Source organism: Vicia villosa, linkage group LG3, assembly GCF_029867415.1.
Source record: "Vicia villosa cultivar HV-30 ecotype Madison, WI linkage group LG3, Vvil1.0, whole genome shotgun sequence".
Taxonomy (NCBI): domain Eukaryota; kingdom Viridiplantae; phylum Streptophyta; class Magnoliopsida; order Fabales; family Fabaceae; genus Vicia; species Vicia villosa.
Genome location: NC_081182.1, coordinates 196,145,482 through 196,217,570, shown reverse-complemented (window position 1 = coordinate 196,217,570; position 72,089 = coordinate 196,145,482). Strand labels below are relative to the sequence as shown.

The following is a 72,089-nucleotide window of genomic DNA, read 5'->3' as shown; positions in this document are numbered from 1 at the left end:
CAGGATAACCACATTTGACCGCAACCAAATTTCAATGTTGTTTGTTGTTCTATGCATCAACATGCCTATATAAGCCCATTCATATAAACATACTTCAACCAACAGAGAACTAAATTAATTAATGGATCTCGACACCAGAAATAGAAACAGTAATCCATTGTTTGATTTTTTATGTAAAAATATCATTAGTTTGTAACAGCAAGCAAGGAGTATTGCTTCTTAAATTGTATATAATTCTGTAGTCATGTTAAAAGCACACTCACTGTAGTAATGGTTACATTCAATAATATAATTCATAAATGTCTTCACATGATTAAGACAGAAATAAAACATATAAACATTTATGTGGTACATTAAGATAAAACTGAGAGAAACACAATAGGTTGCACTGTTGGAGAAGAGAACGGGCGATAACCTTCTTAAGCAACCAAATTCAGCTCTCTATTTCATCTCAGTCTTCTAGCAATCTACGTCAGCCACAAGAACAAACACACCCAATTGAATTACCAAATTACCTGGACTCAGGAAATGGCAGACAAATCTAGTTAATAATTTGCCTTAACAATAATTTTATTTATGTTCACTATAATTTTAGTGGCCAGTAACATAAAACAAACAAAAAGTAACATTCATACCTGAAACAGAATTGAAATTCTTCATTCTCTTGGCTTCTCAATGGCCATGGCTCATATTGTGAGTTGGTCATTTATTTGTATGACTGGGATGTGAGCAATTTTGGACCAATGTTCCTTCCTTTTATACCTTTCTTCTAACAATGGGCAACCTCCAATGAACAGTTCTTCCAAAGAGGTAGGGAGACTGTCTTCTGGCAATGACTCTAGTCTTGGACAATCGCTGAACTCAAGTGTTTTCAGCGAGGAGGGAAAGGCTTTTTCTGGCAATGACTCTAGTCTTGGACAATTGCGTAAAGAAAGTGTTTTCAGCAAGGAGGGAAAGGCTTTTTCTGGCAATGACTTTAGTCTTGTACACTCATAAAAACTAAGTGTTTTCAGCGAAGAGGGAAAGGCTTTTTCTGTCAATGACACAAGCCCCGGACAACCATTAAAAGAAAGGGTTTCTAGAGAGGAGAGGTGGCGAAGTCCAATTCCTTCTGAGGATTTCATTTCAGAGAGACCGTTGATTTCTAGACACACAAGGGAAATGGGCAACAACGGCTCTTTGAGCAATATGTTCACTATATCATCACCTTCGATCTTCATTGATGACACGGAAGTAAGGCCTTGGAGACCCCACTCTGCTACTGGCTTTGTTACTCTCACAGATTTAACACCAATTGATTGTAAATTGGGAGGTAGGAAAGCTCCTTCACATAATGATAAATTCAGATTTGGAAGATTCGTTAGAGATAACGATTCAAGAGCGGTGAGGGTGTCCATCTGTTGAGGAAGTGATCTAAGTTCCTCGCAAGAATTGACATGAAAAGATTTGAGGGCTGACGAGCTACAAGGCAAAGTTTCTGAAATAAAAATAGATTCCAAACTGTTGCAATCATAGATGGAAAAATTTTGGAGCATAGGAAAACAATTCAATGGGACGGAGGTAATTGAATTGCAGTAGTCTAATCTAAGAGTCACAAGGGATGTGTAATTGCTCCACATTTCAGGAGGAAGGAATGTTAAGTTCTCACATTTTTGAATACGAAGTGATTGCAAAGAAGTGGGTAAACCATTTGTTGGAATCGTAGTGAGAGAACTAATATGATTGAGATCCAATTCTCGAAGACAAGTGCTGTTTAAAATCATTTTAGGTACAGATTTTAGCATATGACTGCTCCATATGTGTATTGTTTGCAGCAGACATGGAGAATCGCTCTCGAGCAATGAGTATTGGTTCCTTACAGTATTGCTTATTGAATCTGAATCTTTCACAATAAGAATCTTTTTTATTGAGGAGAGCCAATGTTGAGTAGGTGGTGTTGCCAAGAGATGATCACAATTATATATTTCAATCTCTTCTAAGGAAGGAAGATGACTAGGTAAATGTCCCTTCAATTTGGGACAGTTGTATAACTTCAGAGTTTTCAGACAAGGAAAAGGAAACATGTTGTCTGGAAAAGGACACCATTCCTTCCAATTTTCCATGAACAAAAACTCCAAATTCTCAAGGGCTTGAAATGGTTGGAACGAAGAACTGGAACCTCCTGCTGCCATGCCATAGAACTGCTGCCCAATTGTCTCCAAAATTGTCATTCTATTAATTTGCAAGTCCTTGAGAGAAGGTAGCTGCCCTAGTGATGGAAGTGTCGTGCAATTCTCACAATTACTAATGCTGAGGGACACCATGTTAGAAAAAGAAGGATCGCCAAACCAACTGGGAAAACTTGTCCCACCATATGATACAATGCTCAGTTTCTCTAGCTTTGTAGATGGTTCTAACATATCAAGCACATTTTTTTCATTAAGTGTGTCATCAGTTTCCTTGCCCCACTCTAGCGTCAATTCCTCAATATGTTCTTTGCTCTTCAAGTTGGTACCACTTACCTCCATGACATCATTGACATTTTGCAGGTTCTTGATGAGTAACTTTCCCCGTAGCTTAGGAAACTTCCCAAGCTCTCTAACACTTAAACCAATATGTTTCTTGCCTACTACAAAAAGAGTTAGAGTTTGAAGGTTTTCTAGTTCAGCAATTTGCTTCGGCATCTCTGATATGCTTGTCCTATCAATATAAAGATGACGCAAATTACTTAATTTTCCAACATGTTCAGGCAATTCTGTGAGTTTTGAGCAGCAAGATAAAATCAAGGTTTGCAAGTAATAGAGATTGCATATGGTGCCAGGCAAGCTTGCGATATTCGTGTAAGAGAGATCTAGATAGCGCAACTGCACTAAATTGCCAATTGTAATGGGTAGCATGGTGATGTTTCTATATTTTGATAACGATAACACACGCAACCTTCCAAATGTGGGTAGCAAATCTTCGACCACCTTTCTTGATAAATTATTTGATGCCCATCCAGGGTCAAAGCCAAGGAAGCTTCTCAAGCGTTTGAATTTGTCAAAAGTCTTAAACTTCTTGAAAATGTCATATCTTTTTTTAATATATGACAAGTGGCGAACAGTTTCAGAGCTCTTAGCACCAAATTCAAGTCTGTAACAACATTTTTCAGATACGACCGTAGCTAAATCATTAACAAGGTCATGCAGGACAAATTTCTGTCCACTAGAATCATTATGCAATTGTTGAATCAATGATCTGGATAACAATTCAGTAAAACATTCATCACCTACTTCTTCCATGGTTTTTTTGTCTTGAGAATGATCAAGGAAGCCTTCTGCCATCCACAACAAAACCAATTGCTTCCTATCAAGTGGATAGTCCTTTGGAAAAATAGAGCAATAGGAAAAACATCTTTTCAATTGAGAGGAAAGATATTGATAACTCAAGCGCAATGCAGGCAGAATATTATCATCCTTTAAGTTCCATATGTCGTTGTTCAGAACTTCAATCCACTCTTCAGGATCTACTTTCGAACGCAATAGTCCTCCAAGTGATTTCGCAGCAATTGGCAATCCACCACACTTTCTTGCAATCTTCCTTCCTATTGCTTCTACATTTCGCTTTTGAGTTTCAGAAAAGTCTCCACTTCCAAATGCACGTTTGGAGAGTAAAGACCAATTGTCTTCATCTGATAGAGGATCTAATTCAAAAATAGGAAATGTGCGTGCAGCATCTGCCACTTTTTTGTGGCGTGTGGTGATGATCACTCTGCTTCCATTTTTTCCATAAATCAACTGAGATACAAGATCTTCCCAATCAGAACAACTGTCATTCCATAAGTCATCCAACACAATGAAGAATCTTTTGTCCCTCAAATTTTTCTTTAACTCAAGTCGAAGTAAATCGAGATTAGTGGTTTCCCATGGTGATTTAGTGACAGATTCAAGGAGAGTTTTGGTTACTCTAAAAACATCAAAATCTTCTGATACACAAGCCCATGCTGTGAGATCAAAGTGCTTTTGAACATTTTCATCATTGCAAGCAAGTTGTGCAAGTGTTGTTTTTCCGACACCTCCCATGCCTAGAATTGCAACTACGCCTATATTAGTATTGCTTTCTGATAGCAACATGTTTGTTACTTTCTCTTGGCCATCTTTCCTACCAACCATGACAGATTCATCGAACATAGGACTGGAAGGTGTTCTATGAGAAACTCTGACACTTTTAGTTTGCAAGCTAATGATATCTTTATTTTCAGCAAAATGTTTCAAGTTTAAGCATATTATTTTCATTTGGGAATTGATCTCTTCATAGTTATTTGCAGGAGAAAAAAAGAAGTTCCAGACCTGTTTAGTTTTGCTTGCAGGTTGCGTGTTCTCCATCTTGCATCGAAGGGAATCATAGCTGATTTGGTTGAGCAGATCTTCAGCATCGTAGACAGCATCTTTCAAGCCGTCAAGCCAGTCTTTGACAGAAGGAGTGTTGATCTGCTTCTCCTCTGCAGCATCTAGCACAACATTAAGAGTGAGTAGTGGTGCTCTTAACTGTTCCAAGAGTGAGTCATCGAGCTTGGTGTTTTTGAAGTAATCAAGAAACTCTTTAGAAGCAAGTTTCTCAACTAAGGTTTGAACAGTTGCTGAGAGGAAAGCACTTCCAATCATAGTTGCAGCCATGTTGATTAACAAAAGTTTGAAGGAAATGAAGATCTATGTGAATGGATAGTAAAGACTGATGTGTGAATGGTTGGCAGTGGTAATAATAGTAAAGCAATGTATATATGGAATATTGATTCAATAATTGATATTAGTGCAATGTATGGTCCATATAACAATATGGTGGGACGTGATTGTGAAAAGTGAGCATGAAAGCAAAGACTACTACTAGCTGTAATGAAATAATTATGTTGTTTTAAATATTAGAATGCTTCTTTCTTAAGCATATGGTTCTACTTTAGTTTATATAATGAAAAAACGTGTAGGGACAGTGTAGAATGTACAAATTATATAGGTCCAATCATTTCTTTTTTGTAGTGTATAATAAAAGAAATGGAAAAGTTAATGTCTTAATTTATTTACTCATAAAATAATTATATATATGTGAAATATAAATAATTGATATTGATAAAAGATATATTTCATTTTTTTTTAAAAACCTATTTCCCCTCATGCCTTCAAGCATTGCACTTCGCCACGATCTTCATCAATTCATCATGTTTAATGGTTTTAAGGCCATACATCCAAAATCTCATGCCATGACTTCATGCACCATGTTTCAAAACCTGCCAACAAGGAAAATGCTCAGTCCAACATAATCCAGCCAGCACACTTCTTTCATTATGCTATGACCAAGAGAATGAACCATGTGCAAACCAAAAAAAGATGCAAACATCTACAACATGTTTAGGATAGTTTAGCATACACCTCTCAGTTATTCTAAACAAAACAAAATCAATGGAAGGCATTCAATACCAATCCATCAGTTTAGAAATATCCAGTCCATATGGCAAATCCATAATGACATACATGTTCAGTTGTGCATATCAGCTCATAAGCATGTTCAAGAACAAAACAATCAATGCATCCCAATATACACTTCATTCTCAGCATAGCAGGTTTAACAAGTATATTCAAAATGCCAACGCAAAGCACATCAAGACAGCTTGATCCACATCAGTATGCATGCAGTACACAAACCTACAAAGCAAATGAAACATGACGCAAGCTATGCATATGTATTCAGTCCCTCCGTGCATGCATCCATACTAATGCATCAAGGCAATGCATGATTTCTATCATACCACTTTCAGCTCAAGCAAAACAGCATGTTATGGTTCATACACATTCCGAAAAAATCTACATAACTCACTATGCATTCCATAACAGTGCAAGAAACAAGACCAAGCATTTCATCATGTAAGATCATTAAAAAACACACACATACTGATCCCATAATTCAATCACAATACATACATGTAAAAACAAATCTACATAAGCCAAGATATCATCAAGCCAATACACTTTCAACATCATAAGCCAATCATCCACATCATACACTTTCAACTACTAACTGTTTTTATTCACTTCTTACCTTCAATTCAATTAACCTAAGTACTAAACCATCCTAACACTATACTAACTTAACTCAACAGAACTTCCAACTTACATCTAACCTATACCTCAAGTTAGTAACTAACTTGTTCACCAAGCCTCTAAACCCATTCTAACCAATTAACACTCTAACTAACTTGTACTCTAAACCACCTATAACAAACTCTCTAACCATTGCTAACAAACTAACTAACCATTTAACCTACAACTGCCACGTGTCCTAGCTAAATACCTCAAATGCCCCTAATTAGTTTTTTCCCTCCCAAATCAAATTCAAACCCTATCTAACTCTTGAGACATAAACTAACACACCTACATTTCACTTTTTCCACTAAACTTAGCACAAAAGAAACACAAACAAACCACTTGAAATCTCATTCTAAACAAACACAATCCATAACTAATTCTTATCAACTACTCTCAACCATTGATTAAACCCTAGCCTCGGATCCTAGGGCCTCAAATCCATGATACTTAACAGAATTTCCCTCCCAAATTCTATAACCTACACCTATAAAAACCTTACATCTCTTCCTTCATCATGAGGCAATTTCACCCTAAAGAACCCCTGCCAAATTCAATTCCGAAACCCTCACGAAAATCACTCTAAAGCTCCATCACCAGCTTCTTCAGAGCTTATCATCAAAGCTCTGAAAGAAGTAGAGCTTAGCCTTAGGGTTTCATTGAAAAAAGCAAGATTAAGGTGGGTTTTTAAGCTTTATTGAAAAAATGAGCATGGGGTTTAGATAGAGGGAGAAGAGAGATTTGTATTCGTAGTCAAAATGTTGGATTTTGTAGTGTCCCGCCACCTCCGGCACGGCGGGACGATTTCCGGTGATGGTTAACATCGAAGAGAAAAGAGAGAGTGAGGTAAAAGGTTTCGCTTGGGCCTTGCCCACTCAGGCCCAGTATCTTTACTCACGCCACACCCCCCTTCTTTTGCTCTTTATCATTTTTTTTTTAATTTTCTGAATTTACAAACAAAAACCACTTAGCAAGAAATTAACTTGCCACCCCTTTTTTTATACCTATCATCCTTTAAGGGTGGAGTTTTTATCATATAATCCATGCAGAATACTGGATTTTTTGAAATTTTCGGTTCCGTATCGAAAATTTCGCAAATGTACCCGATATTTGGTAGGATTTACCAAATTACTGTGCATGATGATTCATACCGGAAATATAAAATTTCATGTATCGTATATTTAAAATATCCGGTACATATCACCAGATAATATTAATACCGGAAATTTCAAATATTCGGTACTGGAATTTTTACCGGATATTTCAAATTTCCGGTATGATTTCACTGTATAAAACTATCGGAAATTTTAAATTTCCGGTAAGAGAAAAAAAGCGGAAATTTCAACAACAGCAACACCATATGAGTTCTTCCAATAGCGGAAATTTCTATTTCTTTTGAGATTTTCTTTCCTTTTAACTTTGGTTTCTTTTAAGAAAATTTGGAAAATATATATTGATAACACTTCGGTTTTCCAAATCAAACTTAATTGAATGTAACGTGAATTCTTGATCTAATATCAATTAACTCTTTCATTTAATTCATACAAATATCATAATCAACTTCAAACACTTGAATTAACGTCAAGTCACTTTCAAAAACATTTTCATAATAAACTGGATTAAAAAGGATGTTGTACACGTGCTTGTCCACACAATCTCTCAAGTACTTGGATTGCCAGTTGTATCTAGCTTGTGGCTCAATGCTTGTCTTCCATCTAAAACACTTAAGAATGAACGAGTTTAATATAGGTCCTTTTGGGATGAAAAAGAAGAGGTTTGGGAGTACTTGTCCTTTCAACTTCTCGAGTATTTTGATCGCCGATCATACTTAGCTTGTGGTTAGATACTTGTCTCCCTCTAAGTACCAATAATTAAACTCGCCTCACTAATTTCATAAACTAAATTTTTTGGATGGAAATGGAGAAGAATAGATGCACTTGTCCTTTCAGCCTCTCAAGTATTTGGATTGCCAGCCGTATTTAGCTTGTGTTTCGATGCTTGTCTCCCACTTAAAATCAATCACAACCAATCAAACCTTCTTTTTCGTCTTAGAGAAATAAAAATCTTTTTAAAAAGGACATGTTATTTCTGTTCTACTGTAATAGAACAAACGGTTATCCTCCCACGCGCGAGTATACAAACAACATTTAACTGCTAGAACACGAATGTTAACATCATCCACTAAAAACAACCAACAAACAATTAAATATGAAATATTTTTGGTGGTTCATTTGATTCTAACTATTTTTAAATGTTATTTTATTAATATTATTGTAAGACAAATGTCGAAGTCCCTCTGAAATTCTTGTAGCACTATTTTACCGAATTGAAAAGAGATTGGCATGCCTACAATGACTACGAAAATAATTTTTTATTACTATGCAACCTAAACATCACAACGCCGTCTATATCAAAAAAAAATTGTTGGAAAAATGTTATAAATATTTTGGGACTTGACTTATAGGATAAAATTTATTTAAAGTATAAAGGAAACAACAAATTTTATATTAGATGTGAAACACTCAGGAATCTTCGTTCTTTTACAACTATACACACAACACGTGAGGTAATATTTAACAAATTATTTCACAACTATTTTTTAATAGTTTTTTCTTATTTTTTTTTTATATTTGATTCATTCAAATGATCAGTGAAATTGAACTTATATTTGTACAAAAATTCGTACACAATACCAGCACGATGAAATGTTGTTTATGATCCTAACGACCATAACCATCTCATGTATTTCAATATCCAATGTGTCATCTGCTTCACGGTTCATAGTTGTATCATCGTCACATCTATTTCTTATTTGTCATTTATAAAATTGTTTCCAATGTATCTTTTAATTTTTTATGTCATATTGTTGGTATTGAATTTCTAATTTTTCATTTTATTTCATTTTATATTTTATTTCGATGATGTTTATCATATCGGATTTTAAATGAATATAAATTTATTACTACAACATCCACATTCAATTTGATAAATTTAAATTCATAACACCTAAATTATTATATATAATTACACAACATTCACATCCATGTCATCCAACTCGGTGGTATAAATGGACCTCATTAAATATAGTAATACATTATCCAATTTTTTTTTAAACATCTCTTAAAAAGTTTATTCGTAGTCCACATCCATGACACCCATTTTTGTTGAATGTGTAGGATTGAAAAAGCCTCTCAAGTAGCACGTGCAGAGGCCAATTCATAGTCCTCGATAAGGGTTGAAATATTGATGAAAAATTTACTTTGTATCCCTACAATTAGTATTATACCCCTACAATTTAAAAAAATACCAATTATACCCTTTAATACTTTAAACCATTTTATCATTTTACTTCTTACTAATAAAAAATCTTAAAATTGCACTCCTACACATGCAAACCGGAACACTTTTTGAAAGTGTTCCAGTAAAGAAATTGTCATACCGGAATATTTTTTGAAATGTTCCAGTATGAAAAAAAATAGTTAATTCGTCATAATTTTCACTTTTCTTGCAAAATTATTTTTTATCCCGAAATTTTTTGGCAAAGTCTTTTGATATGCAAAATAAAAGTTAAAACTGACTACCAGAACTCTTTTGCAAAGTCTTCCGGTAAACAAAATAAAAAAAATTGACTATCAGAACTTTTTTGCAAAGTCTTCCGGTATGCAAAATAAAAGTTAAAAATGACTACCTGTTTACCAGTAATTTTTGACAAACAACCGCTAGTCCTCCAAAGTGTTTAAACAATCTGGTTACTCGCAGGATTTACTAGATTGATCCTAGGACATTGTCGAATAATGTTTTAGTAATTTGATTCATATTCAATAATCTCTACAGTTTGTAAAAAATATACAACTTGCTAATGTAAATTGCATTGAGTAAATGACTTTAAAGCGAAATAAAGTAAACGTATAAACAAAGAACTTTTAAGTATAACTTTGCCTTAAACAAGTAACAAAAAGTATGAAAATATGATGTTCTTCATGTTAGTTAGTTATTATTATTATTAGTATATTGGTTTATTATATCTTTGTAAGGGTAGTTTAGTACTTTTATAGCATATAGTATTTATACTATAATGTAACCCTTATTCTCTAGTTTTTTCTCATTCTATTGAAACCCTAAGTTAAAGGGTCTTTTACCTTCTCTATGTTTTTATATATTCATTATTGTTAACATGGTATCAAAGAGCTTGGTGTGTTTTTGAGAATTACCGGCAGAGTAATTTATTGGAGTGTTGGTTTTACGGTATCGAAATTTTCTAGCTCAGTAATGTTCATCGGAGAAGTAGTGGTCATCGAAGACAAAATAGCAGTTAATTGATTTGAGAGGTATTTGCAACGTTACTTGTTTCATGGTTCAGTGGCAATTTGTTTTTTAAAGAAATTGAGATATAATAAGCATAACGGTTTTCAAATAACGGTACAGTTTCAATCCCAAATTGCATTTATATATTAAGAGAAGCAATATATTCTTATATTGGCACTGTTCCATACTTTATTAAATTGGGAGAAGTAATATTAATTTTGGTACATTGGTTTTGGGTTAATATTATTTTATACTTTGTTTAATTGCGGTGTTTTGGTTATCTCATAGTTGACTACAATGAGTAACGATAAAGATGATTCTCTTCAGTCTGTTAGTGTCCAACTCAATGGAGAAAATTATCCTTATTGGAGTTATGTAATGAAAAAAAATTTGAAAGGAAAAAGGATGTGGAGTTACATTGATGGAACCTCGATTAAACCTACAGATAAAAAGGATGAAGCAAAATATGCAAAAGAGTTGGAAACATGGGATGTTAGTAATTCGAAGATTCTTACTTGGATTAATAATTCTGTTTCTCAGTCAATAGGTGTGCAACTAGCAAAATATGATACTGCTAAGGAGGTTTGGGACCATTTGAAACGCTTGTATGCTCAGTCTAATTTTGCAAAACGGTATCAGTTGGAGAGTGATATTAGAGCTCTCAAACAGAATAATATGACAATTCAGGAATTCTATTCCGCGATGACTAATTTGTGGGATCAATTGGCTCTTATGGAATCGACTGAATTGAAAGTTGTTAAAGCGTACACTGATCAAAGAGAAGAGCAACATTTGGTTCAATTTCTAATGGCGCTTAGGGATGATTTTGAGGGGATTCGTGGGGGTATTCTGCATCGTAATCCTCTTCCTAGTGTTGATTCAATTTTTAATGAATTATTGGCAGAAGAAATTAGACTCAAGTCCCACTCAAAGTTGATTCCAGACAAAGGAGTTTTATCCACTCCTCCGTCTGTTTTTGCTGCTCCATTTCACAAAGGAAAACCTCAAGGTAGGGTTGGGCTTGCTATTGATGAATGTGCTTTTTGTAAGGAGAAAGGTCATTGGAAATCCCAATGTCCTAGATTGTTGAAAGCAAATAAGAAAAATTTCAAGAGCCCGTTATCAAATGTTGTTGTTGCTGCTCCTACTACCATTGGTACTGGTTCTGATCGTGCATATCCATCTGAGACTACTTCTCAAATATCTGATATTGCAGAGCAGCTTCAAAAGCTTTTTTCCACTCAATCACATGTCATGTCTTCTTCCTCTACTAAAGGTTTGAACTCTTCTAGTTGTTCAGGTATATCTCCTTCCATATGGATTCTAGACTCTGGAGCATCGCACCATATGTCATATGATGCTAAATCATTCGTGTCTTTGAATGTTGCAACATCTATGTCGGTTATGATTGCTGATGGCACTCACATGCCATTAGCAGGAATTGGTTCGGTCTCCTCATCTAATTTGTCATTTTCTAATGTTTATTATATTCCTAACCTCACTTTGAGTCTTGTTTCTGTTAGTCAATTGTGTGATTCTGGTTGCTCAGTTATGTTTTCTTCCACTTCTTGTTGTGTGCAGGATCCTCATTCCGGGAGGCTGATTGGGACAGGCCGTAGAGAAGGGGGACTTTATGTTTTGGATGAGTTGAGAGTTCCAGATACTGCAGCCTCAACCTCTACTTCCACAACTAATTTATTATCCTCTTTTCGTTTGAATTCTTCGTCTTCAAATTTTTATTTATGGCATTACCGTCTTGGACATGTATCTGCTTCTAGATTAAAGTATTTGGCTTCTACTGGAGCTTTAGGAAATTTACAAACTAGTGATATCTTTGATTGTTGTGGTTGTAAACTTGCTAAATTTTCAGCTTTACCATTTAGTAAAAGTGTTTCCATTTCATATGCACCTTTTGATTTAGTTCACTCTGATGTATGGGGTCCATCGCTGCTTCTTACTAAGGGTGGATCTAGATATTATGTTTCGTTTATTGATGATTATACTCGTTATTGTTGGGTTTATCTTATGAAAAATCGTTCAGAATTTTTTGACATTTATTGTATATTTCGTGCTATGGTTAAGACTCAACATAATGTTGTTATAAAGTGTTTCCGCTGTGATTTAGGTGGTGAATATACCTCTAATAAATTTTTTGAACTGCTTGCTTTTGATGGTACAATTCATCAAACATCTTGTACTGATACACCTCAGCAGAATGGAGTTGCTGAAAGGAAACATCGTCACATTATTGAGACTGCTCGCTCTGTTTTGTTGTCTGCTTCAGTTCCTAGTGAATTTTGGGGTGAAGCAGTTCTTACCGCTGTTCATGTTATTAATAGAATCCCATCATCTGTCACATCAGGTTTGTCTCCCTTTGAAAAATTGTATAACTCTATCCCTGATTACTTATCGTTGAAAGTGTTTGGTTCTACTTGTTTTGTTCTTCGCCCCCAAGTAGAACGTAGTAAATTGTCTTCTCGTTCAGCTATATGTGTTTTTCTTGGTTATGGGGATGGTCAAAAGGGATATCGTTGTTATGATCCTGGTGCAAGGAAATTGTATGTTTCTCGTCATGTTGTTTTCCTTGAACACATTCCTTTTTACTCTATTTCTTCTGATTCTCATACTACTGACAGTTCAAAGCTCACTCATATCGATCCTTTTGATCATAATGATAATATTTCTAGTGATTGTAGTTTTGAGAATTGCAGGACTGATACTACTAATAATCCAGATATTGACATCCCTCTTGTCCCCGCGGCTACCCAAGAACCTCCTATGACTGTTGATCCTGCTCCTCCCCGATATCCCTCTCGTGATCGTAAGTCTACTCAATTGCTTGATTTTGTCTATTCTACTTACTCTTCTTCTTTTGCTTATTTTCTAACCTCTATCCACAGTTTGTCTGAGCCCTCTTCCTATAAAGAGGCTATTCTTGACCCTCTTTGGCAGCAGGCTATGACAGAAGAACTCTCTGCTTTGCATAAAACAAATACTTGGGAATTAGTACCTCTTCCTCCTAGAAAACGTGTTATTGGGTCTCGTTGGATATACAAGATCAAAACTAAGTCAGATGGATCAGTTGAGCGCTACAAAGCACGTCTTGTTGCTAAGGGGTTCTCTCAACAATATGGTATGGATTATGAAGAAACTTTTGCTCCTGTTGCTAAGATGACTACTATTCGCACTCTTATTGCAGTTGCATCTGTTCGTCAGTGGCATATTTTTCAAATGGATGTTAAAAATGCATTTCTTAATGGTGATCTTCAAGAGTAAGTTTATATGGTACCCCCACAAGGTGTTCCTCATAATCAAGGGGAAGTGTGTAAGTTGAAGAAGGCATTGTATGGTCTGAAACAAGCTCCACGAGCTTGGTTTGAGAAATTTACCACTGTGATTACATCTATTGGCTTTCGCTCTAGTGATCATGATTCTGCTTTGTTTGTCAAGACCACTTATCATGGTCGTATTCTACTCTTATTATATGTTGATGATATAATTATTACAGGTGATGATATGCATGGAATTAATGACTTGAAATTATAGTTAGCCAAACAGTTTGAGATGAAGGACTTAGGCTATCTTCGGAACTTCTTGGGCATTGAAGTTTCTTACTCTCCTAGAGGCTATCTTCTTTCTCAATCCAAGTATTTTGCAAACATTCTTGAACAGACTCGCCTTTCTGATACTAGAGTAGAGGATAGTCCTCTTGAGTTGAATGTGAAGTATTCTTCGTCTGATGGTGTTCCTCTACCAGATCCCACCTTATATCGTACTTTGGTTGGCAGCCTAGTGTACCTTACAATTACTAGACCAGATATTTCTTATGTCGTTCATGTTGTTAGTCAGTTTGTTGTCTCTCCTACTACAGTGCATTGGGCAACCGTTCTTCGCATATGTCGTTATCTTCGGGGAAGCCAATTTAAGAGCCTTCTTTTTCCCTCACCGTCCTCACTGGAATTGCGTGCTTATTCTGATGCTGATTGGGCTGGTGACCCCATAGATCGTAAGTCTACCACAGGTTTTTGTATCTTTCTTGGAGACTCTCTTATTTCTTGGAAGAGTAAGAAACAAGATATTGTCTCTCGTTCTTCTACATAAGCTGAGTATCGTGCTATGACATCCACCACCACTGAAATAGTTTGGTTGCGTTGGTTACTATTTGATATGGGTGTTATTCTTTCCGAACCAACTTCCATGTATTATGATAACAAGAGTGCCATTCCAATTGCTCACAATTCAGTCTTTCATGAACGTACCAAACACATAGAGATTGATTGTCACTACACTCGTCATCATCTTCAGCATGGGACAATTACTTTACCGTTTGTCTCTTCTGCTTTACAGATTGCTGATTTGTTTACGAAGACACATTCCATTAAACGTTTTCGTTTTTTGATTGACAAACTCTCGATGCTTCCTACTAATGCATCTTGAGTTTGAGGGGAGATGTTAGTTAGTTAGTTATTATTATTATTATTAGTAGTATATTGGTTTATTATATCTTTGTAAGGGTAGTTTAGTACTTTTCTAGCATATAGTATTTATACTATAGTGTAACCCTTATTCTCTAGTTTTTTCTCATTCTATGGAAACCATAAGTTAAAGGGTCTTTTACCTTCTCTATGTTTTTATATATTCATTATTGTTAACACTTCACACATACATTATTTCAGCAAACACTCTTTTCTCTCGCGCCAATACTTCGAGTATATTTTATGAATTTTTGTATATTGATTTGAACATGCCAAACTAAACAATAGTACTCCTATTTATACTACTTTGACCCTAACGGTCACTATATAGATGTCTGCCACGTTCGACAATTCGAACGTTTACTACCCTTCGGATGTCTCCACGCGTCTGCTGGACGAAACCGCTTCATTTTGAATTTCAAATCTTCCCTCTCTGCTGTTTCGACTAAACTAACGCCTACGTCGAAGGATACTTGTCAAATTTCCACCATTACTCTTGGTCACATAACATCTCCTCTAAAGAGAAAAATCCTTAAATAGCTCCATGAGAACAATTTCTTTATCATGATTCGAAAATCCAAGATATCACAATCCTCTAATTGAAATCTTCAGCTAACACTACCAGAACTCTTATGCAAAGTCTTCCAGAACACAAACTAAAACTTGAAAAATATATATAAAAAAATTACTACTGGAACTCTTGCAAATTCTTTCAATATACAAAATAAAAGTTAAAAATGACTACGAGAACAAATATTCTGCCCTAGTATACTACTAGATGGAGTATAAAAATGTTTCACATGGTTATCAAAGAAGAGTTTTTTTCTTCTAAATATGGGATTCAACTGTATATACTCCATTTACCCGATTTCCAACAATTAAAAAATTTCTTGGTTCAACAGTAAAGAAAAAAAAGCAGACAAACCAAATTCAATATTAAGTTTTTTATATACTTTTATAATTTTATAATTTAATTAAAATTTTATCACATTACTACTTTTCTATGGATCGAAGGTTAATTAGTAACTTATACAATAAAGAGAGTTACACTATTTCCTCTAATTTTATTAGTTAAAGGGAATTTCTATTAAGCAAACAAACAAAACTGATGACGACACTAATCAATAAAATTATGAGAACTTATTCTTGCCACCGCATAACCAAATAACACATAACGAAACCACCTCATAATCACGTCTAACTTTCGAAAATTAAATATGATCTTAAAATATCACAATGATGATGACTAAATGAGTTTCCAAACACACAATTAGTGACATTGTTACTATAATATATAATTGATATATTGATACGGACTCTGCTGTTGCTGTTAATAATGGGTCTGAGGCATAAATTAGTACAACTTCCACAAGGCCTGTTAGAAACAAGAGACTTCCAGCCAAGTTTAATGATCATCTTATTTACAAATAATATTCCATTCTATTATTAGTTATTACTAGCTCTTATTAGCTTTGAATTGCTATAATAACAGTTTACATCTTCTGTTACAATATGTTTGGTATTCCTATGAGCTAAGGCTATATAAAGCTTGTAATGACTCTTATGAAATCATCAAAATATAATTATTCAAAAAAACTCACTTCCTTCTTCTTACTAATGCTTTAGGAGGATTTGCTCAATCCTTATAAAATTGAGCAGTAACATCGGTGCTTTCATTGTGATTTCTCCCTCCTTCCATGGGTACTCCACCTCCACCACCGGATACCATGGCTGAATTGGTCCGACAAGTTGCATCTTTAACTATGCAATTTGACGCAATGCGTAAACACATTGAAGAAACTGCTGCTTCATCTCGTTCTTCTCAAGCCTTCCATAATCGACCTCGTCTGAAACTTGACGTGCCTCGCTTCAACGGGACCGATACTCATGGCTGGATCTTCAAATTTTCATAGTTTTTTAATTATCATCAAACACCAGAAGAGGAGCGCATTACCATTGCCTCTTTCTACCTTGACGGAGCAGCATTGGCCTGGTACCAGTGGATGTACCTTAATCGCCAAATTGCGTCTTGGGCTCAATTCTTAGAGAAAAGTTGACTCAATCAACGACGGTGTCAACTTATCTCACCGAGTTTGAAGCGTTGGCCAATCACTTGGAAGGTCTTTCTGATGTGGATTTACTTAGTTGCTTCATTTCCGGCTTAAGGAGTGATGTACGGCGCGAGGTAGTTGCACAACAACCCACTTCGATATCCCAAGCAGCGGGTTTGGCTCGATTGCAGGAAGAAAAGTTGCAAGACATCGCACGCGCACCTCGACCAACATCGTCATGGCAACCTTCATCCGTCGCTCGCCATCTTCAAAAGGCTCCTGAGGTTACTTCCCCAGTGAAAAATACATCAGGCTTGCTGTAACACCCTGGATTTCCGCTTACCCCGCGGGGATTCCGGCCTACCAAGCATGTCACCAGCTTAATCAATACTCCCCCATAGGTCCGCTTACCGGCTGCCCATGAAATATTGTTTTTGCCTCCCGCAGGAATCGAACCACGTACCTAGGGGTTAAGTACATATTCATAGCAATTCCTGCTACCACTTGAGCTAGTAGCTCAATTGGTAGTGGGAATGGAATGAACATGTACTTGAACCCCAGGGTACAGGGTTCGATTCCCACGAAAGGCAAAAACTCTACTAGTGAGGGGGGTAGAGAAGATCGTGAGGTGACAGTGCCGGGAACGCCGAAGGCTCGGGCTGTTACATAAAAAGGCGCCTTTTAATGTAACACCCTGGATTTCCGCTTACCCCGCGGGGATTCCGGCCTACCAAGCATGTCACCAGCTTAATCAATACTCCCCCATAGGTCCGCTTACCGGCTGCCCATGAAATATTGTTTTTGCCTCCCGCAGGAATCGAACCACGTACCTAGGGGTTAAGTACATATTCATAGCAATTCCTGCTACCAATTGAGCTACTAGCTCAATTGGTAGCAGGAATTGCTATGAATATGTACTTAACCCCTAGGTACGTGGTTCGATTCCTGCGGGAGGCAAAAACAATATTTCATGGGCAGCCGGTAAGCGGACCTATGGGGGAGTATTGATTAAGCTGGTGACATGCTTGGTAGGCCGGAATCCCCGCGGGGTAAGCGGAAATCCAGGGTGTTACACTTGCTACCCACTCCTCCGGCAAAACCGCATTTTCGACACCTCTCTGGTCCTGAATTGGATGAACGGAGAGACAAAGGCTTATGCTTCAATTATGATCAGAAATGGTCTAAACAACATAAATGTGGTGCCCGAGTTTTCTTGATGCTTGCTGACAATGATGATTCGTTTTCTATTGCCGCCGCTGACGAATTACTTGCAGATTCCATTGTTCCAGGAGGAGTTCCGACGCCACAATAGGAGGTCCAAGCGGCACAATTAAGCCTTTTTGCCGTGTCTGGTGCTCCGGAAGGGGATACCATTCGGATCATTGGGTATATCGGGTCACATCCAGTGCGCGTCCTTGTTGATGGAGGCAGCACGCATAATTTTATACAGGATTCTATTGCTGAAGTATTGGGCCTGACCCATGATTCTATCAAGCCATTTAAAGTTTTGGTGGGTAGTGGACAAGAATTATTATGCTCTCAGATATGCCCTGCTGTGTCCATCCGGTTGCAGCAACACACCTTCACTACAGATTTGTATTGCTTGGGTCTTAGTGGGGCAGATATCGTACTTGGGGCTCAATGGCTGAAACAAATTGGTCCAATTTTGATGAACTATGCCACACTGAGTTTATCTTTCTTTTACAAGGATCAATGCATTGAACTTAAAGGCGAGTCTCCAGCCCCAATCGTGGGTCTCCACTATTTTCAAAAAGCAGCTTGTTTTGATTCATCAGCCCAATTCTTTTCTTTATCCATTATTGAACCCCCACCCGACCCAAACCCAATGCTTCACCCTTCTTCCCCACCTAATCCCTCTACCAACGAAACTGAACCAATCGATCCACCATTCCAAACACTCATCGCTAAACATAACCACCTCTTCTCTGACCCATCCAACTTGCCTCCACCTAGACCAACCGATCATACCATACCTTTATTACCAAACTCCTCTCCCGTAAACGTACGACCTTATCGATACCCCCATTCGCAGAAATGAGAAATCGATTTACAAGTCTCTAAACTTCTCTCCACCGGATGGATTCAACCCAGTAATAGCCCCTTCTCCTCCCCTGTATTACTATTAAAAAAGAAAGATGGTACCTGGCGTATGTGCGTTGATTATCGTGCTCTTAATTCACTCACTATCCGTGATAGGTTCCCATTACCCACAATTGATGAGCTTCTGGATGAACTTGGTCATGCTCGCGTCTTTTTAAAGCTGGATCTTACCTCTGGGTTTCACCAAATTAGAGTGGCACTACAAGACATTCTGAAGACAGCATTTAGGACCCACGACAGACATTATGAGTATAAAGTAATGCCATTCGGTTTGTGCAACGCTCCTTCAACGTTTCAAGCAACCATGAACGACATATTTCGTTCACTTCTTTGCAAGACAGTTATTGTTTTCTTCAACGATATCTTAGTTTTCAGTGATTCTATGGAAACTCATCTGGAACATCTTTCTCAGGTACTTTTTATCCTTGAAACTCATCACTTTCATTTGAAAACTACCAAATGTTCCTTCTGCCAGTCTACAATTGCTTATCTGGGCCACATCGTCACTGCTGGAACGGTTGCGCCAGATCCTCAAAAAATTCAAGGGGTTTTGAATTGGCCAACTCCTAAGTCTGTGAGAAACTTACATGGATTTCTGGGTCTTTCGGGTTTTTATCGTCGCTTTGTACGAAATTATGCTACCATGGCACACCCTCTTACATCCCTCTTGAAAAAGAATGCTTTTGATTGGACCTCTACTGGGCAACTAGCATTTGATCAGTTGAAAATTGCTTTGTCTACGGCACCTGTTTTGTCCCTTCCGAATTTCACCATACCCTTTGTAGTGCAAACAGATGCTTCTGGACAAGCAATGGCGGCTGTATTGTTACAAGGTAACCATCCTATTGCTTATTTTAGCAAAATTTTCTGCCCTCACCTCTCTAAGGCTTCTACATATATTTGAGAGCTTCACGCCATTACAAGTGCATTCAAATGTTAGCGCCAATACCTTTTGGGTCACTTCTTCGTCATTCAAACTGATCATAGAAGTTTGAAAGAGTTGCTTACTCAGGTTATTCAGACGCCTGAGCAACAATTTTATTTGTCCAAGTTGTTGGGTTACCATTATGATATTCAATATAAGCCGGGAAAAACAAATGTTGTTGCTGATGCCTTGTCTCGCTGCTTTGAGCCCTCTTCAGCTGAATTAAATTTACTCTCGGCGCCTCAATTCTTGTTCATAGATGAGCTACGTGAAGAACTTCAGCAGAATTCTTCATATCAAGAATTATGTCAGAGAGTAATTTCTGATCCCACCAAATTTCATGGGTTTGTTTTATCTAACGACTTATTGTTGACGAAAGGACGGATTTGGATCCCTGCCAATTCAAAATTTAAGGTCCTCCTTTTAAAAGAATTTCATGAAACACCCGTGGGTGGTCACGCTGGTGTTATAAAGACACTCTAAAGGCTCTCTGCTAATTTTTATTGGCAACATATGCGTAAGGAGATTAAGGATTTTGTTGCTCGGTGTTTAGTCTGTCAACAAACGAAGTATTCTACTTGCAAACCAAGTGGCTTACTACAGCCTTTACCCATACCATCAAATGTTTGGGAGGACATTTCGTTGGATTTTATCACTGGTTTACCCCTTTCTGGAGGATATTCAGTCTTGCTGGTTGTGGTGGACCGCTTCTCCAAATATACTCATTTAGGTGCCTTACCCTCTCACTTCACTGCTTATAAGGTTGCAGAATTGTTTGTCAACATGGTTTGCAAGTTACATGGCATGCCCCGCAGCATCGTGTCTGACCGTGACCCTGTTTTTATCAGCAAATTTTGATCAGATCTGTTTAAGTTCAGTGGTACTTTATTACGAATGAGTTCTTCTTACCACCCTCAAACAGACGGTCAAACGAAAGTCACTAACCGCACAATTGAGCAATACTTGCGGGCATTTGTTCATCAGCGCCCAATACTTTGGCATCATTTTTTGCCCTGGGCAGAATACCATTACAATACTTCATATCATACTGCTACATGTTTGACACCATACCAGGTTGTATATGGTAAGGAACCTCCCACAATTGCAACGTATGTCCTTGGTGCTTCCAAAATTGCTGCTACTGATGATCTACTAAATGAGCGTGAAGAAGTGCTTTCCATGTTGCGCAAGAATTTGACAAAGGCCCAGGAGAGAATGAAGACTCTTGCTGATAATCACCGCCGCGATGTATCTTTTGAGGTCAATTCTTATGTTCATGTGAAGTTGCAGCCTTATAGGCAAAGTTCTGTTTCTGGTGTTAAGTATAATAAGCTCCAAAAGCGCTACTATGGTCTGTTTCGTGTTTGTGAACGTATTGGCCAAGTAGCCTACAAGTTGGAACTCCCTTCCCATTCAAAGATTCACAATGTGTTTCATTGTTCACTTTTGAAACCTTACTTGGGGCCTATCCCTCCTGATGCACCCATTCTTCCTCATGATTCGGTTGACAATCACCCTATAGTGACTCCCCTTGCCATTCTGAACTCACGTATTATTTCAGTAAATGGCCAGCAGATACAGCAAGTTTTAGTGCAGTGGAATGGGCTGCCACCTGAAGATACCACTTGGGAAAATTGGCAGGATTTGCAAATTAGTTACAACCTTGAGGACAAGGTTGAATTTGATGGGATAGGTAATGATACGGACTCTGCTGCTGCTGTTAATAATGGGTCTGAGGCAAAAATTAATACAACTTCCACAAGGCCTGTTAGAAACAAGAGACTTCCAGCCAAGTTTAATGATCATCTTATTTACAAATAATATTCCATTCTATTATTAGTTATTACTAGCTCTTATTAGCTTTGAATTGCTATAATAACCGTTTATATCTTCTGTTACATTATGTTTGGTATTCCTATGAGCTAAGGCTATATAAAGCTTGTAATGACTCTTATGAAATCATCAAAATATAATTATTCAGAAAAAATCACTTCCTTCTTCTTACTAATGCTTTAGGAGGATTTGCTCAATCCTTATAAAATTGAGCAGTATCATATATCTTATCAAAATATAAATTTTAATGAAAACAAAAAAATCATGATGAAATTGGTTAAAGAAAATAGAAATACATGATGAAGTTGTTTATCGATAACAAATACATCCTTCTAAGGCTCCGAAATCCATACTTCTAGGGCTCAATACCATTAATCTTGGTAACAATGACGAAGTTGGATGATCGATGATTAATGAAATGAAATCTTAGAAGTATTAGTTTTGAATTTCTGCTCAACCATGGAAAAGAAACTTCAAATTTCTGAAACAACAAAATATTCCATCGACTGAAAAATTGAAACTGAAAAGTTAATCTCAAATTTTTGAAATAAAAACTCAAGTAGACAAATGGAAGTCCAAGTTTCTTATTGGGCCATTTAAATTACAAAAATCAAATTAATGTAATGAATCAAGACAATTTCTCATCCAACCTTTGTTATATGAAGCGCACCCTTGACATTCCAAAAATGCTCCTGGATGAATTCAGAGATATATATCCAAACTAGGGGTGTTCATGGTTCATGAACTGCACAGAACCAAACCATAAAAATGGTTCAGTTCAGTTTTTAATAACCACATTAATAACAATTCAGTTAATTAGTAAAACAATTTCAATTCAGTTATAAATTGGTTTAAACCGATTTGTATATATAAACTTGTTTAAAACCAATTTGTAGTTATAAACTAGTTTTTACATTATAAACTGGTTTAAAATCAATTATAACAGTAAAGAGAATGTTTGCTACCCATCTAAATATTTAGCACATTAAGACTTGTTTAGTCCAATTTGAATTCCAATTTATTAAATACTTTTATCGGCGACGAGAGAGAATGGAAAATTAAAAGAAAATTGAATCTGAAGTCCAATCAGTGGGCTTTTTGAGAATTTGGATTACAAGAGAAAGTGGAAGACCAACCAAGTGAGAAGAGTGATCTTCCCCTTGCATGGAAATCTTCTAAGGACCATCCTATGGAGAACATTCTTGGAGACATATTAAAAGGAGTAACAACACGGTCAAGGATAAGTAACTTTTGTTTTTATTATTCTTTCGTCTCTCAAATTGAGCCAAAAAACTCCAAAGATGCATTAGTCGATGAGCATTGGTATTTAGCTATGCAAGAAGAGCTAAACCAATTTAAGAGAATTGAGGTTTGGGACCTTGTCCCCCTTCCGCGAGACCATCGAGTAATTGGCACTAAATGGGTGTTTAGGAACAAACTAGAAGAAAACGGTATTATCACTCGCAACAAGGCCCGTCTCGTTGCTCAAGGGTATAGCCAAGAGGAAGGGATCGATTATGAGGAGACTTATGCTCCGGTCGTCCGACTCGAAACAATACACTTGCTAATTGCATTTGCATGTTCACAAAACTTTAAACTATATCAAATGGATGTTAAGAGTGCTTTTCTAATAACTAAAATGATATCAATAACTAAAATAGCCGTGGGTGAAAAGTGATCTTATTTTGATTGTGAGAAGAATTACAAAATTAATCCATTAGATGCAAATAATATGAATGGTACACAAGTTGTCAATAATAATTTTGAAATCTAATTTAAGTTTTGAAAAATGGCCTGATGAAGAAAAATAGGGAATATTTTTTTAAAAAAAATTCAGATTTTTCCCCAAAATTTTAGTTTTGTTTTTGATAAAAAAAATATATTTTTTCAAATTGTTTTTTAATTTTTTAAACATTTTAAAAAAATTAATATTTTTTAAATTTTGGAATTTTTTATGAAAAATTAATTTATATAATTAAACCAGTTTAGAAAACTGGTTCTGAACCGATTTTAAACTGAATTTGAATTGTTTAAATTAAATGGATCAGTTTATTAACCATTTAAATGGTTCAGTTTTTATATGGTGCAGCGCAATTCAATTCCAGTATACAATTCAGTTCACCATATTTTCGAACACCCCTAATTCCAAACGCACCCTTCATCAAACAAGCATCAAATTGGTTCGAATATGCATCTCTGAATTCACTATAGGTTAATTCGGAAATGCATATCCGAAACCACTCCTGAATCCATTTACTACATATTTTGATTGAAATTAACGTAGTCGTCGGGGACTCTCTGTCGATTTTTATCAATATTAGAGTCATAGAAATTGTATCCTCGCGTTCTGGCCTTTGCGTTCCTGTGTTTCATGCCTTTATGCGACCTAACGAAAAAACTCGATTTTCTGAAAAATCGACTCTGAATTGAAATTTTACCGTGCCATTTTATTAGAGAAAAGTCAGGGACCAAAATATGGGACACCACCCTAAAAACCTTAAATTCCTTATTTTTCTATTTTACTTGATTTATTTTCCGTTTTCATATTTTCGAAAAAAATCCGAAATTTTTTGTAGACACTTAATTTGATCTTATTTGATTTTTAGTTGTATTTTCCAGATTTTATAATTATATTTTAATTCATTTTTTTTATTTTCCAATTATTTTTCTCCATAGAAAAATTGTTGATATTTACATACTTGTTACAATATTTGTTACATTGCTGATGCATAGTAACTAGGTATGTCGATCCAGATACATCCAATACTAAGTTAAAAAAAAAAACACAACAATATCGAACTGATTCGATAAATATAAATAATAATATATAAATGGCTAAAAATATCACTTCTCCATGGTGACTAAAAAGTCATTGGTCCATGCTAATACCGTCGGAGATGGTCTGAGTGACTAGCTATTTAATTTTTTCAACTTTATTGTTTGAAAAAAGAAATTATGATTTTTCTAAAAATTTTAGGAAGCTTGTTACCTTCTTGAACCGTAATTTATTAATATCGAACTTTCTTCAACCTAAACTTATTAATTCGAACGTGTCTTAACTTAATTGATTAGCAAAATGATTATAATACACACACCTGAACCATAATTTGTATCATGTTTTAAATGTGAATTTTCTATGTTGTTTGTTGTTCAATACATCAATATGCATATATAAATAAGCCAGTCACAGACACACAAACATAACCTTAAAAAACAAATTTAGAAATGAATAATGATGTTAAATGGTTCTCAAACATTTAAATTTGTAGAAAGTCTTAAACTTTTTGAAAATGTCATGCCATTCTGGATTATGGACTTCAGTTTCTTATTGTTAACCTTATTTTTCTTCATTTTGTTCTTGTTGTTTCACATTTTGCTTAGGTTGGTCTTCGTGATACCATAGTAGTGAGTTGTTTGAAAATGGAGTTAGGTTGTTGGAAATTTTCAGTGCTTCTCCACGGTGAATGTCGATGTTAACGTATGTATCAAATGTCGAGCCTATTAAGATGTAGACTTTGTTCTTCGTCGAGTCAGTAAGAACTTTTTAACCAATAAATCATGAATGCATGTGAAATTTTGAAAATGATGTTATATTAAGCAACCGAGTTCTTAGTATAAAGTTTAACACAGGATAAGCACATTTGATCACAGCCAAATTTCAATCATGTTTTAAATATAAGTCAACCAACCACACACACAACCTTAATCTACAACCAACTCATACACACATCCTTCAATAAACAAACCTTTATAGCATCTTTCTGTTCTAACATAAAATTATCAATGGTTGTGGACAAATTTACAAAACTCTTGATCAAGAAGAAGAATCACCACAAGTGTCACCCTCAACCAAATCAACATCACTTCATGCTTTTCACTCTCATGTTTCTAAACTCATTGATCAATTAGCACTGGAATAGGAACCTGAGTCAGAGTCAGAAACTTTGTCTTTGCCATGGTTTCAAAGCTGTTTTGGTCTCTTGCCCTTCATCAACAAAACTTTTAGTGGACAGTGGTTATCCAATTCCAATGAGTCAATGGAAACTTGATTCCGTTGAAGACCATCTTTCTCTAGCTCATGGTTTGAGTTTGAGTTTGGCTAGAAAACATTTGAAAGCAATTCAAGGAAGCCTTATTGCCGAGGATGAAGTAAGACCTAATGCAGCCAAAGAATTGCAGAAAAAACCTGTGCGAGTTAAAAAAAAAGTGATTTGACGATACAAGCAAGGAAGTTGATAATTCCTTTAATGATGTAATGAATCAGAGAATTTCCAGAAATAGAAACAGTAATCCATTGTTTGATTTTTTATGTAAAAATATCATTAGTTTGTAACAGCAAGCAAGGAGTATTGTACTTGTATATAATTCTGTAGTCATGTTAAAAGCTACACTCTGTAGTAATAGTTCAAAACATACATTCAATAATACTAACACATTAATGTGTTCACATGGTTAATATTGCACATGATTAATATAGAAAGAGAACACTTAAATATTTATGTGATACATTAAGATAAAACTAAGCACTGCATTCATCAGAAAATGTAAGTGCAACAGAATAAAAAAACACTGAGAGATACACAATAGGTAGCAGTGTTGGAGAAGAGAACAGACAATAACCTTCTCAAGCAGCCAAATTCAACTCTCCTTTTCATCTTAGTCTTCTAGCAATCTATGTCAGCCACAAGAACAAACACGCCCGATTGAATTACCAAATTACCTGGACTCCGGAAATGGCAGACAAATCTAGTTAATAATTTGCCTTAGTTAAAAACTAAGGATCTGTTTGATTAAAAATCATTGCATGAATAAATTAAAAATCTCATTTGATTACTGTGGAACTTAAAAATATTTATGAACACAAGTATATACCCTATAACTAAATAATAATTTTTTGTCCAGTAACATAATACAAACAAAAAATAACATTCATACCTGAAACATGATTGAAATTCTTCATTTTCTTGGCTTCTCAATGGCCATGACTCATATTATGAGTTGGTCATTTATTTTTATGACTGGGATGTGAGCAATTTTGGACAAATGTTCGTTCTGTTTATACCTTTCTTCTAACAAAGGGCAGCTTCTGATGGTCAGATCCTCAAGAAAGGTAGGGAGGCTGTCTTCTGGCAATGACTCTAGTCTTGGACAATCGCTGAACTCAAGTGTTTTCAGCGAGGAGGGAAAGACTTTTTCTGGAAATGACTCTATTCTTGGACAATTTCTGAACTCAAGTGTTTTCAGCGAGGAGGGAAAGGCTTTTTCTGGAAATGACTCTAGTCTTGGACAATTCCCGAAATAAAGTTTTTTCAGCGAGGAGGGAAAGGCTTTTTCTGGAAATGACACGAGCCCTGAATATTCAGAAAACCCAATCCCTTCTAGAGAGGAGAGGTGTCGAAGTCCATTTCCTTCTAAGAATTTCATTTCAGAGAGACCATCAATTCTTATAGAAACAAGGGAAATGGGCAACAACTGCTCCTTGAGCAACATGTTCACAATATCATCACCTTCGATCGTCATTGATGAAAGAGCAGTAAGGCCTTGGAGACCCCACTCTGTTACTGGCTTTGTTATCCTCACAGAATCTACCTCAATTGATTGTAAATTGGGAGGTAGGAAAACTCCTTCACATAATGATAAATTCAAATTTGGAAGACTGCGGAGATATAGATCTTCAAGAGCGGTGAGGGTGTTCATTCCTTGAGGTAGTGATCTAAGTGCCTTGCAATCACGGACATAAAAAGATTGGAGGGCTGACGAGCTACATGGCAAAGTTTCTGAAATAAAAATAGACTCCAAATTGTTGCAATCATAGATGGAAAATTTTTGGAGCATAGGAAAACAATTCAATGGGACGGAGGTAAGTGCTTTGCAGTAGCCTAATGTAAGAGTCACAAGGGATGTGTAATTGCTCCACATTTCAGGAGGAAGGAATGTCAAATTCTCACATTTTTCAATACGAAGTGATTGCAAAGAAGTGGGTAAACCATTTGTTGGAATCGCAGTAAGAGAACTAATACCTTTGAGAGTCAAGTTTCGAAGAGAGGGGCTGTTTATAATCATTTTAGGTACAGATTTTAGCATATGACGGCTCGATATGATTATGTCTCGCAGAAGACATGGAGAATCACTCTCGAGCAATGAGTATTGGGTCCTTTCAGTATTGCTTATTGAATCTGAATCTACCACAATACGAATCTTTTTTACTGAGGAGAGCCAATGTTGAGTAGGTGGTGTTGCCAAGAGATGATCACAATCATATATTTCAATCTCTTCTAAGGAAGGAAGATTACTAGGTAAATATCCTTTCAATTTGGGACACCTTGATAACCTCAGAGTTTTCAGACGAGGAAAAGGAAACATGTTGTCTGGAAAAGGACACCATTCCTTCCAATTTCCCATGCATGAAAATTCCAAATTCTCAAGGGATTGAAATGGTTGGAACGAAGAATGTGAACCTCCTGCTGCCATGCCATAGAACTGCTGCCCAATTGTCTCCAAAATTGTCAAGCTACCAATTTGCAAGTCCTTAAGAGAATGTAGCTGCCCTAGTGGTGGAAGTGTCATGCAATTCGCACAATTACCAATGCTGAGGTACACCATGTTAGAAAACGAAGGATCTCCAAACCAACTTGGAAAACTTGTCCCACCATATGACATAATCCTCAGTTTCTTTAGGTTTGTAGATGGTTCTAACATATCAAGCACATTTTTTTCATTAAGTGTGTCATCAGTTTCCTTGCCCCACTGCAGCGTCAATTCCTTAATATGTTCTTTGCTCTTCAAGTTGGCATCACTTACCTCCACGACATCATTGACATTTTGCAGGTTCTTGATGAGTAATTTTCCCCGTAGCTTAGGAAACTTCCCAAGCTCTCTAACACTTAAACCAATATTTTTCTTGCCTACTACAAAAACAGTTAGAGTTTGAAGGTTTTCTAGTTCAGCAATTTGCTTCGGCATCTCTATTATGCTTGTATAATCAATATAAAGATGACGCAAATTAATTAATTTTCCAACATGTTCAGGCAATTCTGTGAGTTCTGAGCAGCAAGATAAAATCAACGTTTGCAAGTAGTAGAGGTTACATATGGTGTCAGGCAAGCTTGCGATATTCGTGAAAGAAAGATCTAGATAGCGCAACTGCACTAAATTGCCAATTGTAACGGGTAGCGTGGTGATGTTTTTATATCTTGATAACAATAACACCCGCAACCTTCCAAATGTGGGTAGCAAATCTTCGACCACCTTTCTTGATAAACTAGATTGTCGCCATCCCAAGTGAATGGCAAGGAAGCTTCTCAAGCGTTGGAATTTGTCAAAAGTCTTAAACTTCTTGAAAATGTCATATCTTTCTTTATTATATGACAAGTGGCGAACATTTTCATAGCTCTTGGCGCCAAATTCAAGTCTGTAACAACTTTTTTTAGATACGACCGTAGCTAAATCATTAACAAGGTCATGCAAGACAAATTTCTGTCCTCTAGAATCATCATGCAATTGTTGTATCAATGATCTGGATAACAATTCAGTAAAACACCCATCACCTACTTCTTCCATGGTTTTGTCGACTTGGGAATTATCAAGGAAGCCTTCTGCCATCCACAACAAAACCAATTGCTTCCTATCAAGTGGATAGTCCTTTGGGAAAATAGAACAATAGGAAAAACATCTTTTCAATTGAGAGGGAAGATATTGATAACTCAGGTGCAATGCAGGCAGAATATTATTATCCTTTAAGTTCCATATGTCGTTGTTCAGAACTTCAATCCACTCTTCAGTATCTACTTTTGAACGCAACAGTCCTCCAAGTGATTTCGAAGCAATTGGCAATCCACCACACTTTCTTGCAATGTTCCTTCCAATTGCTTCTACGTTTCGCTGTTGAGCTTCAGAAAAGTCTCCACTTCCAAATGCATGTTTGGAGAGTAAAGACCAACTGTCTTCATCTGATAGAGGATCTAATTCAAAAATAGGAAATGTGCGTGCAGCATCGGCCACTTTTTTGTGGCGTGTTGTGATGATCACTCTACTTCCATTTTTTCCATAAATCAACGGCGATACAAGATCTTCCCAATCATGATGAGTGTCATTCCATAAGTCATCTAACACAATCAAAAATCTCCTGTCTTTTAAATTTTTCTTTAAGTCAACTCGAAGTAAATCAAGATTGTCGGTTTGTGATGGTGTTTTAGTGACAGATTCAAGGAGAGTTTTGGTTACTCTAAGGATATCGAAATCCTCGGATACACATGCCCATGCTGTGATATCAAAGTGCTTTTGAACTTTTTCATCATTGTAAGCACGTTGTGCAAGTGTTGTTTTTCCAATACCTCCCATGCCTACAAATGCAACTACCCCCATATTAGTATTGCTTTCTGATAGCAACATGTTGATTACTTTCTTTTGGTCATCTTTCCTACCAACCATGACAGACTCGTCGAACATAGGATTTGAAGGTGTTCTATGAGAAACTCTGACACTTTTAGTTTGCAAACTGAGTATATCTTTATTATCAGCAAAAAGTTTGAGGGTTTCACACATATCTTTCATTTGGGAATTGATCTCTCCATAGATATTTTTAAAAGGAGAAGAAAGGATGTTCCACACCTGATTAGTTTTGCTTGCAGGTTGCTTGTTCTCCATCTTGCATCGAAGGGAATCATAGCTAATCTGGTTGAGCAGATCTTCAGCATCGTAGATAGCATCTTTCAAGCCATCAAGCCAGTCTTTGACAGAAGGAGTGTTGATCTGCTTCTCCTCGGCAGCGTCAAGCACAGGTTGAAGAGTGAGTAGTGTTAGCCTTAACTGTTTCAAGAGTGAGACATCGAGCTTGGTGCTTTTTATGTAATCAAGAAACTCTTTGGAAACAAGTTTGTCAGCTAAGGTTTGAATTAAGGTTTGAATAGATGCAGAGAGGAAAGCAGTTCCTATTGCAGCCATGTTGTATTAGCAAAAGTTTGAAGGAAATGAAGATCAAGTATGTGAATGAATAGCAAAGACTGATATGTGAATGAATGGTTGGCAGTGGTAAGTAATAGTAAAGCGAGAGTCACATGTAATAATGTAGTGAGAGGTGATTGTGAAAAGTGAGCATTAAAGCTAAGCTACTAGTTGTACTGAAATCATTATGTTTGCTTCAAAACTCACACTGTTCTCAATTGGCATCGATACATTTATCTTATAAATTCATATACGGGAAGGCTAGCTGGATACTTAAGCATTGATTAGAATACAAATAGTTGAATACCATTTCTTTCATACGCATATCATATGGTGTAGACACAGTAGTGTGTAGAATAGGTCCAATCATTTTTTAGTAGTAAATAATAAAACATCAAAAGTGAATGTCTTATTTATTTAGTCATAAAATAATTATATGGAAAATATAAATAATTAAGTCAAGGTTAATGCTCACATAAAATGAGGCTAACTTAGAGAGAGATAGGCTAACTTACCAAGAGATAGGTAGATATATAATTTGGTGAAAAATATTAAGATGTATAAGTCCTACATTGCAACTTTACTTAGCTTCTAATTAGTCATTGAGTTTGAGAGTGAAAAAATAGGATATGTGGGTCGGGAGAGAAAAAAGAAATTTACACGAGAGATTAATAGTTAAAGGTAATATGAGGCATCATAATTTCATGAAAAATTTATGAAATTATGGAGTCCAAACACTACTTAATATTTAACTGAATGTGGTTATTTTGAATTTTCATTCAAATTAAGGAAGGATCTCAACGGGTGGGTGGGTGAGGTAGCTCGGATGGCAATTGCTAGTTGGGTTAAGGGAACTGTTGGTTCAGGGTTCAAATCCTGGTAACAGAATGTTAATTATTCCTCGCTTTCTGCGTTTGTTTATGTAGACGCCAAATTTTAAACTTGAAACTTTGAAGATTATGTATGCTTAAGTGTGATTGAGGATGCATGGTTTGCCTTTAAAGTATTGAGAGAAAACAATTTATTTGCAATTGCTTCTAGTATTGGCATCCTTTATCAATTGAGGAGCTTAGAGGAAAAATAACTTAGGTGAATTTTGCATGTGCGCAAATATACCTTAATGTGTCTGATACTCTCCATGATCGTATTTTGGTGGAACGAGAGCGTTATGTGTTTTTGTTGAATTGGAATATGAGAGTTTACCTCTTTAGATTTAATAGTGAATGACATAATGTGCAAATGCATTATGTGTTCTTTGTTGAATTGAAATACATGCGTTAATAGTGAATGACATAATGAATGACGACTCTGTAGATTTAATAAGGCAAATAATAATACTCTTGAGAATGTAATAGAGAAGAATGACTTTGTTGTGGCCATTTAGGCAGAGACTGAAGTTAATGCTAATGAGGAACCGTTATCATAAAAAAACTCTTTGAATGAAGAATAAATAGAAGTATATACTACTGATGATTTGAATAAGAATTTGATGATTGAAAGCTAGCTAATTATATAAAGGAGAAACATGGTCTTGTGGTTATCGAAAACAGTGGCAAGAATTTGGTGTGAGATCGTTGTGATGGTTTGCATTTGGAGAAAAATAATAACTTATGAGGGGGATGAAGATAATCCTCCTTAGTCACATTAGGAAGAATTTAATTTGGTTAAGAAAAAAGGTACGGGGGAGACATAAACTTACTTAGGTTAGAATGGAAATCATTACTCGAGCCATGTCGAGTAAACACAACACCACTCATTGGAAGCCATTTATTGGAATTCTATAAGAGTAAGAAACTTTGATACTATGCTAACTATTAAAAATCATTGCGATTAACAAAATTCTTGCTTGCTTTTGATTGTTGAACCAATGATTTCTTATACACATTTTCCTTCTAAGTGTCTTAAACAAAACAGACTTAAAAGATTTGCATTACATTTTAGACAAAATCATGATTCAAACCTATGGGCTTTTTATGCAATGGATACAAATCCCTCTATCTTGAGTTTTTTTAACATGTAAAATTTTCTATATAAATGGATCAAACTAAATTCTTCATTGTAGTTGTATATGCAACTAACTGTCATGTGATTCAAAGACAGTTATGGAATGAACTTGCCAATCTTCAACAGGCTAATCCTGACCCTTGGTGCATGATAGAAGCTTTTAATATAGTTATGGATTCCCATTAAAAAATTAATAGATGCCCTCCAAACAAAACTTTCACTGATGAGTTTCTTAGTTTGACCAATCAAAATAAACTTATGCATCTTGACACTAACGGTAGCTATTATACTTGGACCAATAGGGGAATGGTGGTGTTTACTCTTCTATTAGACTTCACACAACCATATATAATAATAATTGGCAAGATAATTGGAACACAATAAATTTCTCCACTTTGATCAAGAATCTCTTATACCATTACCATATTCTTCTTCGATGTGACAAACATGGGTTTGATTTTGCCAGGCCATTCAAACTTTTTGAAGGTTTGGACTCTAGATGATAGTTGCAGATAACTAATTAGTTATAATTGGAATAATGGAGTGGTATGTTTCCATATGCTTGTTTTATACGCTAAGATGAGATCTCTTAATCCTATTCTTAATAAATGGCCATGGAGATATTTAACAATATTCATATTAAAGTCGCTCAAGCTATTGGTGAAGCTAACATGATACAAGGTTCAATTTATTATGTGGGTTACAATGATGATTTTCATTAGAGAAAAAATGCTCAACTTCCATTAGATAAGGCATTGCATATGCATGGCCATTTTTGGAGGAACAAGGTTAAGAATCCATTACATAATATATATATATATATATATATATATATATATATATATATATATATATATATATATATATATATATATATATATATATATATATATATATATATATATATATATATTTATTGTGTTCCATGCCTTGAAGATTTTGGAGGATGTTTTTTCAAAACTTGTTGGGATATAATGGGGACACATGTGATTAATTCATTGAATCAATTATTTGAGTAAGGTTGGACCCTTCTTAATTTCAATTCAATCAATGTGTCTTTGATACCTAAACAACATGGAACATATTCTATTGAGATATATAGACCTCTTGCACTTGAAAATTTTCAATTCAAAGTCATCTCTAAGATCAATTCACATAAGTTGGTCTTCATAGCTCTTAAAATTGTTTCAAAAGACCAAATAGACTTCATTAAGGGTGGACATATTTACGAGTGCATTATGGTTACTTCATAAGGCATTAATTTTTTGGACAAGAAATCCTTCGGAGATAATTCGGCTTTGAAGATACACATCAAAAAAGCCTTTGATACTTTAGGTCAGAATTATGTTTTTAAAGTTCTTATTCAATTTGGCTTTGATCAAAAGTTTTGTGGTTGGATTCTTACTATTCTCTACTCATTCAAACAGTCAATCATGATAAATGAAAAAGATGCAGGATTTTTTCTTGCGAGTGAGGAAAGGAGATATATGTCTCCCTTGCTTTTCTGAATTGTTGAAGAGGCACTTAGTAGGCATTGTTTTACGATGATAGATACATGTAAGATGACCATCATATTAGCTTGGAAGACAATCATTCTTAGTCACACTTTCTTTTTTGCAAATGACCTTATGATATTATGCAAATCTATCTCGAAAAATTCTCAAGTCATTAATCATCTCCTTCAAAAATATGGTCAAAATTCTAGTCAAAACATAAATCCAACTAAGTGTAAGCTTTATGGTGGAGCTAGTCCTAGAATCATGTTGAGGCACATTGCATATATGCTTGAATTTCCAGTGGGATAGACATCATTAATTCAGCTATCTTGCAGACCCTATATTCAAAGGAAAGCATAAAACTCTTCATCTTCAGATCATAGCAATAAAGTATTGGCCAAAATAGATACTTCAAAGAGCCGCGTTATTTTTATGATAGTATTTGTGAATGGTCAATCTATCTTATCAAAAAGATGAATTTTTGCATCATAAGTTTTGAGTGAACGAGTATTATAGGCAGTAGAAAGTTGATTAGTACATCTTAAAAGGTTATTTGATCACCTTTGTCTGAAGGAGGTCTTGGTCTGAGAGATATTAGGACAATAAACATATTGGTTACTTATCTCTTTGTTGGAAGCTTTTGACTACCAATAATCTGTGGTCTTCTATGCTTATTAGTATATACTTCAAGCACAAAAAACTAATCATGTATCATGTTATTCTTCAATATGGTTTTACATTAAGTATTTATTTTCCTTTTTGGAGGAACATAGTAGATGAAAGGTTGGTGCTGGAATGGTTATTGATTTTTAGACTGAAAATTTGTTACGATAAAAAATTAAAGACTTACACCTAGTATTGTCAAAGGATACTTATGCAAACTGATAAGGTCAATTCAATGATCCAAGACATCAATTGGAATATTCCTCATGACTTATCCATTTCGACTCCTCATAATTTTGAAGGCACTATGACCTGTATTGGTGTTTTCCTCCTTTCCAATTTTGGGCCCCATAGTAAAAACCAATGGCAAATACCATCCACCCGTAGCCAACACTACGACCAACAACACATTAGATGCCTGCCTCAAATTCCAAAGTCTCTACTACAACTTTTGATAACCCTTTAATTCTCAGGAGTTCCAAGTATTTCTTTTTATCATAAAGGCCTATTACACGAATTTATGTCAATCTTTATGGTCTTAGCCATATATAAAGCCTTGTAATTCTGATTTTAAAGACACAGAGCTTTTACATAATTTATATTTTCTTGCAATTTAGAATTTTTGCACTTTATTTCCTACAAAATCTAAGTTCTTGACGTTGTTAGAAGTCTCCATGGAGAATCTTGTATCGAATTATTCACTGCAATGCATGTCATTTTTTGTTTTATATTTTGTTAATCATGTTATTGCTTTCAATTAATATTTTCTATGCTTTTACCATTTCCATGATAAATTAGTCTCATTTATGCTTAGTGTGATGAGGACCATCCAAAAGATGGATCTTATGTAGAATGAAAGATTTGAAAAAAAATCCTTGTTTTAACAATCTTTAATCATAATAAATTAAAGAGTTAAATAACTTTTCAACAAATTAAATAAAAAATGAATTTTTTTTAATATAAATACTATTGTAAACAATTTATTCTCCGTATGTAATTCACTTGATTTTTATTAAGGACTTTGCTTGCTTAATATATAACAAAAATATTTTATATTTTGTTGCCCAAGAACCGTCCAACATGTAATCACTAGGATTATACAAAATTTTAAAAGGTTGCTCTTAATTAAGTATAATTGAAAAGGTTAAGAAAATACAAGAATGGGGAGTTTGAATTAGGTTATAAGAATGAAATTTTTTCGTTATCCAAAGCAAGAAGGTGAGAACTTAGAATAAAAATAATGAACACCAATATTTTTATCCTAGTTCGTTATTAACGAAATTATCTGCAGTCCATCCGCCAGGTGATTTCGCCTTCTCATAAGAACTTAACCCACTATAATCAAATTTCATCACAACCAAAAAGATCTACCGTCAATGTCTTCTTGAGAATTCTAACTATATCCTAGTCTCTCAAGAAAATACAACTCAAAAGTTGAGATACAAGGTGTATTACAAAGATGCTTCTATAAAAAAAATTACACATATGAATATCAAAGAATTATTACAAAGATGCTTCTATAAAACAAATTACACAGATGAATATCAAAGAATTACACACACAGATATTTTCCATGAAAGAGTATGAACAAAGATCTTCTTGACTATGTTGAAAATATTCTTGAGTTTTTTTTCTCTCTGTTTGTAAACAAAGTTTCACGTTAAAGATGCTTGATCAAAATCCGACAAAGGTTCTTCTTCTTTTCCATTCTTCCAAGATTTATTTATATAGGCAATGAAAGATTCGTTGAAGGGTAGAAAAAGAATTTCATAATTCCAACTGTATTCTTGCATAACAGTTTCACGAATGATACAATAGTACAATTCCTATCTCATAAAATCAGGGCAGTGGAGAGAATGGTGATCTTGTACCGTGTACTAATTTTCTCACGTAAAACCTTTTTGATCATAGCTTTTAACCTTTAGAGGCTTCAGATTGCGTGTTGACGAAACATGCTTAGAAGAATAAAAAATTGTATGAAAGAGTCTTCAAAACCTTGTTTTCAGAGTCTTTAAAACTTAGTCTTCAAAACTTAATCTTCAGAGTCTGTGGAGCGCATAAATTCAGAGCTTGATAATCTTCAAAAGCTCCTTTATTAGAGTGAGAGTCAGAAACTATTTGATGAGTGTTCCTCAGAAGCGTTCCAGACTTGACTTATCTTTGTAAAGTGCACTTTATTATCTCTTTAGAGTCAGTGTGTTGAGTTCAAAAATTGATGATGTCACATGTCACTTTTTCAAAGTCATAACCTGTTAGTATTCAGGTATACACTAAACAAAAATATTATGGTACAAAATTGTTTTTTAAGAAACTATATATTATTATTATTATTATTATTATTAAAAGTTAAGATCAAATGTATAATCAAATCTTATTCTTGCAATAATATTTATAATCCCGGTGACAATCATTCTCAAATTTTAAAATTATTTTCTTTTTATAAAAGATTGCATAAACGTTTAGCAATTTTATATTTTAAGAAACCTCGATTAAATCCAACATATCTTAAAAATCATTTTACTCCTTTCACACTTAAAGGAGGTAGGGTTTTAATTTTTAATAGGAAATTTTACTTTATACCCCTACAAGTAATATTATACCCCCTACAATTATTAAAAAACACAAATTTTACCCTTTAATATTTCTAACGATTTTATCATTTCAATTTTACTACTTATAAAAAAATCAGAAAATTACACCCCTACGCATGTGAATCGGAACACTTTTTGAAAGTGTTTCGGTAAAGAAATTATCATACCAGAACACTTTTTAAAAGTGTTCCGGTATAAAAAAATAGTTAATTCGTCAAAATTTTCACTTTTGTTGTAAAATTATTTTTCATTCCAGAACTCTTTGGCAAAGTCTTCCGATTTGTAAAGTTAAAGTTAAAACTGACTACCGAAACTCTTTTGCAAAGTCTACTGTTAACAAAATAAAAAATTACATACTGAAACTCTTTTGCAAAGTCTTTCGGTATGCAAAATAAATGTTAAAAATAACTAACGAAACTCTTTTACAAAGTCTTCCGAAACTCAAAATAAAACTTGAAAAAATGTAAAAAATAAAGACTTCCAGAACTTTTTTACAAAGTCTTTCAATATATAAAATAAAAATTAAAAAAGATAAAATAATTAAAAATACACAAGAATAAAATTGGTATTTTCTATGAAATTTTATAGAGAATTTCTTTAGCCACCTCCTAACCTTCTTGCTCACCTCTGGTGAATTTACCACACTACCCCTTGTTTCGGAAGTTCATTTCCGAAACGGTACTTTTTTTTGAAAAAAAGGTGTTTTCGGAAATGAACTTCCGAAAACGTGTTTTTTTTAATATAAAATATTGATTTCGGAGATGCATCTCCGAAATAAAGTTAAATTTTCAGAAAATGTGGTGTTTCGGAAGTTCATCTCCGAGCGCACCCCCCATGATGGAATTCGGAAATGCACTTCCGAAGTTATGTCTGGCAGAAGCAAAATGAAAAATAACAACGATTCGCTTTATTTAATCGGGTGAAGATTACAACGATAATATTACTGAAAATCAAAGTTACATATTGTTGAACACGGGTAGGTGGGGATGAGTCAACATTTTGATAACGTCGTCCGCCGATCTTTGAAGTTTGGCGTCCAACTCGATCGGGCCTTTCGAAGAAAATCGGTCGAACGTTGTCCACATAATCGCCAAATCTTCGTCGTTCTTGATCTCAAAAGGTGTGAACTTAATGCCTCCCTCGTCGTTAAGCGATGGCGAGCAGTACTCGAGCTTGACAACCTTTCGATTCTCGGGATAGCGCAAAAGCGTGTTGAGCGACGGTATCAACTCCGCAAACGGCGTGTCGCGCGAGAAGCGAAATTGGAATGGCATCGGGTAGCCGGTTTCAAAGTAGACGAATGCTAGGTGGGGGTAGGTTTGTGTCATTTTGTGTTTTGTGGTGTGGAGAGGTTGAAGAAGAGTGTGTGGTATTTATAGACTTATTGGAGCATTGATGGCCCAACAAACCTTATCCTGCATCAGGGGACATTTCGGAAATGAACTTCCGAAAATAGGCTCCAGACATGTATATTTCGGAAGTTCATTTCCGAATTATGCAGAAACAGACATAAATTTTGCATTTTGTTGATTGCTTAGTGTGTTGTCTAAATTGAACATATGCAATTGACATTAACCATAAATTAGACAAGCAAGTCATAAAACATAATTATATTATAAATGTATTGAATCGGTCCGATTTTACATGATAAACAACAATACATACAAAAAACGATCCGGAACAAACTAAAATTCACCGAACCAATCGGTGGATCCTAAGTCCAAAATAGGCTCATTCTTCGATCGCTCTCTATTTTGCTCGCGCTCTTGGCTCATCATTTCTTCAAACTCCGCCATTCTTGAAACAAAAGGATCCGGCCAAGTCTCCGCCTCATTTGAACGATGTGCGGTCCATTAACAACAAGTAGCCGGTATAGGACACCCCGGTTTCAAAAACACTTGGACGAAGTGCCGCGATCGTAGATACCCGATGCATATGATTCGGCCCGACGAGTCCAATGGAGGTCGACTATGAAGTGGAAAGAAAGTCTCACATAGTCCAAACATCGTCAAATCGACGCATACAATATCATATGCACTTGCTATGAGATGACCCATATCGGGGAATGACATCCACTTCGAGACCGGAGCGATACCGGTAAGTGGTGGAACAAGTGAATCATGAATTTTTGCAAACTTTTCTTGATTTTCATATAGTCGGCCGTAGATATCCCGATACGAAGTCAACTCCGCAATGAGCTCCCGTCGGACTAAAGTGTGATTATTTTCCCCTTTACCGAGCAAACCCGCAACGGCCCGATATCCACAATTACCGTCGCCTCCAACATCAACGATGTTATCGATATATTTGTGCATGAAAAGTGGCATCTCATCAATGTAGACAATCGGTGATTTTTTGATCGGCGGTGTGCGAGGTGGCTTCGATATACGGGCACCTTTGTTACCACTACACTTGGACTTCGGTGTCTCTTGAATTTCCGGCAACGATGAATCAACATGTTCAAAGTAGGAAGGAGATCGTTTTGTTGAATTGTCATCTTGTGTAATTTTTGACTTTTTCGGTGCACATTTCGTCTTAACCGGTTGAGATGGCGGTTTCAAATCGGTGGTCTCCGGAAACGCGATCTTTCGCAATTGTTCTTTTATGTGCAATTTTGTTGTGTCGTCCGCCTTAGCAAACTTCTCCATTATCACTTCCAACTCGTCGGAGATGGTGATTTTGGAGTCATTTTCCTTCGGCGGGTCAAAATCATCAAAACGAAGTTTCTTCCAATGGTCGGCTACCTCATCCATGCGTATTGGTGAATTCAACTCCTTCTTTTCTGAAATTATACAAGCACACGGAAGGCCGTATGTAGTTCTAATGGTGCACCCACATAAAGAACTATCCGCCCCCGTGGTCTCCGACCGCTTAGCTTCATGAAACAAAAAATTCAAACCCGTTCGAGATATGTTGTAAATCAATTGGGAGAATAGAACTTGGCCCTTATACCGGTGTTCCATGACCGTCTTGCTCCGACCGAACGATGTTTGAATTTCATTGTGTTGATTTTCAAGCATTTGATTCACGGTGTCCCACCCGCGACACAAATCTCCCTTACTATCACCCAACCACCTCTTGAAGACCGCATGTGCGGATTCAACTCGGTTAGTCGTGGTGCAACCAAGATGTCTAACCCGATTTGTCCAAGCGCACACGACTTTTTCTCTAACTTTGTCAAGAATGGTGGATTCGACGTAATGACAAAATGTCCTAATGGAACCACACAAAGACCTAAAGTGTACCAATTTCTCGGTATAATCCTCTTCGGAGTATGCATCCAAAATTCCCCTTCATGCCGCCATTATCCTATCAACTACAACACCGGCTTTGACAAATTTACCATTTTCATCCAACCTATCTTTTGTCCCAACCGCGGGTTTCAACTTGCTTCTCACGTTGCAAGTTATGTGATACCGGCAAAGTAAAGCGGTAGATGTCGGGAAGACGGTATCGACCGCATTCATCAAAGCATTGTCCCGATCGGTGACAACGACGTTTGGCATAACCTCTTGATCAACTAACAAAGACTTGCAAATTCCCAAGGCCCACGTAAAGTTTTCTTCTTTTTCACACTCCAAAAAAGCAAACCCCACCGAATAAGTCTTGTCCGTCGAGGTCACACCGACGATCTCTAGAAGAGGAAGCCTATACTTGTTTGTCTTGTACGTCGAATCCATGACTAGAACGGTTGGAAATGTGTTGAACAATTTGATACTTTCGGGATGAGTCCAAAAAATATCACGCACGGTAACTTTGTCCTCGGAGGTTCGGAAGCTTGAAACGTAATTGTTATCGCCTAGAAGTTTCAAAAGTTGTTGCATTTCCGACCGAGGGCCCATATTCAAAACCTTGAGATTGTGCCGTTCATTGTAAACTTGCTTGATATTTGAAACGCTATCCGGTTTCTTACGCTTCAAATCGGCAAGTATGTTGCGAGGCGCCACTTTGACTATCGTTAGGTCCGATATCACATTCCTCTCTTCGCGGGACAAACGACACGCCATTGGATGCCCGTGTAACTTGACATCCAAGGCATGATTATGCATTCCACAAATTACGGTTAACCGCCACAAATCATCAACCCTCCGAGTGGCATGCAACTTAAACGGACACCCGCACTTTCTCGATCCCGTGTCCTCGTGTTTTAGCACACGGTTTGATTGCACATAACTACCACCACGTTCGCAATTCAAAACAACGAAAGCTTTCCGCCTACTATTTCCGTTGTCCGACCTTAAAATGACAATTCCAAATCCAAGTTTACTAGCTTCGTTTCGAACCCAATCAATCAATTGTTCTCGACTAACGAAGCTCCGATCATTTGTAAAATGTTGCCTAACATCGACCGCATTGATCATAGGAGTAGCGTCAATAACCAGATCGTTATTAACGTTTACAATTTCCGGATTTAATACTCCATCGTCTTGCACAATGTTGTCCGGATGCACCATACCTAGCAAATGCAAAAATTAGCAAAATTGGCCAAAACTGTTTTTTTTAAACTGCCAGGGCATATTTCGGAAGTTCATTTCCGAAATTTGTTAGGTAATATATTTCGGAAATGAACTTCCGAACCATATCAGTTTTCAGCATAAATTTGTTGAATCAATGTAGTGAAATAGGGGATGAAATGAGAGATGTTTACCTGAAATTGTAGCTTTCTATGCCCCCTTTAACGTGATCAACGGTTTGAAACTTGCTTTTAGGGCGAAAAATTGATGGAGATTAATAGGGTTTAGAGAGGGTTTTGATAAGTTTTTGGAGAAAAATGATGAAAAAGTGAAGGAGGGAAATTTGTATATGCAGCAACAGATTCGGAAATGAACTTCCGAAAATATGCACGGATTTTGAATTTTTTTTAGTTCGGAAATGAATCTCCGAAAACATCAAATTTTTGATGTTTTCGAAGATTCATTTCCGAACTAAAAAAAAAAACAAAAAAAAATTACTTCGGAGATGCATCTCCGAAGCAGGGGCAGTTTTGGGATTTCGCTGGGGGTTTCCCCCATAGGGAGGTGGGTAAAGAAAAATTCATTTTATATGAAAATAAAGATAAGAGTACAAAGTGGAATTTCCCTTTTTAATATTATCTCATTCTTAATATGATCCACCGCAATGTCTAATAAAAAGATTATGTACCCAAAACAAAAACAATGGCAAACAAAGACTCGTATGTGAATGGATAGCACCTCATTTTTGACTGGTTGGTAGTGCTATAGTAAAGAGAAATTCACATGTGAATGAATAGAAATAATAATTAGTTGTTGACTTATAAAAAAGCAAAAGTATAAAGCTGGAAAGAAAAGCTCACGACATGATTATAAAGAGGGGTCGATGGAATGCTGACTCGATAATAGATGCAAACCAATAATGATAACATGGTGATGGTCCATGCATGTAACATGTGAGCATTGAAGCAATTTCGTACCGTTTGCACAGATAATGCTTTTGCAACTGTTTGCTACAAATCTGATGGAAGTACTCATTCCCAGAGAGAACGGAGATATTGTATTGTTGGGAGTGGGAAATGATTATCTCTTGTGATTATTCACAAAATTGTAAATCTATATCATTAAAATTCTATATCTTTATGTTTTTTTTACATGTTTAATCTTTTAATGTGTCGTCCAAATTTCAATGGATAAATATTTCAATGGAGAGAATTTATTCCCTATTTGTATTTAAGTACATGGAAAACATAATTACTTTTCTTTAATGATGCTATTAAGAAAAAAAATGCTTGTAAGATGTAACCATCATTATTATCTACTATTAGACCTTTGAAAATTGTTAGTAGTGATCATGAGAAATAGGAGTGTTGTTAATATTCCGTCTTAAATATAAGCAAATTTACAAAAAAGCTCACCCTTTAAGAAGAATGTCTCAATGCATTTAATTTTTACTCTCCTTCTAATTTTACCTCTATTTTTTGCTTTGGAAATTGTTGCAAACATTTAAAATCTAAAAAATTGTAGGGGTATATTTAGAATAGTGACATTAAATGTAATAAATATTAATTTTTTTTGCTTATATTTAAGACCATAGATTTTTTTTTTGTTGCTTATATTTGAGACCGGAGGGAGTAACTCATTAACTATTCTTACACAAGACCGGTCTTTGAGAATTTTGGATAAAAGAGTGATACTTCTATAGTTTTTTAATAATAAATACATAAAGATAAAAGAAATAATTGAATAAAAAACACATTTTTATTTAATATTGAGAAAAAAATATAAATATGAATCTTTAAATCAATGTTATACTACATTAAAACATAAACCATATAAAGAGATTTATTCTTTTTCTTCTTCTTCTTGATCCGATCTTTTTTCGTATAAAGAAATTGACCAAACCTTTAAAATTATTTAAATATCATCATCCTCTTAGCATTTTTGTTGCAAAATCATTAATAATTCATTCATAATCAAGGTTATTCAAAAAAATTATTTTCAATTGAAATCAACGCAAGACTATTTGATATATCATGTGACATAATAGATCTCAAATAAGATTTTAATAATTTGAATTCAGAAAATCTTCTTTCAGCAAATTCAACACTAATAGGAATAATCAATATTATTCTATAAATTATGTATTAGAAAAACAATGAAAAGTCTTTAAAAAACTCAATATCATATAGCTTGATTTTGATTAAATTGTTAAAACTTCTCTAATAACTTTCATTTCTTCAAACAAAATTTCACCATCAAGATTAAGAGAACCGTCGTGTTTTAACCAAGTTTCAAGATGCTTATAACATGCTTTCAAGTCCCCTTCAGATAATGATCTAAGCCTTTCAAAACTAAACAAGAATCCAAAAATATTTTCATATGTGCTATACTGCTCAAATCTTCTATCAAGTGAGCCAATTGTTTGATCTATAATATATAAGAAATCATAATTTCGAAAAGACTCTTCACCAGACTCAAGATTCAATTGTGTGGGTTGAGATGAATTTTTATCATAATGTTTTTTCTACGAATTTGACGTTTTTGAATAAACACACATTCAATCTCCATTTCATTCTCAATCTTTTCAGCACTAGCCTTAGCATTTACAAATCCATATTCTCTATATTTTTTCAAATACTTGATCAAACCTTTTACTAGTTCTATAGCCAAATCAATATACATGTTTTTTTGGTGCAAACTTTTGCTAGTTTCATTAACATCAGTTAATAATTAAAACCAAATAATTATAGCTACTAAAAATTCAAACTTTCCAATTCCATGAGTTGTTAAAGATTCTACTTCACTCTTAATTTTGGGATCATTATCTTGTTCGGCTACTTAAAGTAGTGCTTCTCTTACATCTAAAGTTTGAGATTTAATTGCATATACACTATTCACATGACTTTCCCAACGTGTTTGCGACAATGGTTTAATAGTTAAACCTTTCACATTGTCTCTAAGAATCTTCCAACATTTTGTCGAATGAGAAAATACAGTATAAATACATTGTAACACTCTAAAAAAATCTTTAGCTTTAGTACAAGAATTTGCGATATCACAAAGTGTCAAGTTAAGACTATGACAACCATATGGTGTGTATAATGCTCTAGGTCACCATCTAATAATTTTCTTTGTACACCTTGATGTTTATCTTTCATGTTTGATCCATTATCATATCCTTGTCCTCTCACATTATTAACATCTAAACAAAGAGTTTCCAATACATTTTGTAATTCCTCAAACAATCTTTGATCCGTTGTGTCATAGACTTTCAAAAATTCTACAAAATACTCTTCAACTTTTATTGGACTTGTAGAATCATCCACACAACTTATAATGAGAGTCATTTGTTCTTGATGACTTACATCAGGAGTACAATCAAGAATCATAGAATAATATTTTGCTTCTTAGATTTTTTTACTATTGCACTTTTGACTTCATTTCCTAATCAATTCGTTTTGAATCTTATAACTAAGATAATGATAATGAATTTCATTATTCTTAATACGTTCAAAATGTTTTTGCATGATAGAATCCCATTCAACAATTATTTCAACAAGAGATAGAAAGTTTTCATTGTTTTCCACATTAATCCTCTCATTTTATTTCCACGAAATGCTATATTTTGCTCATCTAGATATCTAGTAACATAAACTATCCTAAGTAAGACATTCTTCCAATGTATTTTTTTATTTCTTATAAGCTCTTGAAGATGTTTATCAATTGTCATATTTTTCTTAAATCTAATTTGTAAGTCAATCCATTTACTAAAGAAAGACATGTGTGCACCGCTTGATTCATGTTCTTTAAGTCTTTCATAAATATGTTTCCAATCATTAAAATCTTAATTTTCTAAGCGATTCATTATACAACTTGTATCAAATAACTTACAACAAAAACAAAAAACTCTATCCAATTCTTTTGAATAAACAAGCCAATTCCTACATTGCTCTTCTCCATTAGAACAATAACGGATATATCATGATGATGAGAAATGCCTACCAGAAGTATCTTTAGGATAATTTATAATTGACACATCTCTTTTAGGACTATTTCTTAGTAATCAACCTTTGAAGTCATTACTAAGGTTATTCCATGTTCCTGGATCATAAATGTCAAATAAAATAGACTTGTTAGGTTGTTCATCAACAAAAATAGGGATATGTTCATTTTCATTATTATAACCTTCATCATCAAAATTTTCAACTTCATCATCTTCATTTTCATTGTTTACCAAAATATTTTGCTCTTCAACAATCTTATTTAGTTGTTCATTCTCTAAACGCTCAACTTCAAGGTTTAAATTACCTAGATTTGCATCATTAGAAATAGAAATTGTACAGTGTTTTCTAAAAAAATTATGCATAACACTCCTATATATTTTCATAACTTCTAAACTGTCCATAGACAATTTTGAATTAAAAAGTACGAATGACATTTCTCATCATTTATTCGAAATTTCTGGTAAAAGACCAAAATTACAGTAGTTCATTTTTTAAATTTTCGATATAAATTTTTTTTGAAATTTCCTTTTAAAACATACATTTCAAAATTTAAGGTAAAAAATGCAATAGTTTTTCCTAGAAATTTTAAAATTTCCGTTAAAAACGCACGCTTTTTGAAAATTGCTGATAAAAGTTTTCAAGAATTTTTATTAGAAATTTTGAAATTTCTAGTAAAAACTCACACATTTCGAAATTGCTAGAAAAAATTCCAAGAGTTTTTATCGAAAATTATGGTATTTTTTCAAAATTTGCAATAAAAAGTCATACTTTTAGAATTTGATAATTTTAGACAAGAATGTAATGATAAAGCACGCAATATGTGACTGTATCAGATATAAATGGAGGATGATAAGTTAAAATCTCCTTGTTTTCATTCATAGAGTTAAGGCTAAATAATGGGTTGGGTTGGTTGGATTCAAGCCCAAAATATCAATCCAGACTAAATTGCTGTTGGCTTGTAAACCAAATCAAAAATTGGAAATACTAAGTTCAAAATAAGTTCCATTATTATCTCCTTTGGTTTTGTGTTTTTTTTTTATAGAATTTGGATTTGAACGATGAAATAAGACATTTGAAATTGAATGGTAAAATGAAATTGAAGGAAATTAAAAAGAAATTGAGATTGAAATGGTAAAATGAAGTTAGATGTTGAAATGATATTGAATAAGATTGAAATTTGAAGAAGTTGAATGCGGTTGAAATGAAGGTTTTGAATTAATGATTAGATGAAGAAATACAATGTATGCAATTGAATCAATTGAATAAGTCACGAGATGTGGTTATGCAATTTATTAATAAGTGGAATTCTAAAAGCACGATGTTTCTCAGATTTTAATCACCACTAAAACCCTTAATAGATTTTTAAATTCCAACAAAACTTAAGCTTATCAAATAAATCTCTATTGCCAAAATATAAACCTAAGAATGCATGTTCTACGAAATACAAATTCAAAAGTAAGAGATAGAGAGATGACACTGTGATTTATAGTGCTTCGACTCTTTTGTCCTCGCGTGAGTCTACGTGCACTTTTGAAAGTACTTGCATAATTCATTTAGTTTGACAAATATTCAAAGAGTTTATATAATCACTTATCCACAATAATGTTGAAGACAATAAAAATTTGATTTTGAATCTTGATTCGTATATGGACAACTGTCAAACCCTTATGCACAATCTTCACTCAATTAACACTTTCAATATTATCAATTCTGCTCCAAGTCTTCGTGCGTAGCAATCAACCCCTTGATCCTACTAATTTCTTGAGCGGTGAGTTGTCTGAAGATGTAAAAAGAATTCCGCCTTATTCATAACCTTCCATGCAATCACTATTAGGTAAAAGCCTAGTAACTTTTGACTCTGACCTCAAAGGTACATTTTTTGGGTTATGCCCCATATTATTTGCCAACTCTTCAAAATACTGACCTCAAAGGTACATTTTTTGGGTTATGCCCCATATTGTTTGCCAACTCTTCAAAATACTACGCTAGTGAGGTGCTTGCCATGTAGTTCTTCTTCACAGAATTTGACGATCATATCATTAATATAGACTTTTAATGTTTCACCTAATTCTTCCATGAACATTTTGTTCATAGCATCACGTTGTATTGTATTGATAATTAGCTTGCTAAGTCATAAAAGTTAAAGGGCATCACGTTGTATTGTATTGATAATTAGCTTGCTAAGTCATAAAAGTTAAAGGGCATCACGTTGTATTGATAATTAGCTTGCTAAGTCATGAAGGTTGTATAACCGACTATTAATTAGCTTGCTAAGTAATGAAGGTTGATAATCCATGAACGGCAAAAATTTGTAATCGACTAAACTGCATATGAGGACTTATGTGTACCTTACTTCATAGATAAAGTTAGCATCAAGCCAGCCTTAGACCATCTACATGGTTGCTTAATCTTTTTTGAGGGATTGTCGCCTTCTCGTTTCTCGACTTGTGTCATCAATGTGAGGAAGCTCTTCGGTTAAGGTGGTCTCAAACCGGAAGAACCTAAAGCGTCGCTGCCATGCGATCCACTCCACTGCCGGTCGACTCAACAACAATGATAGGAGAAGGTCTCAAACTGGAAGAACCTAAAGTATTTCAAGAAATAGGATCGTAATTCATTTTCTTCGTTTTGGTGTATCTACAACATCAATCATGACTTGGATCAGAATTTCTTGCTTTTCAAAATATTCTGTTTAAACAGATGAGTTTAGGAGGGTTGCATAAAGCTTGTGACTAGTCTTTCTTTCTTTTTTTCCAAAATGACTGGAAGAGTCTGAAAATTTCTCAAACCCATTAACATGTTCAGACTTGCATGCAAAGAAAGAATCTATGCTTCATTTCCCTTTGCATTTCCCATCTCTTTCAGGTTCTAAACAAACTCAAGAGTCTCAGGTTCTAAACAAACCCAAGAGTCTAAACCAGTTTTCTTTTTGCTGGTAGCGATAAAACTATGCTGCAGTTAATATTTGATTATTTTTTCAATGAACTCTTTCTATTCATGATTTGGACTTAGTAATAATACCTTCATTTTGAACTTGGCACTCATGTGATTATAACAACTAACATCTTCTTTGTATAGTCTATAATCTATCAGTTAAAAAATTCTTCTTTTTTTACCAAGTCAGCAACAGAAGTTCACACCTCTAGTTCTTCCCTTTCCTCGGTATCCGAGCAATAGAAATGGAATCTTAACCATTGTTTACTATTTGGTTTGTCTATTTGGTAAGAAATATGATTGATATATACAACATTAACTTCTTATTCTAAAACAATTGTGTATGAATACTTTGGTACAAACTATGAGAAAAACAAGCATGTCATTGAGATTCAGCTGCCAACTTCCTGAACTTGGAGTAGTATTTGATGTAAGATCTTATCCTCTCCCAAAGCGAGATACTAGAAACAAAATATCTTACCTTTACTGATTTTTTCGATCCTTTTCTTGGAAATTCTAACTCCCTTTCAATAGTGTGATTCATAGTTTCTATGTCTTCAAGCAAGGGTAATGAGACAGAGCCCTCGGACTCTAGGTTATTTATCCATCCGCGAAGTAAGAAATTTATGACCTGTAAACAAGTAAAACTTTTATTAGTTATTATGATTGTGAAAATCCTAAAGAGCTAAACAACGAGGAATGAACAACAACAGGTACTCTTCTTGAAATAGATAAATTAAATTCATATACATATTCATTGAGGTGGATGGAGTAGCTCAACTGGTATGTGCTAGTTGAGTTAAATGAGTGTAACTGTTGGTGCAGGGTTCAAAGTTTTTGATATTTATAAATCAACAACTTTTTTAAAAAAATATACATATTCACTGTGTAATAGGAATCAACCAAATGGTTCATGAGCTTTAGTTAAGTCGAATCAATCGAGCTAATAGTTAATAACTGCATACCTCAGGGACTTCATCATGAGGGCAGTGACCAGCAGGGCTGATTTGATAATACGGAGCTTCAGGAACCTTCCTTTTAACCTGAAGTCCCCACAGCGGCGTCACCCAGGGATCTTCTTTTCCATACATGAGGCAAATTGGCACCTTGTTTTCTCGACATCTAAAACACAGACACCATGAAAACGTTTAACTTTTGTGTTCAAGCATATCTAATACTAATTAATTACGAGAGATAGTTGTGTCTACCTGGATAATGTTTCGCTGAAGGATAATTCTCCTTGAGGAGCAAACATAATTGAAGCAAACGATGCTGCAGCAGCCGGATGCCTAGTGGTTTCGATTATCCGTGAAAAAACGTTATCCACGTTTATTGAATGATCTGCGTAAACCTGATTAAGTACGTCCGCAATACTTTTCGGATCACTAATTTTCTCCCACCTAAAGTTAACAAATTAATCAGAATCAGTTGGTCCATTAAGCAGAGTAACATTCATAATATCATTCGCAGATGAACGAATGAATGAATACGTAGGTGACAAACAAAAACTTGAAACCATATCAGAATCAGAGATAGAAACGAAGGCAATCTTACAATAACTCGGTAAGTTTCTTGATATTTGAAGGTAGAGGGAACGTTCCAGCCCATGGAAATATTTTGGCAAGTCCGGGAGATTTTATTGGATTTGGCAGAAACCCCCAAAAAGGTGTTGCGTTGAGCAATGTTACACCTTTCACTAAATGAGGATAGCACGCGGCAAAATATAAAGCAACATATCCTCCAAGCGAGTTTCCTACAAGATAGACCGGTTCACCGATGACCTGTAACGAATCAATTTGTATAATGACATTATGAACAAACATATAGAGATAAGAAATCTCCTCTGCAACTATTATTGCAGAAAAATTCTGCAATATTACAGATTTGATCAAGGATTATAAGTATAGGAACCATTAAAATGCCAATGATTGAAGAAAGAAAGCGTGAATGAGAGGAACTACAGAAATAAAATAGTTGCAAAGAGTCCAAAATCATGAACTAAGTGAATTGTATTATATTAACTTACCAATTTTTTCAACTACATACCATCATGGATAAACAGCTTATTTGGAGCTTATAGCACAAGTGCTTATCAAAATAAGCACTTATGAATAAGCTTTCATAAGCTATTTTTGTAACAAAAAAATAAAATAAATTTAAAATGTTTTTATCTATGTTTTAAGTTATTTTCGTATGTTATATTGGAGAACTTATAAAAATAAACTCAAAAAAGTTTAAGAAAAATGTCATAAGTTGTTTTGATAAGGACATATAGTGTCACATAACTTCTGCCAGTAGATAAGCTGCTCCAATAAGCCAATCCAAACAGGCCCTTAAGTGTTTGTCTCTATTGATTTATTTGAGCTTCTCTACTAACAAGAATTTGTGAGACTTGATTGGGAGAGTATATTGAAAGAGCTTATGACATGTCCATAAGTTATTTTCAGCTTATTTCCATAAGCTCACTAGGATAGCATATAAAAAAATGCTTATAACTTATATGAAATTAGTTTGACTTTATTTCATCTTTTACTATTGAAATAGCTTATATACATAAGCACTTATATGATAAGCCATTATGCTATAGTCACTTAGTTAAGATGTTTATCCAAAAAGCGCATAAACCAATGAATAATATAGCTAAGGAAATCGTTAGAAAAAGTCTAAAGCCGCATAGAAATAAGCAAATTTTCCACACACATTTTATGAATGAAATTGCTAAAAATTTTGCACTAACAAACAGCACAAGTCATTTACCTCTTCAATGAAGTACCGAACTTGATCTTGCCATAAATCAACCGAATACACAAGCTCAGTCGCCCAAGGTTCGGTTTCATCTCCAAAACCCCAAGAAGAAACATTTCCACTCGAAGCAACCCCTCCTTCCTTAGACAAAGTAGGATCTTCAAAAGGCAAAGACATTCCCTGTCCTAGAAAATCCAACGCCCAAACTCGAAAATCACGGCCTAAATCCATCAACTGCTTCTCATAATGAAACGAACCAACACCAAAACCCGGCAAAAAAAGCACATTCGGAGAATCCACATTTTCACACCCAGCTTTCTCATAGTGTACATTCAACTTAGGTTTCCATCCCTTAAAACAACTACTTATTACCGCACCAGAATCCCCGTTTAACTCATCAGGCAAACCAGGAATCAAAACCTTGGAAGGAGATTCATCTACCCCTACAATATCTCTTGCTTCTTCTTCATTAATCACATAATCACCATACCTTCCACTATCAACCTTGAATTTGAGTCTTTTGGAGCATTCAAAACCACTTTTTTTACCCTTTTCAGAAAATCTCACTGACCCAAATTTGAAAATATTATTGGTAAAACAAACTCCATGTTTTCTATTATAAGAAAACTTTGATTGAGATGATGAATTCACTGATTTTGTCTTTGTGTTCATGGCTTGATAACATGGTGCAGAACCATATGAAAGAGTTTCCATACCCTAGAATCTGTATTCTACAAAGAAAACTATTCAGTACACTATAAATTCAACTTGATTTTCACAAAAACATGAAAAAGAATAGTCAAAAAAACCAAAATTGAAGTCAAAATTGAATCTATGAAGCAGAAAACATAAGCAATTAATAAGAATTTAGAACAAATCAAATCTAGGGTTTTCAATTTTCATACACAAATAAATGAAATTAGAAAGATTAGTTTTTTGAAGCTTTAATTAAAAAAAACTAATAATTATTAAACATTAAACATGGACATGATTATGAGAACTTTACCTTAAATTTGATGAGAGAAGAAGTATGAGAATCTATGGTTATACAAGATTGTTGTATATGTTAGTGTTTTTTTTATGTTAGGTTGTAGATTCACATAGGGATATAGTTTGGTTTGGACTTTAGAGTTTAGAGTTGCTTGGAAGATTCTACTTCCTCTCTGAACCAAGAAAAACATCTAATATAATTTATGGGTCTAACATATTTTTTATTACATTATATACTTTTTTGTGGGTAAAAGAGTGAAAACAATTTATATTTTTAACAATAAATTAAATAGAGATATTTTTACTAAAAAAATCATTAATGTCTTATGTATTTTTTTTATAAAAATAAGTAATTAGAAAGAAAATAAAATAAAATAAAATATCTAATTAAGAAGTGAAAGTGTGATAATTAAAAAGAGTCGAGTACTTTTTTAAACTCACCAGATATAATAGTAGTATATTATTAGATTACTTATAAAATATTTTTATTTAAAAGAATTATAGAATGAAAAATTATTTAAATATCAAATAGAAAATTAAATAATGGTGATGATTAAATATTAATTTAAATAATTATTTTAATTTTTAATATAATATTTTTGAAAAATATTATTTATAAATAAATATTTTTTAAATTATTAATTCTTTTTACAAAGAAAGAAGATTGGATTAATGAGGAAACAAAAAGACAAGAATGGGGACAAACACCAAAACCCCTTGAGAAGATATCAATTTAAGTTTGGGAAGTTTAACCAACGGTTTTTGATAGCTCAAGGGACAACATTTGTATTGGATAGAGCTTTGAGTACAATCAAAGAGTACGATTCAATCCATATATTGACCCAATGTTTGTCAATAGATACTTCCATGGCCATAATCACTTCAATAAACTCAGCATGAAGAACATTACCATTACCAATCAATGAGCTTCACCGGGTCAGGAAAAGCAAGCTGAATGTTATGTTGATAATGTATGTGGCTGCCTTAGTTTGAATTTGAATATGGAAGTTGTAGGGATGTTATATCTATCAATAAGAGGGGGACCACATCAGCTATCAAGCCAAAAATTAATTGTTAAACCATTAACAATGAGCCAAGTGAAATTATCACCAATGATGGAGTAATGATCTTTCAAACCACTCCAAATAGAAGAAGATGAAATTCTATGCCTAATAGGCATGCCATTTCTCAGAACTCTAACTTTAAAAAGACTGGTCCAACACATTTTAAGATTGCAAGCATTGTTGAGAGTACTCAAGGATCTTAAACCAAGGTCCCCTCTTTAATAGGCTTACAACACTTTTTTCAAGCAACAATGACAAGTTTCCTCTTGTCAACATCACCACTCCACAAAAAGTTTCTGAAGCATCTTTCAATATCCTTTATTAGCTTGATAGTTCAGTCATAGATCATAATGGAATAAAGAACCATACTTTGCGCTACTGATTTCAGAAGTTGAAGTCTATCAGCCATAAATAAGAGGGAAGCTTTTCAATTAGCTAATTTAGTTTTAACTTTATCAGCTAACTGTTGAAAGTGCTTAGCCTTCCTTGAAAAATAGGAACCCCAAGATAAATAAATGGAGGATGAGCAACCTGAAATGCAGAATTCAAACCAAGAAGTTGTGTCTAGAAGTACTCATAACACCAACATAGATAAGAGATTTTGAAGGATTGCAGCTTTGGCCAGAGCAATTTTCATATCTATTAAGGAGAGAATCAATAACTCTTATGTATTTAACATCACCCTTGCAAAAACCATGATTTCCTTAGAAAAAAGAGTATGAGAAGGAATATGACAACTCCTAGTACCACTAATCAGATTTAGATCTCCAGAATTCACCAAATTAATAATGCCCATACTAAGCACTTCTTCAGCCAAACAAACAAGGAGAGGAGAAAGAGGATCTCCTTGTCTTACTCCATTTGTGCAATTATTAACCCCCACCTATTTGCCATTGATGCCAACAGAAAGATAATTAGATTCAATTATCACCTTAATCAAATTAAAAAAAATTAGCATCACAACCAAAATTTTGCAGAACTTTAATCAAGAAAGGCCAATGTATGGTGTCGAAGGCTTTGGATATGTCTATTTTAAGTGCTACATAAACTTCAAAATCCTTTCTGGACAATAAGTCTGTAGCTTCAGATGTAATAGAAATGCAGTCTTTAATTTGTCTACCATGAATGAATCCATTTTGCTTAGTTGAGATGATTTGAGGCAGCAAAGCAGCTAATCTGTCAGCCATGATTTTAGTTATAATCTTGTACATGAAATTTGAGAGGGTTATAAGTGTGTATTGATCAATACTGTTGGTACCTTTGGTTTTGGGAATGAGTACAATGGTATTAGAATTGTAATGAGAGAGAATCCATTCATACTTGAAATATTGAATAACTGCATTAATGACATCTTGACCAATAAAGTCTCAGTACATTTGAAAGAAGAAAGCGCCAAATCCATCAGGGCCCGAAGCACTATCTCTTCTGAGGCTCATAATTGCATCTTTAACTTCCATATCAAATGGTGTAAGGGTGAGAAGTCTGTTGGCTTGCTCAGAAACCAGTCTAGGAATAATTTCATCAACCAGGTCATTATCAAGAAAAACAACTTCTTTGTTGAATAACTTTTTGTAGTGGCTAGAGGCAAAAGACTAAATTGTGTCCATATCAGTTGTTATAACACCATCAATGTTAAGAGAGCTGATCAAATTAGTGCTTCTTTTAATTTTAGCAAATTTGTGAAAAAACTTGGTGTTCTTATCACCATTCACACACTAGTTAATTTTAGCCTTCTCCTTCCAAAAGGCTTCTTCCAGATTAAGCATTTCATCCAGCTTAATTTGAACATCTTTTTCTTGTTGTTGAAGAAGATCAAAATGACCCTGGTCCATAATCTTTTTCTGAACGTTGTCAAGAGTTTCCTCAGCATGTTTAACATTAGCCTGCACATAACAAAAACAACTTGTATTCCACTCTTTGAGCCTTTTTCTTAAGGATTCTAATTTTCCTATCAAGAATAAATATAAGGCAGCCAAACACTTTACTATTTGTTGATGCAGTAAAGCGGAAAACAAATGATTGGAAGTATTCTGGGTTTTATCCCCTCCACATGGATCGTTGCAAGGAAAAGAATGCCATTCAACGGTTTCTACTTTTTTGAGCTTGGGTTAAATCTTTAAAAGCAAAAAAATGGAAAAATAAATATTAACACAAAAAGAATTCATTCTTCAGAGAGAAGAGACTTACCATACATGCATATAATCTACTTCTCACAAACTTTAACTTATCGACTAGTTATACTCAACCTACAATACTCATCAATATCATCAAGCATCGCTCACACCCTAAGTCATTTCTAACCCAAAGTAGAGAGAACTATTATATCATCATGGCGATAATCTCTCAGCCAACCTCAAGAACACAGCTGACATCCATATCATTTGTACCGACGATCTCTCAACCGACACAACTAACACGGAAGCATTAAGCTTCGACACGCATAAAAATTGTTAGCTCTAAATCTCTCTCTAGAATCCAGAAACTAACAAATAATCATCCTAGATAAGGATTCAAGAAGTATACGTCTATAACAACCCAAACCCCGAGCATAGAGCAAAAACTAATATAACAATCGACAAAGATTTGTAAAGCAACTTAAATATAACGCCATGGGCGACAAATATACATGAGTTCAAAGTAAATACATATACAAAATCCAACTAAGAGAGAATACACAAAGAGGAAGAGAAATAAACCAAAAATCTTCCGGTATGTCAGCACCGATTGATGATCAATCCATTCTGGTTCATCTGTATGCAAGCTTTGAAGTTATTTTCTAAGCTCTCTTTGTAACACCCGAGGCCGATGAGGCAAGGGGTGGTTGCACCGCATGTAACACTCGAGGATGAATATGGCAAGGATTGGTCGCCACATCGGAATGAGAGGGATCCTAAGGTCGTGCTAGTATGGGAGATTCCATGACTGAAGGAAAGATTATAAGGATTGATGGGTACTACCTATACCAACAAGATGCATCTTCTTTTCAGTAGACCATTCTAGAAGAACTCCAAAGTTAAGCGTGCTCGAGTTGGAGCAAATTAGGGATGGGTGACCTTCTGGGAAGTTTCCCGGAAAGCGTGTGAGTGATGAGAAATCATGCTGAAAAGACTTGTGTTGGTTTGTGGATGAGTACTACATATACCAACAAGATGCATCTTCTTTTCAGTAGACCATTCCATAAGAACTCCACAGTTAAGTGTGCTTGACTTGGAGCAATTTTGGGATGGATGACCTTCTGAGAAGTTTCCTGGAAAAAGCGTGTGAGCGAGGACAAATCATGTTGAAAAGACTCGTGTTGGTTTGTAGGATTAGTCTATCATCCCGAAAGCAATTTGGGGCATTACAAATGGTATCAGAGCCAAACCTCTCCCAATACGATGTGATTCAAGGACGAACCATGGGGAAGCTGGTGGGCATATAACACCCGAGGCCGAAAAGGCGAGGGGTGGTTGCACCGCATGTAACACTCGAGGACGAATATGGTAAGGAGTGGTCGCCACATTGGAATGAGAGGGATCCTGAGGCCGTGCATGTATGAGACTGCATGGTTGAAGGAAAGCTTATAAGGATTGATGGATACTACCTATACCAACAAGATGCATCTTCTTTTCGGTAGCCCGTTCCAGAAGAACTCCAAAGTAAAGTGTGCTTAACTTGGAGCAATTTAGGGATGAGTGACCTTCTGGGAAGTTTTCCGAAAAGCGTGTGAGTGGGGACAAATCATGCTGAAAAGACCTGTGTTGGTTTGTGGGGTCAGTAGATTATCCCAAAACTAGTATGGGTTTTACACTCTCTACCAAAAAAAGAAGGTTTGATGGATTGAGATAAAAAAACCCAAAACATAACCTAAAAAATGTGTTTTGACCCCTTTCACGTATTTCTGTCCTGTCAGATTCGTCAGGCGAGTCTGGATTCGCTGGGCAAACTACATCAGTAGCAACAGCAGAAAATTCTACACTATTTAGGCTATAACTTGAGAACAGTAACTCTGATTTGCGCCCGGTTCAAATCGTTAGAAAGCTTATTCAATTTCCTATCGAACATTGACTAAATATCAACAAAATTGATGACTTTTATCATTTATATTTTGAGCCTTATTCATTGATGAATTGCTCAAAATCACGAGTTTGAAGCGGTGTCTTCGACACTTTATTGCTCATGCTCCAAATACGCATCAATACCTACAAAAATGAATAGAAAACTATCAAAAGGTACATAAATGAATCAAAACACGAGTATAAATAAACTAAACGTATTTATACACTAAACGTGAGATTATTCAACGGAATTTACACAAAAACACGATAAGTGCCACAAAACTATATATAGAAAAACACGAAAAGAATTACACTTATCACTATTCCAAGACTGAGTAATGATCTCTTTACAATCTTTATGCAAATTCCACATCTGCATAAATTTGAATTGGGAAACATACACATTACCATTAACCATAAAGTTCAAAAGAAGGGGGTAGTGGTCAGATTTATTCTTGATGAGAGTGTGGCAAGATTTAGATGAGCAAGCATCAAGCCAATGGAAGTTGCATATGGCTCTATCTAGTCTTTTCTCAGTAAAGGCCTTACATTTTCTACCATTATTCCAAGTGAGTTAATTACCTAAAGTAGGAATGTGGATGAGGTTCTTAGAGTTAGACCAATCTAAAAAGTTCTTCATTGGAACAGGAGCAGCAGAGTGATGAACATTGTATTCTTATGCACTTATTATGGCATTAAAATCTCCAAGGAAGCACCAGGGGGTATCAGGAATTAAATGGGTTAAAGTGTTCCATAGGTTTCTTCTAGTGATATAGTTGGTAGAAGCATAAACCACAGAGAAACCAAAAGTTTTGTTGCAAAAGATAATAGAGAAGGCAACCTGTTAATCATCTTTATTTAGTATAACCAGGTTTATATCATCTTTGCAAAGGCACCAAAGATTAGAAGAGAGATCTTGTCTATCATTCATAGAAAACATCTTGGGATTTTAATTCTTTAACCTTTTTTGGAGAATTTGTTGAAATCCATCCAAGGTTTAACTATCATCACCAAATCAGGTTTATTGACGAAAATAAGTCTTTTTAGGGCTAGCTTGGAAGAGGTGTTGGAAATAGGGGTGTACATGGGTTGGGTCAACCCACAAAACCCAGTCAAACCCACCAAAAAAAATCCACAAAAGTGGGTTGGATCGGGTAATTGGGTGGATATGGGTTTCAAAACTAAAAAACCCATTAAAAAATTGGGTTTCGGGTAAAACCCAAACCCAAAAAACCCATTGACCCACTAATCAAATATTTTTTAATACAATTTTAATAATTTTGATGAAGATTAACCTAGAAGTTGTAATTTTAGTCTCTAAACATTTATTATTTTAGTGAACCATGACATTAACTAATTTTGAATGTTTCATATTTTGGTAATTTTAATGCTAATACAATTTTATGTAATGCAACTTTAATTTGTTGCTAGTATTTTATGATAATTTTTATTAGTTGATATTATCATTTATGATAATAAAATAGATTATCTAATTTTTTTTAAGAACATACAAATTTTGAATAACTTATATGAAAAAAATATGATGATTCATCATTTAGTCCTTTAATGTTAATAAGAAAAAATTATTTGGACAACCCACTATCCAACCCAACCCAACCCAACCCAAAAATTAGTGGGTTTACCCAAACCGGCCCATTAATGTAACGGGTGGTTAATTTACATCACCCAAACCAGAGTGTCTAATATGAGTTGGATCTTGGGTTTGGCCAAACCCAATCCAAACCGGCCCATGTACACCCCTAGTTGGAAATACCTCTTATGTTCCAAAAGATGCACATCATAATGAAGAGTCAGAGGGACTAGGTATGAACCTAGTGGTGAGTTTCTTCTTGCATTTTTTGCCTCCTTTGTTTTAACCAATTGAAAAACCTTCCTTATCTATGTCATTTTCATCCTCCTTATCAACCATGTTAGTGTACGAGTCTTTCAAAGACTCAACAATAATGGATTCGGTTTCATCCTCTTGTGTCTGTTGATTCCCTTTAAATTGGAGAATAACATCCACAAAATCAGATGCAGAATCAGGGGAAACTAGCTGCTGCTGAACCACATTCACTTGTTTTTTGGGAGTTGCCTCAATTTGCTTATTCACCCCACTTATTTCCCCTATCATTTTGTTCCTTGCCTTGAAAGTCATCATTTTGTTCAAGGTTTATTACCTCAACCTCGTTTTTCTTTTCCACATAGATCTTTTTTTAACCTCTTTAGGATTGTTCCTTTGAACATTTGATTCATGAACAAATTTCTTCTTGCACTTTTAAATATCATGACCAATGCAATTGCAATGATTGCAAAAATCAAGGAGTCTCTCATACTCCACTTCAACAAATAAGGCAAAAACACACCCGTTGTACCAAAACCTTATGAGTAAGCTCTTTAGGTTTGTAAAGATTCACGAAAACCCTAACATAATGGCCAAAAGCTCTACCAAAAGAGTGTTTATTAGAAGCATAATCAATACATATTGGTGTTCCAATACAGCTAGTAATAACGAAAAGAATCTTAGGTCTAAAATATTCTTGAGACAAACCATGTATGCGAATCCAAACCTGAGTAGAAATTTGTTTGATGGTTGATGGCACAAAATCTTCCATCCAAGGAAACAACTTTAGATTACCTGGGTTCAAGTTCCACCAGCTGATAAACCTCATTGATCTGACATCCTCAAGGCTTGAGAAAGAGAACTCAAAGAAACCTTTTTCAAGCGAAGTAACACCGCATTTTCCAATGGAGGTCCAAAGTTGAGCAAGCTTGGCACGCAAGCTAACCACTGTAAGAGGAGTGGATTCTTTCGGTCAAACTATTCTACTGTGTAAATTGTGCTTGCACGCTTCGAGATCTAGCAAGTATTCATCCTCTGAGATTGAAAATGCTATTCTATCACCTTTAACTCAGGGGATTGGAAGTTGACTCAACAGCATATTGTGAACCGCCTAAGCATAAGTCTTAGGTTGAATGAGTTTCTTAACTTCTGCAATGATTTTCAGAAAATAAGCCACATTAATTTCGAGAAACAATGATTGAAATAGGGAGTCATTCATGATTTGAAACTTGTGAAGAAGATGAACAGTATTAGGTCAATAATGTTTTGAAACTTTGCCGCCGGAACAAACACTGTTTCAAAAAAATTATTAACTTATAAATATTATTAATTTATTATATTATTAATTTATAAATAAATAATATCTGAAACAATAGTTTACATTCATTTACCTCATTCATCCATTCTAAAAATATTTTCTATATAATTATAATTAAAATATCAAAAAATTAAAATTTTATAACAAATCGTTCCTAAGTTAAATTAAGGATTTTTTTTAAACAGCTATTAATATCCACTTTTTTAATAGAATTAATTAAGGACTTTGTGAAACCTTACCAAAAAAAAAGTTTAGTTTAAAAAAAAAAATAAAAATTTGTATACTTAAAATAAACTTCAATTTTGAAAAATTAAGTCATGTTTGGCTTCTAAACTAAGAAAACATTGATAAACTAGTTTTGTCCTCTCCACTGGAATCATATTCACAACTATCACCTTGAGAAAATTCCACGGAACCAAAGTCTCAACCTAGCCAACCGCCACCGCCCACCAGCCTTTTCAGACTTGCCATACATTTGTTTCGCTGTATAGCATACACGTGTCCAACATATTCGGTAACTACACCTGTTTTTAAGAATAGCATAAAAAGTTTGTGGTCCATTTTCAATCTACTTTGAAGCAAAACGTTGTAGAAAATTAAACTCAACATGTTCTCTGAATTGCCTAAATATTAACAGCAATATATATAATTTTTATACACCAATAAAATAATTGAGTTTTGGCTGTGTTTGAAAGGGTGAAAGAGAAAATTGAAGGGTGTGCAAGAAAACAAAGATGACTTGTCGTAAATAACTTGTCTTTAGGCTGCATGCATATATGGTGAGACACGTTGGTTATTTGTATCATTCTATTTTATTGATGAGCTGCGTTCAGCTTCAAAACGACAAAGACAACATGTGAAATGCACCAAATTTGTAGTCTTAACGGGTCCCATCGATTGACGACAATGTGTACTGAATCAAGGATCTGCGGTGTTCCATGATGATACATAAAAAAGTCACACATTATTTGAGAAACAAGAATGATTTATATCTAACTCACTTTTATATCTAACGTTTATATTGATTTCTCAACCAATCCCATACCCTTCTCACGCACCACCAAATTATCTTTTTTACTCTCGTGCTTTCGTAGATGTATTTCTGAAAGTACTCATTTTTTTGTTAAACATTGTTATGCATCTACGGAAGTCCTACGCATGTGCATCTACGAAAAGATTTTGGTGTTATATCTCGCGCCAGATCTTTCTTCTCGCTCATTCTTCACATTTTTAAAATAGGGTTACTCCCTCTATTTATAGATTTAGGTTAGCTTACTCTCTAAGCCAATGCCCAAAACTAATACCTATTTTGGAACTAAATCGAATCTAATCTATTTAGACCTAAATCAAATCTATCTCATTTAGATCTAAATCAAATCTGTGTGTAACAAATTTTTTCCACACTTCAAAATCAAATCAAATCTTTTTGACACAAGAAATTACAATTTAACACGTATGACATATAAATAGAGAGGGTTACAAAAATGAAATATCCTACGAGATTTGTTATACTTACACTTGAATTTTGAAGCAAATATTCTTATGAAGGTGACTATTATTGGAGAAAAACTCACCTCATATTTTTGCTAGTCTTGGATGATGTGTGGGATACAAAATCTAATGACTGGATGTATTTGATTTGAATCAGTAAATGTAAATAGTTGGACAATTACACACCACTTGAGGAATTGAAAATATTTTACAGTTGTAATTCTGTGATATCATTTACTTTAAGCACTCTCCATGTCCTCAAGAGTATGCTTATTGAGGATTGTGTAAATCTGAAATCATTATTAATTGCAGAAGATGAGTCGGAAAAGAGTCTCTCATTTCTTAGAAGCATCAAGATATGGGATTGTAACAACTTGGAGTCATTTTCCCATGTAGATAGGCCACTTCAAATCTCCATTATATTACTACTAGTCGGAGACCCGTGCTGTCGCCCGGGTGCATTATTTGTGGTGTAGTATTTTATAAATGATACAAAAAATATTAAGTAAAGAAGTTTGACCAAATTGCTTACATAAAATGGAAATTAACCATCTAAAAAAGTTTTACTAATAAAATATTAGTAGTATAAAAATTAGGTTCAAAGTCAAAATAATGATCCACAAAAAAGGTTTAAGATAGGTCATGTATGCATTGTGATGGTAGTGACTGATAAGATTAAAAAAGGAAAATTTTGAAAAAATGGTCCAATGAGATAGAGAAAGAAAAAAAAATGTTGATATTTGAAAATAAAGATTTTACTTTTCAAATAAAAGTCATTGTTGATTAAAATAAAATATGCATTGTGTTGATAGTGACCCGTAAAATTTAATATTTTATTATTGTATTTATGTGCTAATTTTGTGTGTAATATCCATTAATCATTAAGAGAGTTATCAAACAATTGTGTTAATGTGTAAAATAACAATTGTGATAATGTGTTAAATATTCAAAAGTATCAAAATAATATTAAATAATATTAAGATATTTGTTAATTTTTTTAAACAAAACATTATTAATTTTTTTAAGTATTCTCAATTTTTATTAATAATTTTTTAAAAGAAAATAATTTATTAATGTTTTGCAACTAATTATAATGGCCTGTTGTAACTAATTATAATTATAAATTGAACACATTCTTAGGAGAGAAAAGTTATTAATGTGAGAAACTATACTTATAACCCATTGCAAATGTGTGTATATTCAGGAGTTGAGAACTAACATACAAAATGTTCATTAGTATAATGTTAAAGATACACACTTTAGCTCACTAAATATATAACAGAATCTAGAAATATAATCTCAAAGCAGTAGTTCATGGTTGGCCTATGATCAAACATGTTATGTTATTAGGATATGATTAATTCTTCATCTACACTAAAAGCCAAAGAATAATGATTAAACACCAACTTACAAAAAGCATAAACAACATCAACAATCTACAATATAGTTACAAACTAACCACCAGAGACAAATTTTTCTTTCAAAATCTATTGTCACACAGAGTGAGTTATATCTCCTCCTGCCAAAATGATAATAATTGATTTATTACGAAACTGATAATGTTCACGACCTTAGGCATGTAAATGCAACAACACACATAAAAAAAAAGGACTAACAATCATAGCACATAGCACATAGACAACATAACCCAATCAAACAAAATGGATGCTAGCAAGTGGTGAAAACATGAAGTGTGTGCTTCTAAGCCAAAAGAATTTGTGAATCAGTTAACCAGAGAGAAAGTGACAGAAAAGGATTGATTAGATTAGGAGGCATAGAATCAGAAAGCATTGACTAAAAGTGTGCACTAATGTATCTATTCAAAAAAATCAGAAGTCACTCAAGTTTGTTACACGGTATTTATACAGGAATAGTAGTAATTGTAACTAAAACAATATATACCAGTGCAGTAGCCTAATAGTTAATAGTTACGCGTGTAAATGCCAACAATTCAAAAAGTTAATAGTAGAGTATCAGTTAATAGTAGTAATTGTATAATCATGGAGGAGGTCCAAATGCCAACATTTCAAAAAGTTCCAGTAGAGTATCAGTTGGGATAGAAAATACATAAAAACAAACCTAGTTATCTAAAACCCTAGTAAGCATCCCACAGAAAATATCAACCAAAAAAAGAATATTGCAATTTTCAATTAGAAGAAATCCATAAATTCATTTTAATTAGAAACCTCATGCAAGTTAATAGCTAATCCAAACTTTTTGAATTTATGTAGAAAGTGATTTACCTCATAAACTCATTTTATCCCATAAACTCATTTTAACTGATAAACTCATAATAAAGGGAAAAACTGGATCTGGAAGAAGGAAATAAACATGAACATCTTCACACCCTGACACCAAAAAACTGGATCTGAAAAAAGACAATTGAATAAGAGAAATGAAATGGACAAACGTTCACCACTGAACCTGCGTTTTTTCGAGTGATTACTTACCAACAAATACATTTCGATCTATGTATTGGCCAGTGAGTCTTTTCAGAAACTTCTGCAATTGTGGACCTTGTGGACCTAACATGAAATACAAAATCAATTAAGATAGACATAAATTGCATACACGAATTCGGATCCAGAAGCTGGATCTAGGAAAAAGGAAAGAGAGATTATTACCCGGTAAATGCAGGTGACGATAGAGTGTGACGAATTCGCAAGCAATAGTTAGGGTTTGAAGTTGAAATACTCATTTCATCCATTTCAAAGATCAGTGGTTGAACACCCAGCTTCTTGAACAATTATTTCACCTCAGAGCAATAGGAGCACCAAGATTTAGAATAAACGATAGAAGTGTAAGTTGGTTTCAAAGAGAGAAATGGAGCGAGTGAAATGAGAAAGAGTGAGAAAGAGAAGGGCTCGGGTAGCCGGAGAGAAATTAGGGTTTCTCTCAGAGGAGAAGACAGAGAGAAAAGGGACTCAGAAAAGAGAAAGAGAAAAGAGAAAGTAGTTTATGGTGGGAAAAAGAGTTTTTCAATTTGGACCAATGAGAGGTTGACAATTGGTGCATGAAATCAGAATAGTTGAAAAAGTTAAGAGTTATTTTGTTATTTACCAAAATGTCCAAAGTGTAGTGTAAAATATTTTTGAGGGAAGGGTAGTTTAGGTAGTTTGGGCAATTTCTTAGTAAAGGATAGATAGTTGATAGTTGAGTTGATGTAGAAGTGTGAGAAGCTTCATTCACTCCCAGAAGCAATGAACAATCTAGATGGCCTTTCAAGTAATGGAAATTGATAATCTACCAAATCTTCAATCTTTTGTCATAGAAGAGTTTCCTGACAGTTTACATAAACTGTCTGTTAGCTCTGTTGGTGGGATTATGTGGAATACTGAGCCAACTTGGGAACATCTCACTTATCTCCCGGAGTTGAGAATTAACGGCGGTGATATGGTGAACACGCTGATGGGGCCATTGCTAACTACATCGCTTGTGACATTGTGCATTTGTGGTCTTAATGATACAAGCATTGATGAGAAGTGGCTTCAACATCTCACTTCTCTCCAAAACCTTGAGATTATTAACACTCCCAAACTCAATTCATTACCAAAAAAAGGATTTCCTTCTTCTCTTTCGGTACTGAGTGTGGCTCGCTGGTGTTATTTGAGATTGATAAGATTCTTTCTACGTACATGCTTTGAATCAGGTGGTAAAGAAAGTCTTGTTTTAATATACTATCATTTGACCAAAAGGTGTATCCAAACCAGTATTTTTTGGTTCTACAATACAATTGTTATTAAAATGGGCTATAATACAACTATACCTTGTTACTTTCACATGAATAGTGGCCTGAAAGACAATTTGTTTTCCATGTAGTTCTGGAAATAGTTGTTTTGTCTTTTTTTTTTAATTAAACTCGGTTCCATCTCCTATCTAACATATATTAAAAGATTGATCAAACTCCCTAAATTGCCCTTTCCTACAAATAAATTTACACTATAAAATGGACATTTTAGTAACTAACAAAATAACTCTTCACCTTTTTAACTTTTGCACCAAGTGTTCTACTCTCATTGGTCCACTACAACATAATACACTACCTCATTTTCTCTCTCCTTATAAAGTACAATTTCAATTGAAAATATAATATAGTTGCATATTTATGATTATTATTCATTTATAATTGAATCATTCATTTTAAATTTACATATTTTTAAATATATTTTATACAATATTAAATAAATTTACATGATATTAGGCTATAGTATACGGGTCACTATCAACATAATACATATTTTATTTATTTTTTCAAATGTTAAAATTCTTTTTATTTTTTTTCCGTCTCATGGATTAATTTTTTTCTTTGCTTAATTATTTAATAATTAAGTAATTTATTTTAAATTTATTTGTATAATGTATTTTTTTAATTTTAAAAACATAATACACCACCTCATTCTCTTTCTCTTTATAAAGTACAATTTCAATTGAAAATATAATATAATTGCATATTTATGATTATTATTAATTTATAATTGAATCATTCATTTTAAATTTACATGTTTGTAAATATATATGATACAATATTAAATAAATTTACATGATATTATGTTGTAGTTTACGGGTCACTATCAACATAATACATATTTTATTTATTTTTTCAAATGTTAAAATTCTTTTTATTCTCTTTCCGTCTCATGGATCAATTTTTCTTTGTATAATTATTTAATAATTAAATAATTCATTTTAGATTTATTTGTATAATGTATTTTTTTAATTTAATTAGCATGATGAAAAGTGTATTTATCTCACGGGTCACTAACAAGACAATATTTATTTTAGTTAATCAATCATTATTTTAATTCAAGAGACAAAATCTGTATTTTTAAATATTAATTTTTTCTCCATCTCACACTACAAGAAAAAAAGTTTTAGGACATAATTTTTTAAAAATCTGAAATATTTTACGACGGTTGTAGACCCAACTGCCCTTAAAAGAAATTTGCGACAGTTCAACAACGGTCGCCCCCAAATATATTCATGATTATTATTTGAAGATTCTAAATTACTACATTTTTTTTAGTTATTTACACAATATCATAATTAAATTACCCATCCTCAAAATATATGTTGTTGAAATTGCAAAGCATTGTGAAATTGACTATGAAAATCTTATTTATAAATTTTTTTAATGGTTAATTTTTATTTTATATATACAATTTGGTCAAACTTTTTATTTCATATTTTTTTTCATATCATTCAAAAAATACTACACCATAAATAATGCACCCGTGCGACAGCACGAGTCTCTGACTAGTTTTTATTAGAAAACTCTCAAGAATTTGCAAATACAGAAAAAAGTCCAATAAAAAAATTGTATTGAAAAAAAAAAACAGAATATTCTTTATAAAAACTTTACTTAAGAAACTCGAGAATTATACATGTCACCTCCAATTTTTTTATTCCATTTTTATCTCTAATGAGATACAAAGAATTTTTAGACGAAATTTCTGATACACCCTACCAAATTTTTGGTAGTGTATTTAAAATTTTTGGTATACCGGAAATTTCAAATTTCCAGGCAGTACTGGAAATTTCATTATAACTGAATATGCCGGTATGTTCTAGTATTAGGTTTTTTCAATGGTTGAGATTTTGTCGACACTTTTGAAGGGTCCTGATTGCACCGACACATATGTGGGATCTAGAATGCATCACCATTTGTATAAATAAGAGTCTTAGGGTTATTGGATAACATATCTCAACAAAATGCCTCTTCCTCAGTATTTGATTAGTGTATTTCAATGGCTGCAACCCTGCTGTTCAAACCAAGACTCTAGATGGGCCAAAATCCTTTGCCACCTTGAAAGAAACGTTGAATAATTTGTTGTCTGATTTCGATAACAGAAGGGTGATAAAGATCGAGTTTCAGGAGGACTTGATTGATACAAATGGAAGGGTGAAATACAACCTAATCGAGTTGAAGAATGATGAAGATGTGAAGGTCGTGTGGAAATCATTTCGCCATAGGATAACTAAAGGTACAATCGAGTTGGACACGCAGATTCGAAGATCCGTGGACGACATAATGAAGTGTCTGAAACATCCAGAGTCATCTGTTAGTGCCTAGGTTTTCATGTTTCAGAGTACTGTTTATGTTTGTTATTTGTCATCTGATGTTTGTTAACTATGTTTGTTTGTTATTGATGTTGTTTTATTTTCTTTACCTAATCGAAGTATGTACTAGCAAAAAAGATGATGCAATAAAAAAGATGTGTGTCGAAAATATACAAATAATACAACAATAAAAAATAAATCTACATAGGCCCTCCACGGGAAACATCGGTCTTCCACCTCTTCGCACATGGGTCAGTAGTCGTAACACGCTGGATCTTTCGCTCACAAATGTGAGGGAAGTTCTCTTAGATCCAACACCGCATAAAAAATCATAAAATAAATACACCCAAATAATTAAACACAAAACCATCTAATAAATTATAAAATACCTGTAAGAAACTTAGGTAATCAGCAAGTTGTCTGGTGTCAAGACGAGATGCAACATCAAGCGTCGTGTATAACATCGTCAATATCGCCACTCCCCAAGCCCAACATGGGGTGTCAAGGGCGTTGAACAGAGAAAGGTATTGAATATCTATATAAACTCCATACTTGTCTACAGAGAGAGTACATGCCACTAGATGTAGCGTGTACGCCCTAGCGGCAGCCTTGTACCTCTCTGCATCAACAAGCTCGTGATAAGTAGTCCTCAACCAAGAAATCCTAAGGTGAAAGCCTCGAGTCTCGCCAAACTTACGTAGCACATCTACCTCATCAACCTCCAAGGCATCCATAACAATGTGCACCGCCGTCGCCTGGTCCTTATACACTAGTGTGAAAAATGTACCAGCAATCGAAATGTGAAAGAGGGCATCCACATCATCTAAAGTCACCGTCATCTCCCCAAATGGAAGATGGAAGGATGATGTTTTTCCGATGCCACCTCTTAACAAATGCTGATAACAAGGAGACGTCCAACATCGTCAAGGAGCATCCAACAAAGTTCATCAGATGGAAATTCTCAACTATCCTCCTCACTTGGTCAGGCATTCGACTCTCGAGGAAGTTCTTCAATTTCGACCCGTGAGAAGCGACCTTCAACACTGGACGCTCCTGTAACAAAATAATACAATTAAGCATTTAAACAAGACCAATATTACAACTATCCGGTAATATTGGCAAATGATAATAGTACCAGGCATTTTGAAATTTCCGGTATAAAATACTGGAAATTTCACTAAAAATACCGGAAACCTTGTTTTCGTCAAATTTTCGGTAAGCCTTCTAAATTTCCGGTATCATCAAAAAATTTGAAAAATCCGATTCTTCACGTAAATATCTAAAAATATGACAGTAAAAATTGATTGGACAATTTAGTCTTTTCTTAAGTTTGGAGGGGTGATATGTATAATTTAGGTTAGGGGTGGGGGTTTGGGTGTTTTAATATGTATAATTCTCAAGAAACTCATTAGAATACAATTTTGGTAGAAAAAAAGTGCAGAACGTGTTTATGTCTCTCTTTGTGAAAAAAACATTAAAAACATTTCTAAGACAACAAAGATAAATCTTTTGTGTTATTCAAAAGAAAAAGTATTTGGGAGTGATCTTTATAAAAAAAAATTGTTAAATTATCATATAAATAAATTTGTTGAAAGCTTGTATCCACTCCTAAAGATTAGAGGATTTAAGATTTAAGATGCTACTTTCAAAATTATATCAAACAACCCCTCAATTTTTTTAATATAAAAAATATCCTTTCTAAAAAAAAAAATTTTAAAATCATGAAGAACATTTCTGGTATCAAAAAAGTTTTTGGTAAGTCATTTGAAATTTCTGATACGTTACAATATTTGTTTTTGAAAATTTCAAAATTTACTCTTTTATATTGGAAATTTAGTTCATTTGAAAATTTTTCAGAATTTTTCAAAACAATTTGAACTATCGGAAATTTCAGAATTTCTGGTAAGATTTTCGAGAAATTCTACCGGAAATTCCGAAATTTCCGGTATTCCACTAAATTTTAAAATTTCCACTAAATTCTACCGGATCGAGGTGGACGTCTTCGGGCTCCACCACCTACTCCTTGTGATAGATTAGATTCGAGGGGGGCTCCAGCAACGCAAAAGTGCGTTTAATAAGCCTCAAATATCATGTGTGCGTTTGAGCCATATAAGAATCACATAATTGCGCTAAGTTTGTATTAGATGTGCAATTTGGCATGGAATGTGTTTGAAGTTGTGTCAGAATTACATAGAAGCGTTAAGTATGTATCGGATACACATTCATGCAAACGGTGCGCATTAAGCCGTATCAGAACCACATAAATGCATTAAGTCTGTATCAGATACTCAATGCGTTCGGAATATGCTGAATTCATATCTAAATCGCATAAGTGTGTTAAGTCTGTATCGAAAACGTATTCATGAACTTCGTCTTTATTCTATTGTTACGGGCTTTCTATCCGAAAGAACGACAAAGAAACACACAACAAAGAACATATATATATATATATATATATATATATATATATATATATATATATATATATATATATATATATATATATATATATATATATATACACACACACACACACACACACACACACAAATACACGCGTATATTTTTATGTTAATAATTAATTGACTTTTTTACAAATAAATAAATAACTGACGGAGTGGATAATGTCAAAACAAATTCTTACTTGATGCCTCTTTCATTATTTTTTTTCCTCTATGAAAAGTACAGTCTCAATATTTACATATAGTTACATAATTATCACTACTAATTACAAATATATTAATTTAAATTATAATTATATACAATTAGTAATTTCTTAAGTTATACAAAATATAATAGAAATTAATAATATCAGATTTCCTTATTGACAGATAATCCTCAACAGTGATTTTGGTGAGGTCGGATGGAGTCTATAACCTCGGTCATTTCCCTTCTCCTCCCAGGGTTTCACGTTAATTGTGCTTTGCACTTCAAAGTGTTTCCTTTAAGTGGATCGCTTCTGCGGTTCCTCGTCTTGCGTTCATCTTCCAATGAATGTTGGCTGGTCCGTTTCTCTGGCATATGAAGAAAGAAAAAAAAGTTACCCTCTGTCTTGTTGTTCCTTCGAAACAGATACTGCTGAGCTGTAGGCGAATGCTAATATCGACCGATCTTTTTGAAGGTGGAGAAAAACACAAGAAAGGGGGGATTGAATTGTGTTCTTTATCAACTAAAATTCCCTTTCTTTAATTTCTTTTCTTTCTTCTTTATATCTCTTCTTTTGGGTATGCTTTTGTGTTGCAGAAGCATGCTTGGAATGTAGTTGCATAACCAATAAGATGTTCATTTAAACTTCTTATGTATTATCAAAACTTCTGACTTGCTTAGTACAGTGTTGAATATGTTTACACGTCTTGAACGGGGTTAAATGAATTGTACAGAAAGTAAAGAACACGTTTATTTTTATCCTGATTCACCTTTTGAATAAGGCTACCTCCAGTCCACCTTCTTCAGGTGATTTGCCTCTCAACAGAGGTCTTAATCCACTATAACCAAACTTGATTACATATGCACGATCCTCCGTCGTGACTAACAACCTGCACAACCAACCGCTGTGACTAACCATCTGGACAATGACCCGTTCAGTGATCTCCACGAGATATAACGTCCATTGACTCAGGAACCCTACACAAGCTACCCGCGAGTGACTAACC

The 72,089-nt window shown here is 34.4% G+C and overlaps 4 protein-coding genes across 6 annotated transcripts in view; 1 reads left to right on the top strand and 3 right to left on the bottom strand.

The window, feature by feature from the left end:
* The window catches only part of LOC131593215 (putative disease resistance RPP13-like protein 1), a 7,296-nt gene extending 336 nt beyond the window's left edge, over positions 1-6,960 (bottom strand). Inside the window, exons 1-2 of the mRNA XM_058865494.1 lie at positions 636-6,960; positions 1-515 (exon numbers count right to left, since the gene is read on the bottom strand). The exon at positions 1-515 is cut by the window's left edge and continues 336 nt beyond it. Coding sequence (XP_058721477.1) covers positions 687-4,634 — 3,948 coding nt within the window. The 5' untranslated portion in view covers positions 4,635-6,960 and the 3' untranslated portion in view covers positions 1-515; positions 636-686. The remainder of the gene's footprint in view (positions 516-635) is intronic.
* A 13,522-nt stretch (positions 6,961-20,482) lies between these two features.
* LOC131659663 (uncharacterized) lies at positions 20,483-21,790 on the top strand. Its single transcript, XM_058928820.1, has 2 exons — positions 20,483-20,755; positions 21,044-21,790. The coding sequence occupies exons 1-2, from the start codon at positions 20,483-20,485 to the stop codon at positions 21,788-21,790; spliced, it is 1,020 nt and encodes a 339-aa protein (XP_058784803.1).
* Positions 21,791-25,442: 3,652 nt separating this feature from the next.
* Positions 25,443-30,994, bottom strand: LOC131593214 (putative disease resistance RPP13-like protein 1). 2 transcript variants are annotated; one of them, XM_058865492.1, is made up of 3 exons: positions 26,738-30,994; positions 26,423-26,522; positions 25,443-25,988 (listed from the first exon to the last, which is right to left on the bottom strand). In XM_058865492.1, the coding sequence occupies exon 1, from the start codon at positions 30,743-30,745 to the stop codon at positions 26,789-26,791; it is 3,957 nt and encodes a 1,318-aa protein (XP_058721475.1). In that variant the 5' UTR covers positions 30,746-30,994; the 3' UTR covers positions 25,443-25,988; positions 26,423-26,522; positions 26,738-26,788. The 2 variants fall into 2 exon arrangements, with proteins under 2 accessions (XP_058721475.1, XP_058721476.1); XM_058865493.1 differs by having other exon boundaries at positions 25,443-25,958.
* Positions 30,995-49,191: 18,197 nt separating this feature from the next.
* LOC131593213 (pheophytinase, chloroplastic-like) lies at positions 49,192-52,815 on the bottom strand. Of its 2 annotated transcripts, none has more exons than XM_058865491.1 (6): positions 52,643-52,815; positions 51,649-52,367; positions 50,446-50,672; positions 50,100-50,291; positions 49,857-50,013; positions 49,192-49,522 (listed from the first exon to the last, which is right to left on the bottom strand). In XM_058865491.1, exons 2-6 carry the CDS (start codon positions 52,348-52,350, stop codon positions 49,274-49,276), a joined length of 1,527 nt encoding a protein of 508 aa, XP_058721474.1. In that variant the 5' UTR covers positions 52,351-52,367; positions 52,643-52,815; the 3' UTR covers positions 49,192-49,273. The 2 variants fall into 2 exon arrangements, with proteins under 2 accessions (XP_058721474.1, XP_058721473.1); XM_058865490.1 differs by having other exon boundaries at positions 51,649-52,360.
* Between the last annotated feature and the right edge of the window lie 19,274 nt (positions 52,816-72,089).

Coding starts and splice junctions, on each gene's coding strand:
- LOC131659663 (XM_058928820.1), top strand. CDS start 20,483: ATGCGTAAGGAGATTAAGGATTTTGTTGCTCGGTGTTTAGTCTGTCAA. Junction 20,756..21,043: donor CAGAATTGTTTGTCAACATG/GTTTGCAAGTTA, acceptor ACACCATACCAG/GTTGTATATGGTAAGGAACC.
- LOC131593214 (XM_058865492.1), bottom strand. CDS start 30,745: ATGGCTGCAATAGGAACTGCTTTCCTCTCTGCATCTATTCAAACCTTA.
- LOC131593213 (XM_058865491.1), bottom strand. CDS start 52,350: ATGGAAACTCTTTCATATGGTTCTGCACCATGTTATCAAGCCATGAAC. Junction 50,673..51,648: donor TTCGGTACTTCATTGAAGAG/GTAAATGACTTG, acceptor GATTCGTTACAG/GTCATCGGTGAACCGGTCTA. Junction 50,014..50,099: donor TTCAGCGAAACATTATCCAG/GTAGACACAACT, acceptor TCTGTGTTTTAG/ATGTCGAGAAAACAAGGTGC.